This window comes from Eleutherodactylus coqui, chromosome 1 (genome assembly GCF_035609145.1).
Source record: "Eleutherodactylus coqui strain aEleCoq1 chromosome 1, aEleCoq1.hap1, whole genome shotgun sequence".
In the NCBI taxonomy this organism is placed as follows: domain Eukaryota; kingdom Metazoa; phylum Chordata; class Amphibia; order Anura; family Eleutherodactylidae; genus Eleutherodactylus; species Eleutherodactylus coqui.
In genome coordinates this window covers 457156846-457228934 of record NC_089837.1, presented here as the reverse complement: position 1 = coordinate 457228934, position 72089 = coordinate 457156846, and the positions used below count along the sequence as shown (strand labels likewise).

At 44.2% G+C, this 72089-nt stretch overlaps 1 protein-coding gene across 1 annotated transcript; it reads left to right on the top strand.

Annotated features, from left to right (window-relative positions):
* Nucleotides 1–41425: 41425 nt before the first annotated feature.
* Nucleotides 41426–45809, top strand: LOC136582910 (keratin, type II cytoskeletal 1-like). The gene is made up of 9 exons (XM_066584209.1): nt 41426–42002; nt 42174–42394; nt 42582–42642; nt 42785–42880; nt 43036–43200; nt 43564–43689; nt 43799–44019; nt 44815–44849; nt 44945–45809. The coding sequence occupies exons 1-9, from the start codon at nt 41493–41495 to the stop codon at nt 45238–45240; spliced, it is 1731 nt and encodes a 576-aa protein (XP_066440306.1). The 5' UTR covers nt 41426–41492; the 3' UTR covers nt 45241–45809.
* The last annotated feature ends 26280 nt before the right edge of the window (nt 45810–72089 follow it).

Sequence of the window (72089 nt, the reverse complement as noted above, 5' to 3'; positions counted from 1 at the left end):
ATTAAAATATAAATGGAAATAATAAGAAGCACAGGAATTAAAGTACAAACCCCTGCCTATCAAACCTGCGAGCGCTAAGCTGCAGCCTCCCACTGGCTGCAGTGGTCCTGGTGATTGTTGTGATATATGCTGTCACAGGAAATACCGAAATGACAGTGGGGTGCAGTACTGGATCCTGCCATCTGCGGATAGGTAAGTATACGTCTGTTTATGGTTTTCATGCAGCCTGTGCTATTGAAGAGGGAATGGCCGGTGACCGTACAACACCTTTACAATACTCCAATGTACATACACTACACAAATAATTTTGGCAACCTATACATGTAGCAAAGTTTAACTTGAAACCAGGGCCCATTCACAAGTGTATTGGGGGTTCCTTTTTCCAGCTCCACTAATAGAGCAGGAAAACACAATTCCTTAGCTAAACTTCTCTATTTTATGAGGAAACCGAATGGCACCGAAACAGCTCCTTTGACTATAATGGGGTCCGATCAGTTCCTGACATACTGTCTGGTTTCTCTCTTTTTCTTTTCTTTTGTATCCATTTGGATGTCTGTTAAAAAGATCTGTTTGCTAGAACTGTATATGTGCAGTTATATAAAGCTAAATTTATGTACAATTCAAACAAAATAATGGATCTGTTAAAAACTGATCAGAAAGAACCAACAGAAACTGCCATTCACTGATCCAATTGCTTCCGTTTGCATCAATTAGACATCCTTTTCTATCAAAAGGAAAATAATATGGATCCATTAATAACGGATAAAGAAATATTGATATGAGCTCAGCCTTAAAACTGCCACAGTTTAATTCACCCACAATCGCTTTTCAATAGATTCTGTTAAACCAATGGCTTAAGATAAGATAACTTGTCACAGACAGTTATCACATACAGGTTAAACTTTGCTCTGTATGCACGCTGCTAATCTAAGCAACATCATGTTACTCATTTGTTAAATAAAGTGTCAGGAATTGGAAAATGACATATTATTTAATATTCTAAACATATTTTTAAACCTTTGTCTTTATAACAAACCATATCACTCAAATCCTGAAATATTCAAGTTTTCCCACTGGCTTCTAAAGTGCACACAACAGGCTGATATTTCCTATTCTCTTACCTCCTATGTCAGCTTTGCTGTATTGACTGGAATAAGATAAACAGAGACTTCTCATTATTATTAAAGAATATGGTAGTTAATATCAGATCAGTTGTTCTGCTGGGGTTCTAGATAAGCCAAGATAGCATGCAGGTAAGGCTCTGTATACACCTTTCTGAAGACTGTAATAATATATTGCCATTTATTTGACCATTTTCTCTTATTTATTGCAGCTATTATAAAAGACACACACCCTGCTACATTGTCTAGACAAAATAAAGAAAGAAAGTAGCCTTCAACATGTCTGCACCAAGGAACATGTATGATTGCATAAAGAGAAAACAAACAACTCTTGCATCAATTATCTTTTAGGAAAGGAAAGGATTGGGTATTGTGAAATGTAAAATACTTGATCTTGGTTACTCTTGACAGTGGATGTGCATGGACATAATGGAGTGTTAGGATAAATTAAATACCCAATTTGGCTAAAGGAAAAAATATCAGCACTCTCGGACTGTAGCCTGATCATTTTAATTTGAACATGGCTAGATGATAACCACATACACAGTCCATAGACACTTTAGCTGCCATCTTCTGACCACATTGACAATTAGCGATCATCCTGATTTATTATTATTATTAGCAGCTATGAGAATGATTTTTAATTGCATACACATCTCAGTATTCTGCTACGTCACAGTGTGTATGGGCTCTTTAAGTGTAGGAAACAAAGAGAAACCATCCAGAGAGTGAAATTATAGTTTACCTCTACAGGAGTCCCTTTTATGTCACTATTATGCCATTTTACCTGTAGTTGAATTGTCACTCGTGACGCCAGTGTTCCTTCTCCCGGGATGGATCTTGTCCATTTACTTCAACGGGTGAATAAAGTCAATAACATCAGCTTACAAGTATAACATCTCATCGGAGCTCACAAGGTATTTGTACAATCCACAGTCTAAGTTACCTGCAGGTTTCTTTACTCCTGACACTCACTCTTTCCACTGGCAAACATGCACACTTTTTTTTCTTCTTGCTATGAAGCATGTTTTTCCATCTCCCAGTGCTCAGCAGAAGCACCGAGGATTCCAGGGTTGAACAGGCCCAGGCTGAGCATAAGGAAGTCGCTCGGCCTCCTCCATATTCCACAAACAGACCGACCTCTCTCTAGTGTCCATGTAGCTGACTCACTCAGACTCGACTCGACTGGTTTGCCTTGCATTCTTGCAAACACATATATCAAGCATCTTCACGTGCTCACAAATGATACATACAAAACGATACATTTTCTAGACAGGACAGAACATACCAGATACTAACTCCTTCAGTCCTGCAAACATCCAATACACATACCTTAATGCACTCTTAAAACAAGACACTGACAAGACATTGGCATAAGACAGACAAAGAACATTATGGAGGGGCCCCACTATCTCTGGGCCACTACACAGGCAGTAGAGGGCAGCCGGGGAGCTGGCACTAGCACAATGGGAGTGGCAGGGGATTAAGTGAGGTGAATATGGATTTTGTAATGTTTGTCTACCACCCTGAGCAAGGTACAAAAGTTTTGGAGGCCTGGATAACTTATTCAATATTTCCATTTGCTAATTTACTTCACAAATGGTGCATTCAGATGTGGCAGACATAATATGAATTTTTGGTCAAGATTTCTCACCAAAAATCTGCAACCAAGGACAATACAGTGACAGTGAATAGGTATAAAAAAATAACACAATGCAAAGGATTAACCCTGCAAGAAATCTGCTAAAAATTCTCATTCGAACACTACTGTAATTTATTTTTAGCTAATTGTGGTTTTGAATAACGGAAACAGGATGAGACAACAAGATGATTAATTCATTAGCAAAACTTTATTTGAGAAAACGTCTGAAATTTACAAGCCAACAAAAAGATGGTTCTGTATAATTAAGAAAAGAGAAAATGACAGATCCTTACACTATAAAGCTGGGTTTATTGACTTATTTAGTTGGTGGTTTTGGGAAATGCATTGAATTAAAATGCTTTATGTACAAAGCAGGTCTATTTGAAAGTACCAAAATAGAGTACAATTAAAGGGGAACTCCAGCAGGAAAGGGAGTTTTCACTATTAATCTATTAAACAGTTCCTTCTTCCACTGAAGACATAGTAACCATAGTGGCCACATAATGAGAAAACAGGATACCTTGGAGAAGATGCTGATGTTGGGGAAAATGGAAGGCAAAAAGAAGAGGGGCTGATCAAGGGCAAGATGGATGGATGATATCCTTCAGGAGCCGGGATGGACTTTGGTGGAGTTTAGGGTGGTGACAGCCAACAGGAAGCTCTGGCATGGGCTGGTCAACGAGATCACTAAGAGTCGGAAGCAACTGAACAAATAAACAACAAAACAACAGCAGGGACGTAGTTAGGGGGAAGCAAGCAGTGCAAATGCCCTGAGGGCAGTAGGCAAAGGGTCACTGGCAGACAGGGTGACTACACTGGGAGATATCCTGGTGGGATGGTCAAGTCATGGGTAACCCTGGGCTGCTGGACCAGGCACAGCAGTGGGACCCCCTGCTTTACCTTTTTAAAGCACGTGTAATAAAATAAGCAGTATTTACTCATCTCTTGTGTCACTTCCCAGCCACTGCTAATTGGTGCCACTGTCCCAGCTCACTTCTGCATTGTGCAGTCGTGATGGCTCAGGAGTCTGCAGACCATCCCTGGCCTTAGCATTAGTGAGGTCAGGGATTGACTGCGGTGATCATGTGTATCACATGATTGCACAATATGGAATTGAGCTGGGATAGCGATGCCTATTACAGCATCTGGGGAGCAACACAAGAGGTCCATATGTGCTGTTTGTTATTCTATTATTTATCAAGGGGCAAAAGGTGGCATTATATGTAACAAGAGGGGGGTCAAAAGCTTGAATTAGAGATAATGGGAGGAAAGTGGCATTATATATAACAAGCGCAAGAGGTGATATTCTATATTAAGGGGAAGGAGGTGGCATTATATATAGCAGGAGTCAAAAGGTGGCATTATATTTAATTGGGGGGGGGGCTGGGTCAAAATGTGGTATTATGTATACTGGGGCAAAAGGTGGCATTATATATAACCAAGGCTACAGGTAGCATGTGTAACAGGCAGAAAAAAAGGGGCATTATACATAATGGGGGCTAAAGGTGGCATATATAACAGGGAGCTAAAGGTGGCATTATGTATAACAGGGTCTAAAGGTGACACTATACACAATGGTAGCTAAAGGTGCCATTATATATAATGGAGATAAAGGTTGCATTATATATAACAGGGAGTTAAAGGTGGCATTATATATATTGGGGCCAAAGGTGTCATTATATATAACAGGAGGCTAAAGGTGTCATTATGTATATAACAGGGCTTGAGGTTGTATTATATCACAACATGGTATATCTAAAATGGGACTAAAGGTGGCATTATATCTAAAAAGGTTCTGAAGGTGGTGTTAAAAGTAAACATGGTTTTATATTTAAAATGGGGTTGAAGGGAAAAATAGGAGGCATTATGATTTACTGGGGGAACAGAGAGGCATTATTACTAACTGGGGACATAAGGGGCATTACTATTGTCTGTAAGCAAAAGGGGGTAATAGTGAATGGGGACACAAGGGGTATTATTACTGAGTAGGAACATAAAGAAGGCATTATTGCTATGTGGGGACACTTTTACTATGTGAAGGTCAGTATAAGCAGCACTGGCTAAATGGTGTCTACATGGGGCAAAAAATAGAGATACTGCTGGGGGCACCACAAGTGGCATTATTGCTATCTGGGGCACTATAAGGGCTCATGTCCACGGGGAAAAGAAGAATTAAAATCCGCAGCGGATTTTAACTCTTCTCCCGCGCGCGGATCCGCACCCCATAGGGATGCATTGACCACCCGCGGGTAGATAAATACCCGCGGATCGTCAATAAAAGTGATTTTAAAAAAAATGGAGCATGAAAAAATCTGGACCATGCTCCATTTTCATGCGGGTCTCCCGCGGGGACGGCTCCCGCGGGCTTCTATTGAAGCCTATGGAAGCCGTCCGGATCCGCGGGACACAAAAATCATATTTTACTTACCCGCTCCGTTTCTTCTCTTCGGCGCTGCGCCATCTTCTCTCAGCCGCGGCCGGATCATTTTGCTTCGGCCCGGCGCATGCGCGGGGCACGTCACCGACGTCATCGTGCACATCCGCCGAGCCGAAGAATGAAGATCCGGCCGCGACGAGAGAAGATGACGCCGCCGCGAAGAGAAGAAACGGAGCGGATCGGAGGTAAGTTTATTCTCATTTATTTGTATTTTCGGCGCTCATGTCCGCGGGGCAGGAGGGACCCGCTGCAGATTCTACATGTAGAATCCGTAGCGGGCCCGATTTTCCCCGTGGACATGAGGCCTAAAAGGGGATATTGTGTAGAGGTGTGGATAACATAGCGAGGGTGCTGGAAAAGTGAGTAGCCAAAGATGTCTGTGTGTCAAATTCTGCAGAGAAAAGTTGTGGCCAGAAGAAATTGTCATGGCGGTCAGAGATGGAGTATAAAAGAGAAAATGAATGGAGGTGGGGTGCTAAACTAAATCTTTGCCCCAGCTGCAGGAAAACCTAGCTACACCACTGCTTAGTAGAGCACCGTTTTGCTGTTATGGAATGCTCTGAACACAATGCATAGCCAGACACCAGCTTCTAACAGCATTCCTGAGGAATCTTAGCCCATTCTTTATGGGCAATGGCCTCCAGTTCACTAATAGTCTTGGCTGCAACCACCTTTTTCTAATCCCACCAAAGATTTTCTATGAGTTCAAGTCAGAAGACTGTGACGGTCACTCCGGATTCTTCTGGAACCAAGCCTTTTTTAAACATTTTCTTTTTATTGAAAGAAACCAAAATTGCCAGGGAATTGAAGCGATCTGGCTTCACAGGGCCTAATTAGTTACATATACAAAGTGTTGAAATTGTAGCATATATATATAGTGTATATATACAATATGTGTGATATGCTCACAAAGATATGAAGACTAGCAAAAAATTGAGGGGATGGGTGAGGGGTACAGGGGGAAGTGTAAAAGGAAATAACAAATCGTAAGCATAGTGTTTCTTTGTCAGGAAGGAAAAGTGAGGCGAACCCTGCAATTAAGTGTATATGTCGGTCTGTTGTATTAGTTGTCCAGATCATTTCTGCTTCCCTGAAACTGGATCCACGGCGTCCAGAGGGATGTGAATTCGTCCCTTGTGCCAGACTCCCAAGCTAGTACCTCTTCAAAACGGAATATTTGTGTAATTCTTTCTAGCCATTGGGATACCTGCGGGGTCTCTCTCAAGTGAAGGGGGATAGTGAGCTTGGCCGCTGTCAAAAGAATTGTTGGTAAACTTTTATTTGAGGGTTTAAACCCGTCTGTAGGCAAGCAAATCAAAACCTCCTCCGGTCTGAAGGAAAAAGAAGTGTAGCAAATTTTGTTGATGTGGTTTGTGACCTACTGCCAAAATGGCTACATTTTTAAGCAGTGCCACCATATGGGCAATGCGGTTCCCCTCTCTGACACCTCCAGCACTTGTCTGAGGTCCCAGGACTTGTTTTAAATGTTATTGCTAGGGTTCTTTACCACCTGGTCAAAATTTTATATGAATTCTCCTGAATTCGCACACATCTGGATAAGCCATGTGAATTTTTCCAAACCTTGAGGGTCTCTTCTCTGGTGAGACTAAGCCCCAGTTCTCTTTCCCATTCCCTAAGGAACCAAGGTTTCTCAGGCGATGTCTGCAAAAGGTGGCCTTTATATATTTGTGTAACCAGTCTCTTTGGGCGCGAGGGAAGGGAGACATATGTCTCGAACCATAGGGGGTCTCTACGTTTGCGAAAACTAGATTTCTGAAACCGCATTAGAGAGTGATAGAGGCCCGCTCAGCTCAGAAAATCTTGAGCAAAGTGGGCAAGCCTCGCGTCCAACTGAGCCTGGTTTGTAAGTTTAGGGCCTTTGAGAATGTCATAAATTGTAAGATCTTTAAGTTTATCCCAGATCCCCTCCACTCTGAGCTGTCTGTTCGCAAGGATAGCTGGTATCAAGGAAGCAGGGGTCATTGGGGGAAGGGAACCTTTCCCAGCCATCTCCAGCCATGTTGACCCGAGCACTTTAATTGTGCTTTTTGTAATGGGACTAAGTGGATGACATTTGCCCAGCGGGGGGCTGTCTGACCAAAGTAGGACCAGGTTGTCTTTACCCAGCATATTCCTCTCAGCACATAGAGTAGGGGAGGTTGTCTCAGAGTCTATTAGGGAGATCCACCTGGAAATGTGAATCGCTTTGTAATATAATTGTAGGTTCGGTAGTCCAGTGCCTCCCTGAGGGCGTTTTTAAACTAGATAGGAAAACGCCAGGTGTGGTTTGTGTTTGTCCCATATGAATCCTCTGAACAACCTATGTATTTGGGAGAAGAAGAAGCTAGGGACTTATATAGGGACTGAGTGGAGTATGTAAATGATAGATGGTAAAATGTATGTGGATATAAGGTTCTTCCTACCTAGCCATGAAATTAATGGCAGGTTGAATTGTTTGAGCTGGTTTTTCACTTTTTTGATCAAAGGGATATAGTTGGTGTCATACAAGACAGGGTTGGAGGGGAGGAGGGTAGTGATATACCAAGGTATTTAATAGTTGAGGATGGCCATCTAAAAGCGAATTGTTTTTTTAGGTAGGTGGTGGTGTGGGGTGGGGTGGAGATATTGAGAATCTCTGATTTGTCGTAATTGATTTTGAAGTTGGACAGCCTGCCGAAGAGGCCAAAGATCTCCAAAACCACCGGGAAAGCCCTTCTTGGGTTTGTACTGAGGACTAAAAGGTCGTCCGCATAAAACGCAGTGGTATGTGTAGTGTCCCCTTTCCTAATGCCTTTAATGTCCAGATTTTGTCTAATTCTTTGGAGTAATGTCTCCATCACTAGTATGAAAAGTGTGGGGGAGAGTGGGCAGCCTTGTCTGGTACCATTTTTTATATAAAAAGGATTTGATAATGTGCCATTAATCTGTAGTCTAGCGGAGGGATCTGAGTAAAGTGTGAGGATGGCACTAATGAGGGGCGACGGGAAGCCAAATTTTGCCAGGGTGTGTTCCATGAAGCTCCAATTAACCCTGTCAAAAGCCTTCTCGGCATTGGTAGATATCAACACCAATGGTAGCTTATTTATTTTAGCGTAGTGTATGGCGTGTATTGCTCGCGTTGTATTGAATTTCCCCTCCCTCCCCGGGACAAATCCTACTTGGTCTGGGTTAATCAGTTTGGGGAGCTATGGGGCTATTCTCTGGGCGAGCAGTTTTGCCCATAACCTGATGTTAGTAGTGAGATGGGGCGGTAGTTACTACACTGGACCGGATCTTTACCCTTCTTAGGGATTAATGTAATGTAGGCCTCAAAGGATTGTTTGGGTAAGGTTGAGCCCGAAAGGAGGGAGTTACAAAATTTTGTGAGGTATGGGATGAGTAGTTTCGCAAATTTTTTATAATACAAAATTGGAAGCCCATCTGGATCTGGGCTTTTCCCGTTAGGGATGGAGGCCAGGACCCTGGTCACCTCGTCCTCTGTGACCTGTTGTAGTATTGAACAGGCTTTGTCTTCAGACAGGCCCAGGAGTTTTAAGGTGTTTAAGAATGCAAGGGAAGCGTCGGGTGTCTCATCTGACTCCCTCCGAAGATTATACAGTGCAGCGTAATATTTTTCAAACTCCTTGGACACGTCCTCAGTAAACGTCACCACATTTCCCGTGGGGGTTTTAATCTGCGAAACAAAGGTTTTCTCTTTTTGTTTTTTAATGAGTCTCGTCATTGTTTTTGAGCCTCTATCTCCGTGGATATAAATTTTGTATTTAGAAGTAAACAAGGTTTTTGCTGATTTTATATTTAGGACATTTTTGAGTTTTTCTCTCAAGCACTTTAATTTCTTAATGGTGTCGTTGCTAGGGCTATTCTTGTGCTGAGTTTCAGTATCAGTGATTTGGACGAGGAGTGAGTTGGTTTCCTTGTTTCTTTGTCGTTTGACTCTAGTGCCTAAAGATATTAGTTCTCCCCTGATAAAGGCTTTATGGGCCTCCCACATAATTGGGGTGGATACCTCCTGAGAATCGTTTAATTTCTCTGTCAGGAAGGAACAATTATAAGCGTACAATTAAGGCAGCAACTCCTGTCCCTCCTCGGCAGGCTGTCCAATACCAATGTGACAAAGATGGGGGCATGATCCGAAATTGTAATTGAACCTATATCTGTTGACGTGACTGAGTGAATATGTTTACCTGATAACAATAAGTAGTTAATTCTATGGTATGTGGAGTGGATGGGGGAATAGTACGAATACTCCCTCACCCCTGGGTGCAGAATCCTCCAGGCATCCTGCAAATTTAGTTCTGATAAGAGGCTCCATACCCTATGGGTTTGCTTTCGGGCAGACGGCTCGGAGCTCGAGGTAATGTCCAATGAATGGTCTAGTGCTAGGTTCAAGTCTCCTCCGACCACACACATGCCCTCCGCGAATTCTCTGAACTTGGTTAGGACCCGTATTAGCCATGGGATTTGATTTTTATTTTGGGCATAGAGGTTGGCGAAGGATATCTTACTGTGTGCCACTGTGCCCTTCAGGAAAATATATCTGCCATACAGGTCCAGCTCCGTCCTCCCGTGAACAAAGGGAACTTTTCTACTGATTGCAATTGAGACACCTCTGGAGGCTGAGGAATGTGTGCTATGATACCATTGATTGTAGTTAAATGTTGGAAGATTAGGGACTCGGTTGTGTCGGAAATGAGTTTCTTGAAGAAACACCACCTCCGTTTTGAATTTTTTCAATAGAGTGAAGGACTGGGATCTCTTTTGTGGGCTATTCCAGCCTCTGACATTGAATGAGGTAATCTTAACGTCTGCCTTGGATCAGCTTCAGGGAATTTTCTACAAATCGCTGATCTGCTCTCTTCCTCCCCATCCTGTTGTAGACACTCTTGCCATAGAAACATTTATAAACAACAAATACCACAAAACGTGGTAGAATGAGGGAACGTATCAAGTATAGAGAAAGGGGAGGGCCATGCCAAAAAGGGCCTTGTGCCTGTTCCTCAATCAGACCCAAGGTTGGGGCGGGATCCCCATGGCTTCTCCCGATATCCGCGTGATTCAGGGGTGCTTGGACGCATACCTTTTAAAGTGGGGACAGCCCCCGAGACCTTCATAAGTTATTGTTGCTATGATTGTTATTTGGGCCACTAATGTAGCCCAGGTTCAGGGATCATCAAAAGGAGAACAAAAACATTTGCATAATCAATTACAATCCTGTACCTACGCAACAGGTGTTAGAAAGTGATGGTATATGAGGGGGGACCCCAAGAAGGGGGCGACCTTACAATAAGGTCTCCCAGCCCCTAAATTGGCGCTCTGTGGGTCCCCAACCTCCGCCCCATTGCCCATTACCTGGTCAGGGCGTCTTGCCAGCGGAGCTACAAGTAGAGGTCTCCATCTCCCGTCCTCCATTCAGACTCCCCTCTTGTGACCATCGGTTGTCATTTAAATCTACGGAGAGGAGGAAGGAGGGGAGATGGGGCAAAAGAGAAAAGATAGAAACAGACAGAGAGGTGGAGCCCTCCAGAGCGCCCCTTTGTGTAATGAAAGGAAACCCAGTTTTTAGATCTCCACCTGCAGCCTCTTCTTGTGTCTTGGGGTTTTAGGAACTCTACCAAGTGTCCAGTTCTCATGTTTCTTCAATTGAGGCAGCTGGTGCTTGGTCTGGACAGGCAACCATGTTGGAATGTCCAGTGGAGGTATCTTGAGTTTCTATCATGCTTTCCCGAGGTCCTCTGGGGTCCTGATAGTTATCTGTTTACCATCTTCAAAAGTAGAGAGGCCAAACAGAAAGAGGCATCTCACCAGCATTTTTTATCGAGCGCAGAGCCTCTGTCAGGGGTTTTAGTAAACACCTTTTTGCCAGTGTGCTGGGGGCGATGTCCTGGAACAAGAGAATGTTACTGTCCTCATAAATTACCTCGTATGCATCTCTGGCTCGTTGTAGAATGGCTAAAGTATCTATGTAGCTTAACAGTTTACAGATAATGTCCCTGGGTGGTTCTGTTGGCAAGGGTTTGGGTCTCAGGGCTCTATGGATAAGCTCTATTACTATTTTGTCGGCTCTGTCCTTGCCCAGCAGGGACTGGAAAATCTGTGAAGCGGCTGAGTTTAGCACCTCAGTTGCTATGGACTCCGGCAGGCCTCTGAAGCGAATGTTCTTTCTTCGGCTTCTATTCTCCTGGTCTTTTATTAAGAGCATGGTTTGATTCAACTTATCTTGTTGTGCCTTCATATTGGATTCGAGAGCTAAATTGTGTTGTACTAATTCCTGGTGTGCACTCTCCAAGTCCTTAACTCTGTGTCCAATTTGTTTAACCTCTGACTTAATATCCGCCAACTCTTTCATGACCGGGGAGCTAGAGTGGGCCAGGAGTTTTTTGAGGAAAGAGCGTGATATCGGGCCTCTGTCCGTGTCCTCTTTGTGTTCTGAGGCAACTGAGGCGCTGTCTATATCTGAGTCCTCTGTATTTTGTTCGGTGAAGTTTTCTTGAGATGTTTTCTGCCTTTACGCCACTGGGGAGCTGTGTTTTTTTTTAAAGATATTTGTCCATCTCCGCCTGACTTTTGTTGGGTCTTGGGGTATCCGCGTGCTCTCTGCTCTTATCCTTTCCAATCTCACCATTTTGTGGTTATGAGCTGTGTCGCTCCGCTGTAAGTTGTTATCTCAAAGTTAAGCGACTACTCGTTAGTCCATCCGGTCCGCGAGTTTAGAAAACGAAGGTCTCGATGTCTCCCGTTACATTATGTTTGTTTAGTTTCCCATCTCGTGCCTCACGCTCCCAGATCTCTTGTTAGCTTAATGCAGCAGGAGTGGATCTCTTAGGCAGCACAGCGCTGCCCTCCACTTGATCTACTTTATTTTGCTAATGAAAATTGTTGTGGTTAGAGCTCTAATAAAAGAGTTCTGAAAAAATTTGAGCCAGGCTCTCAAGTTGTCTCTCCTGTGGAGTAGTGTGAACAGGGAGCAAAGGTTAGCTGTAAAGGTTAATAAGTCTTTCTGTGTTATCTAAGCCCCAAGTGTTATCTAAGCCCCCTCAGCAAGATGAAGAGTAACTGAAGGTGTGAGGGGGACGGGGGACTGGGGGGGGGGAAATAGGGGAGTGTGTAATGGAGGCTCAATATAGTTTTGCTGCCCAGTAGAGATCAGCAAGCATACTCGCTAAGGGCAACTGCTTGATCGAGCATTGCTCTTAGTGAGTACCTGCCCGCTCGGGTGCAAAGATTCAGCTGCTGGCGGCGGGCGGGGAGCGGCGGGGGAGAGTGGGGAGGAACGTAGGGGAGATCTCTCTCTCCCTCTCTCCCCCCCCCCCCCTCTCACTGCCGCAACTCACCTCTCACCCGCACCGGCAGCCGAACCTTTTCTTCCGAGCGGGGAGATACTCGCTAAGGACAATGCTTGATTGAGCAATTGTCCTTAGCGAGTGTGCTCGCTCATCTCTACTGCCCAGTATGTGTTGTTAAAAGAAAATGCCTTGTGTGCTGACCTCCTTTCCCAGTGGCACTCACCCCTGTCCAGCCGTTTATTTAGATCTTCTCCAGAGGTGCAGGAGTGAGCAGAGGGTTAACAATGGCTGCCGGAGCTTCTGTGAGTTGCTGGTCAGTGTCTCTATAGGGAGCTCCGCTGGTTCCATGGGGATTCCGTTTGAGCCTCTCCGTGCCCTTCCGCGCTCGTCCGCACGTGCGCCCCAGGTCTGTTTGCAAATTTAGGCTGCGGCTTCACTGTGCTGCTAGGCCCCGATGCTGGTGCGCGGCTAAATAGGACGCGGGACGTCTCTCCCTACTCCTTACCCGCAGGGAGGATGTGTCTACAGCTAAACTGGGCGTCTGAGGATCTGAATATGCCCAGATAAGATGTCTTTCTATCTCTTGGGAGAGGAGCCCTGGGACAGTATGTCCATTCCCTCTGCAGGTTAGGCCACGTCCCTTGGAACCAAGCCTTGATGGACTATGATGTATTCTTGGGATCATTGTCCTGTTGGAAAAGCTGTGTACATAGAAATCAATCACACATGTATGGTCCCCAAGCTGTAAACTTTTCATAGGATATGCGTTAAAAAGTAGGAGTACTTTTATTAGTGGATTTTTTTACTTTTGTTATTTCTTTTTTTCTTTAGTGATTTTGAAGGGTATCTTAAAATACTGAAAATTTGCATAAAGTTAGAATATGGTGCCATACAGATACAATAAGCAGCAGCACACCATACTAGAGAGTGGCGTATGGCTGCGTACTACCCTGATACAGGCTCTGCTGTATACTGAGGACATCGTCATGGTTACCACAGCATAACAGTGGATACATATGTTTTTCTTGTTAGGTGTTGCCTGCAGGGTTGATTACCTCCCTATATCTTGATGCTGTAAGCCTCTTGGAATACATATATTCATGAATTATGGATGCAATTCATTTTTAAATTCCAGCTATTATTTACTCTACCTGGATAAAAGAGGCCGGCATGTATAATTTAATCTGCATATACAATCAGTCACACTGTGTATCTTATCCCTACTTCATGTAGGTTGAATATATATGTAAAGGAACATATCTAATTGGATAGTGTTTTTAAAGGGTAGATCCACCTTTAGGCAAACTATAATTAATATATAAGGGAACTGAATTATAAGCCATTCATTAATTACCGGAATGTTTCCCTTTTAAGGGTATGGTCACACATCGTCTGTATGAAAATCCATAACAAAATCTGAACGAGGGTTTTCATGCGGATTTTGAGCACGGAATGGCCGTGTGCCTGTGTTGTACCCAAGGGGCTCTGGCACAAGTCTCCTCGCATACCACATGGGCATCTGCCTGTCCATGTGCTGTCCGATATATGAATGGTTGACTTACATTTGCATGTCCTTTTTCTCATCCGGAGAAGACTAGTGCATGCGTTGAGTTTTTTCACGCAGTCTGTGTCAGTCTCTTAGAAAAACAGATACAATATTGAGACATACTGATGCAATAAAGAATACGCATGGATGTACTCTACAAAATCTTCTGGAAGGTTTTACGGAGGTAAAATGGATGACAGACATGCATGCTGTGCTTTTAAAATGCATGCATAATTGCATATTTTATGCCCTTGCCAATGAGTCCATAGAGTAAAGGTGCATTTAGACACAAAGATGATCGCTCAAAAGATGGCTTTTGAGTGATCATTTTGCATAATCTACTAATTGCCACTAATGTCTATTAGTACCAATTAGTAGCCTGTGAGCCACTTGGAGCTGAATTTACTCAGAGGACCACCCGCTGTTCTCTGAATAAATTCTCTTTGTTCTGCCGCGGGGCTGACAGCTGAGACAATGTAACCAGCTGTAATCAGTGCTCCCCGGGCAGAGCACAGCGTGCGGTCCATCTTATCAGTTGTTCTGCTGAACAACAGATTTCAAGCCGAACTGAAATCCATCGTTCCTCAGAAAACTGAAAGATGGGCACATTTACACCCGATTACCGCTCAAAAGATGTCTTTTGAGCTAATTTTGATCAATAATCGTGTCTAAATGTGCCTTAACACTAGTCTAGTACTACAGACAGACATGCCAGTTGCACATCTGCTTTGGAACCTCCGTTCAGAGGTTCCGTCACAGATCCAGCACAAAATACCAAAAGAAAAAGCCCCGCATTCAGCGTTTGTTCCATTTAAAAGCCATGCTGTTCAGTCCATCCTGAAATGTAGCCTTTTAGCCTTGGGGATTCTTAAATAGAGCAGGAAAGCAAAGTCCTGAGTGCAGGTGTGGAACCACCCAAAGACATGGACATATGTTTATTTTATAGCAAATGCTATATATAATGGATGCAATTAGAAACCTAGAAAAATATTGAATTTCTTTATGCATTATGAGCAGTGTTTCTCATCATGGTCGGACAGCAATTAAAATCGGGCTGATTTTTGTAGAATCGGATCAGGTGATTCGGACCCGATTTTTGCAAACTTTAAAAAAAAAAAGGCTAGTCAGCAAAAATATTGAAAAAAATCCGTCCTCTGCACAAACCATAGTGGCTCAGTGGTTAGCACAGTTGCCTTGCAGCCCTCAAATCCTCGGTTTACATCTTGCCAAGGACAACATCTGAGCGGGTTTCTTCTTCATAATAATCATCTTCCTTGGGACTAACAATTTTTCCGTTTTATTTCAGTTTCTCTTCTTCAAAAATAGAGCAGAGAGACGGAAACCCTGAACTGAGCCCTAATGCAGCTGTGAAAGCAGCCACTAGGCAAGCTTTAAATCTACGTTAGAACCTTCGGTCGGAGGTTCCTTTGTAGATCCGGCTCAAAATACCGGCAGAAAAAGTGCTGCATGCAACGCTTTTTCTTCTATCCAAAAACCAGGCAGCTGAGCTGAAAACGAATAGACCCCATTATAGTCAATGGCATTCGTTCGATGCTGTTAGGTTCTGTCCAGAGACGGAGCCATTTAGCCACGTGGATTCCCCTTTCCTGCTCCCCAAACGGAGTGGGAAAGTGGGACCCCGGGTGCAGGTGTGAAACCACAATTATTCAATTTTCATCATGCACAGGTTGCTTTTTAATTTTTGATGGTGATTTTTGTTTTTTTTGTGACTCTCCATATATTTTGCTCCCACGCTCTGATGCAGCAGTGTTAAGTCATTCTTTTTTCACATTACAATTTTAACTCCAGCTCCAATCCCATGGACGAAACCATAATACTTACCGGTAATATGTAAGATAGAGACCTCTTTGTTCTCCATTGCACATGGTTTCTATACTTTTCAGTCTATTTAGCTCAGTAGAAAAGTGCCATCCTCAAATTATATCTGAGTCACCAACCTCAGAAATTGTGCGTTAACATGGAGGAGTGTGATGATGTGTGGGTGCTTGCTGGTGACACAGCTGGTGAATACTATAGGATTGAAAGCACACAAAGGAAATGCATCTCCTATTTTTTTTTTGCTAATCGAAACCAGATGACAATTGTTTTCTAATCTGTTTTCATTTGCTGATCTGCTTTAGATTTTTTAGGATATTTGCAGGGCTATTCCTGATGACTCTTCTCACCTACCTGCCATGGTGGTCAAGGAGGGGCAGAAAGACAGGAGCTGTGACCACTGGAGAAGGGAGTTCAGGGGCCAGGGGCCACACCTTCCATCTCAGCCTCTGTCATTCTACATCCTTCTCTGACCACGGATTGCCCAAAGGATCTAAGCACTAGGCTCACCTCTTAAGGGGCCAGCACACACACCCAGCTTCTTAGTCTCTGGCGAGTCCAGATAGGCTTCTGTCTATTCAAGGCATCCTTCTCAACTAGAGGGTGCCTGGGTAATTAGTTTCCTAGCGTGCAAAGGTGTCATAGTGTTTCATCTGTTCTGGTTCTGACCTGTGCCTGCTTCGTCTTCACCATTCTTGACCTCGGCTTGTTAATTGACCATGCTTACTCTGTCTGCTGCCTGCTCTCACCCTGAACCATTATGAATGTCTTTTGCCTATCGTGATTTCAGTTCTGTTCTATGACCACGCCTCTGTGTATACCCTTTAGTATCAGCTTACAGTAACTTCTACTAATTGGCATCAGCAGCCACATAACCGAGACTATATTTGGGGTAACAGTCCAGGGTCCCACACAGAGAAGATCCTGATTGATGGAGTAAAAGCTTAAGAAACAGTGAACCCCAGGTGCAGCTCTCAGATCTAGCCCTAAGAAAAATTGGTTTTGTGGCACAGTGGATCTACATCCATCACTATAACAGTTTACTGAGGCCATGGATCCTACTGATACCCAGGCCAGGCATGAGTAAATAGCTAGAGAAGCCTTGAGACAATGTGCACAACAAGACCAGATGCATCAGATCGTGCAACAGATCTTTAGTTATCTGAAGATACTGGATCCTGTTGCAACCGCTCAATCAGTAGCTCAGACTGTAGCACAAGTTGCAGCCCAAGACTCTGCTCATATCATGACCCAGACTATTCTTTTACCAAGTTCACATTCCCTTCAGGATGAAAGGGTGATCCAAAGACCTGCCATGGATTTGTGAACTGATGCCTGATTCATTTTGAATTGCAATCTAAGCAGTTCCCCATGGACAGGACTAAGTTGGCCTTTGTGTTGCATTTGTCTCATGAGGCTCCTTCATGAATGATTTTACTCTGGAAGTGAACGGACCCTATTAGCAACTAAATCTCCAGACCTTCCTGCCAGTTTTCACAAGGTCTTTGACGAATGTGTATGTTGTACTTCTGCTGCATCCTTGCTCTTGAGGTTACAACAAAGTTCCTTGTTGGTGTTCGCAATCCAGTTCCTAACTTTGGGTTCTGAACTATAGTAAAATGATGAGGCTCTTAGGGCAACGTTTTGGGAGGTCCTCTTGGACAGAATTAAGGACAAGCTAGTTGGTCATGCTCTACCTATCTCCTTGGATTTTATCTCTCTCGCCACCTGAATTGACAACCAGTTTCAAAAACATCCACAAGAAAGAGAATAGGACCATATCTTTCACTAATGTTGCAGACACTCCTTAAGCCTCCTTCTATGCTACCTGAAGAACCCAAGGAGGTAGAGAGAACAAAGCAGTCTCCAGAGAAGCAACAAAGGAGATATTCTGGAAACCTGCATCTGTAGTGTAGTGCCCAGGAGCTTTGTATTTGTTTGTACCCTTCAAAACAGGGAAATGATAATGCCTCAGGCCAGTTGTAGAAGCTGTCCTAGGCAATAAGGATCCCTCACCGAGATTTCTTCTCACAGTCATCATGTCCTGTGGTGACATCCAATTCTCAGATCAAGCCTACCTTGACTCTGATTCTGCAGGGAACTCCATTCTTCAGGCCCTTGTAATCTCATACAACATTTCTACTGTACCTATCTATCACCATTTGTCAACGGTGAACCTGTTCCAGATGTGGTCCAGTGCATTACAGCTCTTCTGACCTTGCAGGTGGGTGTCCTACATGTTGAAAAGATTTCTTTTAATCTTCCTTCCAGGTCTCTCAACTCAACATTACTACTTGGTTTCCCATGGCTTCACTAACATTCTCCGGTGATTGATTAAGGCACAGGTCAAATTGTCCTGTGGGTTATGGCCTGTACTCCTGTTTGTTCAGCCCAGAGGATCATGTTACCTCAGGAATTACCCAGTCTGCCTACTTCATATACTCCTTTGCAGATGTATTAAGTAAGAGAGAGGTTGAGACATTACCTCCACGCTGACTGTATAATTGTCCCATTGATCTGCTACTTGACATGGTTTCGCCTAAAGGCCAAGCGTATCTTTTTTTTTTTTAACCTAAAATGGAGGCTATGTTGGCCTACATCAAAAAGAACCTAGAAAAAGGCTTTATCTGAAAGCTGCCTTCTCCCACTGGAGCAGGGTTCTGCTTTGTGAAGAAAAAGGATGGTTCTCTCTGCCCATGTACTGACTACTGTGGTCTCAATTCCGTGATGGTGAAGAACAAATATTTTCTGCCTTTCAGTACAGAGTTCTTGATAGTATCCAAAGAAATAGATGCTAATATGGAAAATTTCCCAAGAAATTTGATCTGCAAGGTGTATACAAACAGATCCTAATACAGCAAAACAATAAATGGAAAATCTTGTCATGCCCTTTGTTAGAAGTGTAGTGGCCCAGTACATCTATTTCTGGCCCCCTCCATAATGTCATACATGTCATGTCTTTTGTAGGTGCACTGTGTAAATTGTCTAGTCATTCTTTTATGTGTATTGCACAGCTGCATCCAAGTGAGGAGTTAAGTGTTTGCAAGAGATTGGGAGATGCTTGCAATGTATCAATTTGTCCTGTCATGTGGTATGAGTGAGAATATAAATAGGAGTGTGTGAGAGCGGCAAAGATTTTTTTTTGCTTTTGCTAAAGAGATTCTTCTGGGATCCTGAGACTGCCAGCCACATGGGGGTACCTTCAACTCCCATGTGGTCAAGAATGGAGGAGGAAGAGCCGTTCCTGACTACCTGTGTTACAGCAGCAGAGGCAGAGTGAGTCTCTTGAGAGATGAGAGAGAGCATGAGTAAGAGAAAGTGCATATGGCCAGGCCTAGTGCAGATGTACTCAGTAATTATTTTTCATATGCGGCTTTCCTGATCTAGGGGATCACCGCATTGAGGTACACCCATTTGTTTTCACATCTGGCCGTCCTGAAGTCTGGGATCACCGGTGGAGGTACTCTCAAGTCTGCTTCTTTACCTGCACTGCCAATTTTGTGTAAATTGTACCATCATCTGGAACTTGTGTTCAGTAAAGTTTTGCCAGGCCCTGACAGTTTGCAGGGACCTGAGGTACATTACTTTTGTCTGCGGCTCCATTATTTACCACCAAGGGTCATACCAGTGGGTAATGGAATGGTGGCGTCACCCGTGACATCTACTATCCATGTCCTCCAGTTTATTGGGCATCCCTATCCTAGGGGTGTCCGGAAGAGGTCCAGCGCTGCTCTGGCCGAGGCTACGTGTATCCCTCCGGGAGGGAGACTGATAAGTGCCACCATGACAAGTAACCACTCTACCCTCCCAGCTCCTCAACGTCTGCCTTGTGTCTGGGGTCACCCTACGGGATGCTGCACAAGGCACCTGCCATGTTTCAAGAATTTGTAAATTACATTTATCCTGACCTGTTGTACTCCTGTGCAGTTGTCTACCTAGATGATATTCTAATTTTTACTCTTGATTTGATTACATATCACAAGTAAGTAAGTAAAGACAGTTCTTCAATGGCTCCATGTCAATGGCCTATATGTTAAATTGGTAAAGTGACACATGAGTGTTCTAGAATCTTGTATTGGGATCATGATTAGAGATGAGCGAACGTACTCTTCCGAGCTTGATACTCGTTCGAGTATTAGCGTGTTCGAGATGCTCGTTACTCGAGACGAGTACCACGCGATGTTCGAGTTACTTTCACTTTCATCTCTGAGACGTTAGCACGCTTTTCTGGCCAATAGAAAGACAGGGAAGGCATTACAACTTCCCCCTGTGACGTTCAAGCCCCATACCACGCCCCTGCAGTGAGTGGCTGGCGAGATCAGGTGTCACCCGAGTATATAAATCGGCCCCTCCCGCGGCTCGCCACAGATGCATTCTGACATAGTTCAGGGAAAGTGCTGTCTTGCTGGAGTTGCTATAGGGAGAGTGTTAGGAGTTATTTTTGGCTTCAAGAACCCCAACGGTCCTTCTTAGGGCCACATCTAACCGTGTGCAGTAGTGTGGAGACTGCTTTTTGCAGTGTTGCACTTTTTTTTTTTTTGGTATATCGGCCGTGCAGAGCATTGCGTCCTGCAGTAATTTTACATTGTCCAGGGCCAGTAGTGGTGAGGCAGGGACAGAAGACATATTTAGTGTATATAGGCAGTGGGCCTTTCCAAAAACATTTGGGAAAAAAAATCTATTTGGGCTGCCTGTGACCGTCCTCAGTGTACTGGGTCTCTGCTGGGGGTAGTTGTCCTAATTCATATGCAGCCAGCTAAGTGTTACAGCAGGCTTGCGCAAAATTCTTTCCTGGCTCTGTGTTGCCTGTTACATCACCGCTGTATTCCTGTCCACAATGAAACAGTCTGCAATAATTTTACATTGTCCAGGGCCAGTAGTGCTGAGGCAGGGACAGAAGACATATTTAGTGTATATAGGCAGTGGGCCTTTCCAAAAACATTTGGGGAAAAAAATCTATTTGGGCTACCTGTGACCGTCCTCAGTGTACTGGGTCTCTGCTGGGGGTAGTTGTCCTAATTCATACGCAGCCAGCTAAGTGTTACAGCAGGCTTGCGCAAAATTCTTTCCTGGCTCTGTGTTGCCTGTTACATCACCGCTGTATTCCTGTCCACAGTGAAACAGTCTGCAGTAATTTTACATTGTCCAGGGCCAGTAGTGGTGAGGCAGGGACAGAAGACATATTTAGTGTATATAGGCAGTGGGCCTTTCCAAAAACATTCGGGAAAATAAATCTATTTGGGCTGCCTGTGACCGTCCTCAGTGTACTGGGTCTCTGCTGGGGGTAGTTGTCCTAATTCATACACAGCCAGCTAAGTGTTACAGCAGGCTTGCACAAAATTCTTTCCTGGCTCTGTGTTGCCTGTTACATCACCGCTGTATTCCTGTCCACAGTGAAACAGTCTGCAGTAATTTTACATTGTCCAGGGCCAGTAGTGGTGAGGCAGGGACAGAAGACATATTTAGTGTATATAGGCAGTGGGCCTTTCCAAAAACATTCGGGAAAATAAATCTATTTGGGCTGCCTGTGACCGTCCTCAGTGTACTGGGTCTCTGCTGGGGGTAGTTGTCCTAATTCATTCTAATTCATTCTAAGTGTTACAGCAGGCTTGCGCAAAATTCTTTCCTGGCTCTGCTGTGCGTTCCGTAAGCGAAGTCAGCCTCCAACCACAGGCCAATAAGCGGCACATTTAATTACAGCGTTCTGTTTCTGCACTACTGGTAATACACCATGCTGAGGGGTAGGGGTAGACCTAGAGGACGTGGACGCGGCCGAGGACGCGGAGGCCCAAGTCAGGATGTGGGCACAGGCCGAGCTCCTGATCCAGGTGTATCGCAGCCGACTGCTGCGGGATTAGGAGAGAGGCACATTTTTGGCGTCCCCACATTCATCTCACAATTAATGGGTCCACGCGGTAGACCTTTATTAGAAAATGAGCAGTGTGAGCAGGTCCTGTCGTGGATGGCAGAAAGTGCATCCAGCAATCTATCAACCACCCAGACTTCTGCGCCGTCCACTGCTGCAACTCTGAATCCTCTGGCTGCTGTTCCTCCTTCCTCCCAGCCTCCTCACTCCATTACAATGACACATTCTGAGGAGCAGGCAGACGCCCAGGAACAGTTCTCGGGCCCCTGCCCAGAATGGGCAGCAATGGTTCCGAATCCTCTCCCACCAGAGGAGTTTGTTGTGACCGATGCCCAACCTTTGGAAAGTTCCCGGGGGATGAGGCTGGGGACTTCCGGCAACTGTCTCAGAAGCTTTCAGTGGGTGAGGAGGACGATGACGATGAGACACAGTTGTCTATCAGTGAGGTAGTAGTAAGGGCAGTAAGTCCGAGGGAGGAGCGTACAGAGGATTCGGAAGAAGAGCAGCAGGACGATGAGGTGACTGACCCCACCTGGTTTGCTACGCCTACTGAGGACAGGTCTTCAGAGGGGGAGGCAAGGACAGCAGCAGGGCAGGTTGGAAGAGGCAGTGCGGTGGCCAGGGGTAGAGGCAGGGCCAGACCGAATAATCCACCAAGTGTTTCCCAAAGCGCCCCCTCGCGCCATTCCACCCTGCAGAGGCCGAGGTGCTGAAAGGTCTGGCAGTTTTTCACTGAGAGTGCAGACGACCGACGAACAGTGGTGTGCAACCTGTGTCGCGCCAAGATCAGCCGGGGAGCCACCACCACCAGCCTCACCACCACCAGCATGCGCAGACATATGATGGCCAAGCACCCCACAAGGTGGGACGAAGGCCGTTCACCGCCTCCAGTTTGCACCGCTGCCTCTCCCCCTATGCCCCAACCTGCCACTGAGATCCAACCCCCCTCTCAGGACACAGGCACTACCGTCTCCTGGCCTGCACCCACACCCTCACCTCCGCTGTCCTCAGCCCCATCCACCAATGTCTGTCAGCGCACCGATGTGCCATACCAGCCCTGCACGACCACGTCTCCCGCAACATTGTACGCGCCCTCACCAACGCGGTTACTGCCAAGGTCCACTTAACAACGGACACGTGGACAAGCACAGGCAGGCAGGGCCACTATATCTCCCTGACGGCACATTGGGTGAATTTAGTGGAGGCTGGGACAGAGTCAGAGCCTGGGACCGCTCACGTCCTACCCACCCCCAGAATTGCGGGCCCCAGCTCGGTGGTGGTATCTGTGGCGGTTCATGCTTCCTCCACTAAACCACCCTCCTTCTCCTCCGCAACCTCTGTCCCGCAATCAAGATGTGTCGCAGCAGTCGGTGTCACGCGGCGTGGCAGCACAGCGGTGGGCAAGCATCAGCAGGCCGTGCTGAAACTACTCAGCTTAGGAGAGAAGAGGCACACAGCCCACGAACTGCTGCAGGGTCTGACAGAGCAGACCGACCGCTGGCTTGCGCCGCTGAGCCTCCAACCGGGCATGGTCGTGTGTGACAACGGCCGTAACCTGGTGGCGGCTCTGCAGCTCGGCAGCCTCACGCACGTGCCATGCCTGGCCCACGTCTTTAATTTGGTGCTTCAGCGCTTTCTGAAAAGCTACCCATGCTTGTCAGACCTGCTCGGAAAGGTGCGCCGGCTCTGCGCATATTTCCGCAAGTCCCACATGGACGCTGCCACCCTGCGCACCCTGCAACATCGGTTTAATCTGCCAGTGCACCGACTGCTGTGCGACGTGCCCACACGGTGGAACTCTACGCTCCACATGTTGGCCAGGCTCTATGAGCAGCGTAGAGCTATAGTGGAATACCAACTCCATCATGGGCGGCGCAGTGGGAGTCAGCCTCCTCAATTCTTTACAGAAGAGTGGGCCTGGTTGGCAGACATCTGCCAGGTCCTTGGAAACTTTGAGGAGTCTACCCAGATGGTGAGCGGGGATGCTGCAATCATTAGCGTCACCATTCCTCTGCTATGCCTCTTGAGAAGTTCCCTGCAAAGCATAAAGGCAGATGCTTTGCGCTCGGAAACAGAGTCGGGGGAAGACAGTATGTCGCTGGATAGTCAGAGCACCCTCCTGTCTATATCTCAGCGCGTTGAGGAGGAGGAGGAGAAGCATGAGGAGGATGAGGAGGAGGGGGAAGAGACAGCTTGGCCCACTGCTGAGGGTACCCATGCTGCTTGCCTGTCATCCTTTCAGCGTGTATGGCCTGAGGAGGAGGAGGAGGATCCTGAAAGTGATCTTCCTAGTGAGGACAGCCATGTGTTGCATACAGGTACCCTGGCACACATGGCGGACTTCATGTTAGGATGCCTTTCTCGTGACCCTCGCGTTACACGCATTCTGTTCACTACGGATTACTGGGTGTACACACTGCTCAACCCACGGTATAAGGAGAACCTTTCTACTCTGATACCCGAAGAGGAAAGGGGTTCGAGAGTGATGCTATACCACAGGACCCCCGCGGACAAGCTGATGGTAAAATTCCCATCCAACAGCGCTAGTGGCAAAAGGCGCAGTTCCGAGGGCCAGGTAGCAGGGGAGGCGCGGAGGTCAGGCAGCATGTACAGCACAGGCAGGTGAACACTCTTTAAGGCCTTTGACAGCTTTCTGGCTCCCCAGCAAGACTGTGTCACCGCTCCCCAGTCAAGGCTGAGTCGGCGGGAGCACTGTAAAAGGATGGTGAGGGAGTACGTAACCGATCGCACGACCGTCCTCCGTGACGCCTCTGCCCCCTACAACTACTGGGTGTCGAAGCTGGACACGTGGCCTGAACTCACGCTGTATGCCCTGGAGGTGCTTGCTTGTCCTGCGGCTAGCATCTTGTCAGAGAGGGTGTTTAGTGCAGCTGGGGGAATCATCACAGATAAGCGTACCCGCCTGTCAACTGACAGTGCCGACAGGCTTACACTCATCAAGATGAACAAAGCCTGGATTTCCCCAGACTTCTCTTCTCCACCAGCGGACAGCAGCGATACCTAAGCAATACGTAGGCTGCACCCGCGGATGGAAGCATCGTTCTCTATCACCATCAAAAACGGGGACATTTTTGCTTCATCAATCTGTGTATAATATTCATCCTCCTCCTCCTGCTCCTCCTCCTGAAACCTCACGTAATCACGCCGAACGGGCAATTTTTCTTAGGCCCACAAGGCTCAGTCATATAATTTTTGTAAACAATTTTTATACGTTTCAATGCTCATTAAAGCGTTGAAACTTGCACCTCAAGCAATTTTTATTTTAACTGGGCTGCCTCCAGGCCTAGTTACAAATTAAGCCACATTAACCAAAGCGATTAATGGGTTTCACCTGCCCTCTTGGTTTGGCATGGGCAATTTTTCTGAGGTACATTAGTACTGTTGGTACACCAATTTTTTGGGGCCCTCGCCTACAGTGTAATCCAATTAATTTTTGGCCCACCTGCATTAAAGCTGACGTTACCTCAGCTGTGCTGGGCACTGCAATGGGATATATTTATGTACCGCCGGTGGGTTCCACGGAATTCCCATTGCGGAGTTGTACCTGCCTGTGACTATTCATAAAAAAACGCGGTCTGACTGGGGCATGCAGACACCTTGACAGAATGAATAGTGTGTGGCACATAGGTTCCCCATTGCTATGCCCACGTGTGCAGCTCCTGATGGCGGTGGCACAGGATTATATTTCACATTGCTTCTGTACAGCATTGTGGGCTATCGCCCCGCCCCTTTTAAAGAGGGTCGCTGCCTAGCCTTGCCAACCCTCTGCAGTGTGTGCCTGCGGTTCCTCCTCATGGCAGACGCACTTATAAATAGACATGAGGGTGGTGTGGCATGAGGGCAGCTGAAGGCTGCGCAGGGACACTTTGGTGTGCGCTGTGGACACTGCGTCGTGCGGGGGGGGGGGGGTTGGCAGCATGTAACCCAGGAGAAGTGGCAGCAGAGTGTCATGCAGGCAGTGATTGTGCTTTGTTGGAGGTAGTGTGGTGCTTAGCTAAGGTATGCATTGCTAATGAGGGTTTTTTAGAAGTAAAAGTTGTTGGGAGGGGGGGGGGGCACTCTTGCCGCTATTGTGGCTTAATAGTGGCACCTGGGAACTTGAGATGCAGCCCAACATGTAGCCCCTCGCCTGCCCTATCCGTTGCTGTGTCGTTCCCATCACTTTCTTGAATTGCCCAGATTTTCACAAATGAAAACCTTAGCGAGCATCGGCGATATACAAAAATGCTCGAGTCGCCCATTGACTTCAATGGGGTTCGTTACTCGAAACGAACCCTTGTGCATCGCGATAATTTCGTCCCGAGTAACGAGCACCCGAGCATTTTGGTGCTCGCTCATCTCTAATCATGATTCCAAATTGTCTGGTCACCCTGGAATCAAAAAAGCTCTGGATTTTTTTTCTTGCCATAATTGGTTGACCTCATCTAAAGAAGTACTGGATGATGTGCCCGCCTGCCAAAGGTGTGCCAGGATTAAACTTTATTAACAGTGCCCTGCATGTCTGTTGTGGCCTCTACCCATATCAGAGTTCACCTGACAGCATATTGCCTTTTACTTTATTACTGACCTACTCAGTTTTTCAAATTGCTCTCTGATCTTGGTTATTATAGATAGATACTCTAAAATAACAGACATTGTTCCTATACCTGGTCTTCCATCTGCCACATGGCTGGCTTCTCATTTCATCAAGCACATTTTCCATCTTCATAGACTTCTGCAACACATCGTCTCCGCTCATAGGGTACAGTTTACTTCTTGCTTCTGAAGGGAGCTCTGAGGCCTGTTGGACATCAAACTTAATTTTTCCTCTGCATATCCACCCCTAATGTGTTATCTAGGCAAAGAGTAACAACTGTACTACGGATGAAGAATCTAAAATATGAGATGATTTTGAATTGTGTTGCTGTTTTTTGGTCACTCTACACATTAGTTCCATTTTGAAATCACGTGTTCCCATAGTGCCAATTGTGGGAATATATGGCATATACTGTAAATGATCCAGTGCCAATTTTGCAGTGTGATCTGATCATATTCTTGGGAGTGTCTCATTTCACTTGGCATCTACCAACAGGCCCAAACACTTCTCTTTCCTATATCTGTCATTTCTTATATGTTGTTAATTACACCAACAGACCTTAAAGGAAAGTTAAAGGGGTTGCATGAGATTAAAACATCATTGCAGCTTTCTTTGAGAAACAGCACCACTCTTGTCCAATGGCTGTGTTTGGTATTACTGTAGCTTCAGTCACTTTATTAACATTCTATATTAACAAATTAATTAGCTTCAACTGTATTCTCTCTTTAGACTTTGCAAACTGCCAAGAAAGTATGGTTGATTTTTGAATTTTTCCATTTGTTTTTAGACAAAAATAGTATTTTTTTTTCAAAAAGAAAATGTTTTGTATAGTGACTGTTTTTTATGTAATTATAATAATGGCTTTTATATAAATGTGATAGTAAAATGAAAAAATTATAGTCTGTGGGTCATTAAAGCTGACTTTACTGCGTTATTTTAGTTTATGACTTCTCGCATTAGTGAACTGTAGCCTGTTAAAAGCTAAATCATCTCTAAGGTTTACAGTTCCACGGGGATTTAACTTTTATTATGTATAAACTACAGAGTATTAGCAGATGAGCAGCGGCACCACCATAGGACTGCAATAGTTTCTGCACCGTATAAGAAAGAAGAGTTCTTAAAAATGAAATGCGATGGTCTGGGGTTCTGATACAGATTATATACTACAGAACCTCAAATTACACATCAGCAAAATAAGTGTTGGGGAGTAAATTATTTCTTTATACTAGTCCATTTACAGTATCCTTAGAAGGTTTCGTTATATATTAAAAAACAGGATAAAACAGACTTTCCATGTTTGACCCTTGAGTGGACCACAGATGCCTACCTCGTTAACCATTGGACTTTTTTGGAGCCTTCAGAACTGCAGCAATTTCTTGCGGCATGTATCCACAGGCATCAGGTGTGCCAAGAAAACATTTTCCACACTATTATAGCTCCTGCACGCTGGTGAGGGTGATATCGGGCCATGAATCATGGCCCGATATTGCCCTCGCAATCCTTCTGAAAACGTTTTCACATGGAAACAGCCTCGCATCCCTGCGGGGGTTCCCATCATCCCCGCCGCAGCCAGAAGATCGCGATGTTCTCCCATTGTTTTCAATGGGCGATATCACAAAAAGAGAGGAGATGCTGCAATTTGTTTTCACGCAGCATCGCAGATGTGAAAACATCACAAATGATAATGAAACCATTGAAAATCATTGGTTTCATAATCCTGCGTTTTCACTCTCTTTTACATCACCAGACCCCGTCAGCATTGTGCAACAGCAATCCAGATTCTTCAGACCTGGTGATGTTTTTCCACTGCCCAGTGATGCAATTTTTGTGTTCTTTTTCCGACTGGAGTCTCACCTTCCTGTTTCTCTTCGACAACAATGATACTGGAATTGGTCATCTGCTGTTATAGCCCATCTGCACCATAGGAAGATGAGTTGAGCGCTTGGACACCAGTACTCTATCAGACTGCAATTTGCTTGACTATGCACCGCCTATTCATCAGCACGTTTTTTGATATCCTTCTCTTTTGTCACCGAGTTATTTACATTCACAGGATTCCCTTTCGCTTGACTTGCTCCTCGATCGCATCATTCTGGGCATACTCTCAACGCTGTTGCACAAGGAAACCCTCCAAGGTTAGCAGTCTTTAAAAAACTGGCCTTGACTAGTCTAGAACCGTGACCCTGCCTCATCCAAGTCACTCATACCGCTTGATTTTTCCATTCTTATGAGGATTCACACTGAAATTGTGCCATGGGAAACTTGATTGTATGCTGTACTTTGAGGTTACATGTCTAATTTACATACAGGGAAGCTACATTTATTAAAGAGCAGGTGTGGCTAATAAAGTGGCGATTCAATGTAAGATAACATGTTTTTGGAGAGTCTACGAAGACCAATAGAGAAAGGTTATGAAGGGTCAATACTTTATCTTGTGAAGCAGTCAGCAAAATGCAAGTCACTGTATTCTTCCCAAAGAAAATGTCATTTTGTTATACAACATATTTCAGGACATTAGATTTATAAGATTACTTAAGTTCAAGTTATAGAGGAATGACTATTGTCTGAAATAATTGGTCAAAAGAAAGCCAGTTGACTGTATAGTTAGAGTGCAGGAAGAAACCAGAGAAACGTGGAAAAAATACACCCAAAGGCTGCATTCCCACGAATGTATATCGGCTCGGTTTTCACGATATACAGGGGCAAAGCATGGAAGAGCCAGGAGCAGGACGGGGCGGGGCTAATTCTCGGAACTTAGCCCCGCCCCCGTCCCGCCTCCTTTCATTGCAAATAGTGCAGAGGGGCGGAGAGGAGGCAGAGAGGGGCGGGAGCTCAGTTCCTGCTCCTTGCTCTTCCATTCTCCCCCCTCTGCACATGAGGACGACGTATATCGGCTCAGTGTGAAAACCGAGCCAATATACGTTCGTGGGAATGCAGCCAAACACTGGGAAAATGTAAGGAACCCACACAGATGTTGCCTTTGGTCGAATTCACACTCCAGATTGGTACTGCAAGTCAACAGTGCTAATTATACTACCCTGTGTTCTTGTATAAAGATAGTCCATTTAGCAAAATATGGTCAAGTAGCATACTGCTGTGGTAACTCCTTTTCTGTTGCCAAACATGCATTCTTGAGATGCTACCATATTACACACTTGCTCTTTGTTTGGTTGAACTCCTATAAGAAAGTTCCATTCACTGAACAAAGCTAATGACGCATAGTCTACTCCTGGCTGGCTAGTTTGTATTGGTCATAAATCGTTTTGATGATATGAATATGATGATAAAAGGGGGGTAAGTTTTTCAACAGTTCCTTTATGTCTGTCTACTAGAATGGTTAGACCCTGGGATAAGGACAGATTTTGCCAGACCCTTGGATAAGGATCTAATTAGAGATGAGCGAACGTACTCGTTTCCAGTAATTACTCGATCGAGCACCGCGATTTTCGAGTACTTCAGTACTCGGGTGAAAAGATTCGGGGGGTGTCGGGGGGCGGGGGAGGCGTGGCGGAGCAGGGGGTAGCAGCGGCGAACAGGGGGGAGCCCTCTCTCTCTCTCCCTCTCCCCCCCCCACTCCCCGCTGCAACCCCCCACTCACCCACGGCGCCCCCCGAATCTTCTTTTCGCCCGAGTATGGAAGTACTCGAAAATCGCGGTACTCGGGCGAAAAAGGGGCGTGGCCGAGTACGCTCGCTCATCTCTAGATCTAATCTTCCTAACCTTGCAATGCCCTTGTACAGATGGGTTAGGGCCCTTTTACTTGGGGCTGATAAATTGTTCAGATTCCTGCATCCAGCGGGAATCAAAATATTATTGTTCAAGGTAAGTACATGCCTCAACTGAACGACAAACGAGAATTTGTTCGCTTTTTCTTTCATCGTTCAGTTTCTGCATGCAGAAAACTGAACGAGGGATCATCCCATCTAAACGACTGTCTACTTACTGTTAATGGAGGCGGGTGGGCCGGAATGATCCTTGGCCTGTGCCACTTCCATTCACTAGTGATGATTATTATTGTGTAAAAACACAAGAATTGTCATCGCTGGTACGACCTGTCAGGCATCTGCGTCTGACGGGTCATCCTCTGTAAGGGTGCTTTTGGACCAGATGATTATTGTTAAAAAAAATAAATAAATAAACAAGTGAAAGTGAACGATAACCGTTTGTTCTAAGCACAAACCGACGACTGAATGACAAACGAGAATCGTCCTGTTCTCGCTCACCATTCATTTTATGTGGGCCTAGAAATTACCATTGACTCTTTCACTTATCGTTCAGTTTAAACTCTAATCGTTCAGTGTTTCTTATAGGAAATGTGAAACACTAAACAATACTGAACGATTCTCTTTGAACGAGTCAATGATGAATCTGCCTGTCTAAACAGGCCACACAAGGGTGAACGAGCTAGCGATGACATCACAACGACTTTACATGTGCTTTTGTTATGTTAAGATAAGAGAACAATACCTTTTAATGGGTTAAGATTAGAGTTGAGCGAACATACTCTGCCGAGCTTGATGCTCGTTCGAGTATTAGCGTTATTGATGGTGCTCGTTACTCAAACGAGCATCAAGTCATGTTCGAACCCGCCCCAGCTTTTGACTCAGCCTGTTTTGGCCCCTCTCCACCGCGACGCAGCGCGCGTCATTCGAAAATTTTTGGTCTGGCCGGAAGGAAGGGGGGTGGAGAAAGAGAGAGAAAGCTCAGGATCCAGCATCCCACATACAAAAATGCTCGAGTCTCCCATTGTAGTCAATGGGGTTCGTTACTCGAGTAGAGCTCTCGAATTTTACGAAAAGCCCGACTCGAATAACGCGGACCCGAGCATTTGGGTGCTCACTCATCTCTAGTTAAGATAAAATAACTTTCTTTGCCAAACTGCATTATGGATTCATTCGTCCAATAGAAATTCAGAATTTTTTAATGATAATTGATAAAAAAATTGTTTGTCATCAGTGAAATTACGGTAGACCATCTCACAAAATATTTATAGTCATTTATTGAATTCTAACATTTTAATTGCTGTCCTCAGGTGTTGCCCACTCTACTGCACCATTAGTGAATATATGGAACAAAGGCTTCATGGTACACACTGTGGTTGTAATAGTGTAAGCATTTAGCCTATGGTTGTAGCAGTTTTGGTAGGCTGCTATGGATAATTGGTGAAGTAAGAAAGTCGGAACATGTAAATGAGCCACTAGTGGAACTCACAATATAACCGATCTGTTGGAAAAATTCCAAAAGACGCAAAGTCATTGCTTCTTTACGGCAGAATAAATAAATTGACCAGATGGTTATCTACAGTATAAATGTCAACCAACGGCATTTTGGAATAGGTGATGTTATAAATTATGAATGAATCATTATCATCATAACATGTGTATAATCATCATAATCAAGAGACCATAGCTTCAGCATGCTGTATTATTTTGTTCAGGAAGATACCGGAGAGCTGTACAGAAGCTGGGTAGACCCTACAATAGTCAATGGAGTCCGTCTAGTGGTGTTTGTTTCTGTCACAGGATGCAATCAGCATTCCGTTTTCAAGAAAACAAAACCCAGCCTTAGAAGTGTTATATATGATGGGTGGTGCAATACACAACTCTAAAATATCACATCTACATAAGTTTGTAACATACCACATCTTACAGATAGTCTTCAGCTGAGGACATGTCCAGTATAATGTGGACCGTAACAACACATGCAATTCCCAGTGTGAAATCTGAAAACACTAGATATGGACGTGCCGAATACTGTAGAATGCAGATCAGAAGATAATAGTGTAGTCCACAAGTGATACAAAGGATGGTAATGTACCCTGTATTAGCATATTATAATAATCACCTTTATTTATATAACACCAAAATATTTTGCAGCACTGAACATTTCAGAGGGTACATATACAAACGAAATCACATACTACAGAGTAATAATCTAATTAAAGGGGTTGTCTGATTTAGGGAAACCCCTGTCACTGGGTCTTTGTGTAAGATAGGAATGCGCCGCAAGGTTTTTCAGAAAACTCCACTTCACTGAGGTTCCGTAAGTACCCAATCCGCGTATTAACCAGAGAGCTGCAGGACATTAACAAGGGTTCCCCGGAGTGGGGTAACCCTCACAAAGAAATATATAATACGATAATGTTAGAAAAATATTTGTCACCGCGCTATGGTCATATGGGGATGACGACACACGCCAGCCCCTCCCTGACTATGACGTGGTGCGCGGTCCCCATATGACCATAGCGCGCCGCTAGACATGCCCCCATTACCGTATCTCTGCACTAAACTTCTATTTCCCATCAACCAGTTGCTCGTTTTTGCTTGCAGGTTAAAGAGCCATCTCAAAACTCCTTATCCACACATATTCATTCACATATGTCCATATTTTACTTTTGGTTCTATCCTCCAGTTGTTTTCATGCTACCCCTCCCTCCATCACCACGTCATGCATCATCACGGCAAACCCCGCCCACAAAATGGCGCTGCCCGCAGATGCAATGAACACTTTCATTTTCCATTTTACTATAAAAGTGAGTACGTTTGATGTTTTTTATGTATCATATGGCTTGAGAAAGGTGTCATTGGGACACCGAAACGCGTTGCCGCCTGTATAACACGTTATCCACAATCGGTGGATTGAGTATTAATAAAAACCTTGGATTTATCCAGTACACCGGCGTGTACCATCTTCTGTGATTGGAGTCTACACTTCAAGGAGGGGATTTCTGTTCCCGCACACCCCCCTCCTCCCCAGTAAGTGTCTCTCTTACGCTATCACTTTCCGTTATGCTAATTGCTAAGGGAAAGGTGTTCTTCATATAATACAAAGTACCTTATAGCGCGGTGACAAATATTTTTCTAACATTATCGTATTATATATTTCACTGGGTCTTTGCATTCCATGAAACCCTTGTCACTGGGTCTTCCGGCTCTGATCTCCCTTTGACATCACTTTACAGGCTACAGTCAGTCTACAAACAAGTTACAGCATCGATTATGGCTGAGCGCTATCATTGGCTGCTACAGTAGGTTTACGGGACGTAACAGCAGCCTATAAACAAAGATAGCAGAGACCGGAGCCAGCGGTTGGGGATGAGTGGGAAGCAGAGAGATTTGAGTAAGCACTATTTAATGGGGACCTGGTGACAGGGGTTTTCTTAAGTCAGACAACCCTTTTAACAGTTCAAACACAAAGAATGAGAGCCCTGCTCGCAAGAACTTAAAGTGCATTTACGCTCAAAATTCATCAGAAACTGACAGTTTTGAGTGATCATTTTACATAGGTTATTAATAGGCTAATCAGCCCTTTAGTACTTCATTTGCATGTATTTAGAGAACAGCAGGTGGTCTGTTCTCTAAATACATCACTATTGTTCTCCAAGGGATAGCGGCTATGAACAGCTGTTAAAGAATATTATCAGCACTGCCTGTGGAGAACTCAGCGAGGATTTCATGCTGACCTGAAGTCAGCAATGGACGAAAAGTGCACGTTAAGTGCACGATGGCCACATATTTACACACAACGATTATTGCTCGAAAGATAGCTTTCAAGCGAATTTTGAGAGATAATCATTGTGTGTAAAAGGGCCTACAATATAATAATGATTACAATAATAATAATGATGATAATGATTATTTTGATTATTATTATGAGACTTCCCTACTTAGAATGGGATCAGCACTGGAAGAGGAACAGAACAATAGAATGAATTGTTATGTGAAAAGCTCTAGATATGTGCTGCCTCATCCTAACATTCATAGACACCACCCATGTTATTATATTTAAATTAAAACACTTTGAATATTATGATCTGTCCAGTCTGATAACACTAAGATAAGATCCAGACTGAGTAAAATCTGTCTACCAAAACATTACATCAAAAGCAGGCGACACGAAGTAAAAAAACAAAAAACAAGAAGAGAAAATGAATTTAAGAACACTGAGAATTTTCTTCTGATGCTGTTTTTTTGACAAAATGTAATTGAAAAGCTAAAATACATAGAAAAACTTCATTTTATTTTTCTTTGTAGTCATATAAAACCTAACTCCGCTGAAGATTGTAACAAAATTGACACCTTCAAAGCAGATTTCAGTGATTAAAGGGGTTGTCCAGACTTTTACTCTTGATGACCTATCCTTAGGACAGGTTATCGGTAGTTGACTGACCGCAGTCTGCCCCGCGGATCACCCCACTCGTTGTCAGAGTGCACAGCATGGGAAGCAGATTGCAGCGGCCCTATTTCCATATTACAGGCACAACTCCCAATAGGGTCATCAACAGTAAAAGTCCATACAACCTCTTTAATTTAGCATGGTCTTCACATGGAGTGGTAAAAGTCATGGTGATTTTCTTTCATTAATATAACAGGAGCTCATCAGGGCAAGAGGGGGTTCTCACTCGAACGGATTCCAATTGTGGAATCGGCATCCACGTGGAGGATCTGAGGCAAAACATGGTCATTGAAAGCCATGAACTTTCAATGAATTATGTATTTCGTGAGCAGATGAAAAATCGCAGCATGCTGTATTTTGCTGCAGACTCTGCATGGATAGAGCATAGACGTTTTTACGTCGGGCCCAAAAGATAGCCTGGAACTATCTTTTGGGCCAGGAATATGTCATTCGCTGCATGGGCTCCTATGGGAGCCAACGGCAGTGGCTGCAGGTGGGAGGTAGTTTTTGCAGCGTGGCTGCTAAACTCCCTCCCTCTGCTCTCCTCCCCCTGTGCAGGCTCACCTCTGCTCTCCTCGCTGCTCGTTCTTTGCAATGGGGGGGGGGGGTACGGGCAGAGCTGACACCCCCTCCCATTTTCTTCAGCCAGCAATAGGAGGAAGCGGGATGGGCGGTGCTTAGCTCTGCCCCGTCTTGCCTCCTCCCATTGCAAAGAATGAGCTGAGAGGAGAGCAGGGGTGAGCCTGCGAGGGGGAGGGAGGGGAAAGGGACGATGGCATGGTGACCTCGGCGTTTATGCGCTGGGGCCCATGCCATGTGAACGGGGGCAAAAACAGTAGATTTGTGCGCCCGTTCACGTGTTTCTACACCTCAGATGGTAGCGTATATCGGCCGGCCATGAAAACGCCAGCCAATATACGCTGGTGGGAATAAGCCCTTAGGTGCGGGATTTCACTTATTACATTGAAATGAATAAAATCTGAGGTGAAACTCCACCCCGCCCTCAAAAAAAAGAGTATGCTGTGAATTTGAAAATGTTATTGTAGAGTTTTTCTAAAAACCCCATTCACTTACATTGAACTGAACATAATGGTGGGATAATTTGTGAGGAAGATTTCTACAATTAGTACACTGTGTATGAAAGTGACCTTAGAATTCGTTTGCAAATAAAATTGAACCTATTTCCATAATAGAATCTATTTCCATTATTAGGCTTACTTTATAAAACTTAGCAACAATGATTAAAGAGGTCAGTGTGGATAACGTTGGACCATATGTGCTATTAGAACTGGAAAAAACTTTAAATAAGTTACTCAGCTAATCATCTGTGTCCCACTCCCAGTAGCCCAAGCTGACAGAAAGTTTTGCCCACAGAGGTCCAGCCAGAAAGGGATTTCCCTGCAGCCATGAAATGTAGTTTTCTACAATGTAGTTGTCCTTCCTCTTTCTCTTTACAAGTCAGTGGTCAGACCACACATGGAATATTGTGGACAGTTTTGGGCACCGGTGCTGAAGAAGGACATGTCAGAGCTTGAGAGGGTACAAAGGCGGGCAACTAAACTCATAAATGGAATGGGCGGACGACAATATCCAGAGAGATGATCGAAATTGGGGTTATTTAGTTAGAAAAAAGATGGCTGAGGGGCGACCTAATAACTATGTATAAATATATCAGGGGACAATACAGAGATCTCTCCCATCATCTGTTTATACCCAGGACTGTGATTGTAACAATGGGGCGTACTCTACGTCTAGAGGAAAAAAGGTTTCTACACAGATATTCACAGGCCGTAAAATACGATTGCCCTACGTTTTTCTGCCTGATGGCAGGCTTTTTACTGGCATAAATACTTTTTACCCGCGTAAATTGAAATCTGAGATTTTAATGGGTTCACTCAATGCTGGCTATTTACGTTTGTATGAAAAAGCCCTTAGAGCAGTAAGACTATGGAACTCACTGCCCAAGAAGGTGGTGATGGCAAACTCACTAAAAGAGTTCAAGAAGGGCCTGGATTGAATGTAACTATTGCATGTTAGAGTCACTGATTACTTCAGAGAGGTAGGAGGCAGGACGGGGGCGGGGCTAAGGTCTGTGAATTAGCCCCGCCCCCGTCCCGCCTCTCCCCATTGCAAATAGTGCAGAGGAGCGGAGAGAAGGCAGAGAGGGGGCGGGAGCACAGTTCCTGGCCCTGGCTCTTCCATCCTCCCCCCTCTACACACGAGGACAACGTATATCGGCTCAGTGTGAAAACCGAGCCGATATACGTTCGTGTGAATGCACCCTTAACATGAGGAAAAATGTCTTCTACCTTATTAGGGTTTTTTGCCTACCTCTGGATCAACATTGGGGGGTAATAGGCTAAACTGTATGGGTATGTCTTTTTTCAGCCTTACATACTATCTTACTATGTGGCTATTCAGATGAAGAGCTGCACTCCGTTCTGGGTTACAGTAACGGGTCCTGAGTGGAGATCCCCCTCTATGATATCCTTAGAGGGCTCATGGAGCAAGGCTTAACCTCTTGAGGCAACCCCTTTTAACTTTAAGAGGTGTTTGTCTAGAGACACTAGTGAATGCACTGTAATAGGAATACATTTGCAGTGTACTAAAATGTAAAAATCAGGTGATGTTTTTAGCATTTTTTCCCCATGAGGATTTTTAATTTCTGAGTTTTCTTCTATTGGCACTTGTCCCACTGAAACTACTTTTATTTTCCTGCTGATCACAGCAAAAACGCATTTAAATATTCTTCTCTAAGCATTTTAGCTGTTGGTTCTCAGGAAATTTTCTAATGAGGTTTCACAATACCTCCTATCTCTTAATGAATGCTAATATGATCAGGCTAGGGAAGGAACATTATTATTTTTAATTAATCACATGCTCGTAAAACCTGTCTGGCTTGACAAATTGCCAGTTTTATTGAAAAGTAGACAAGGTGCATCTTCACCCCCCCTAAAATTCTAGCATGCTTGTCCAATGATTTATTCTATGTTTGATAGTTTGCGGTTATAATAATGGTTCATGTGCAAAAAAATTGCAACGTGCGCTATTCTGCTCAGTTTTTTGTTAAAAGAATAGCTCGTTAATGTTAAAGATTTCTGCAATTAAGATATCAAAGATGTTTTTGTGTTTGATTTTTTTCATGGGCTCACCTGTGTGGATATGCCCATATTGAAGCTGGGTATGGGAACACTGTGTGTTAAAGGATAATATGGATATGGTCATATCTGCAATCCCTCAGCTCTGCTAATATATTATTGAATAGTTGCATAGTATTTTAGTGCTTTTCCTGGCGTGTCACTTATTATAGGCAAAAAATGCACTGGTCAAATGTTAGCTGCAAGGTAATACGGAAATATGAGGCTCGGTACGAATGGTGTGTTTTTGGCACCTCTTTTTCCACTTGTCAGGTGATTTTTTTTTGAGTCAGCACTGTTTTTTTGTGTACAGAGTATACTCTAGCATTGGTATTATTTTCAGGTATTTTTCAAAATGTTTCTCCATACAAAAAAAAAAACTTAAAAAATCTATGCCAAACGTATGAATGGGAAAAAAAAGACCGAATTTCATGTTTGTTTTTCTTTTAGAAGACCCCAAAATCTGACACCCAAAAAGCATATGTGAAGGCAGTTGGAAGGGATTTTAGTAAATTACTTGTGATACATGTCATACAAATATCCGAGATTGCAAAAATATAAACTTTTGTATTTCTCCATAAAAAAATTGTGACCTATGCAGGTCTTTATCAAGGCCCCCTACCTACTACAGTATAATACAGGTTGGACCCGATGATCCTGGAGGTCCCTTACAACTCTACCATTCTATGATTCTATGAAGTTCAAGACCTTAGCGATGTAAATGGCACATTGGTAGTAGTGATGACCGAACTTTTGAAAAGTTCAGTTCAACCACTTCACCGAACTTTTTCAAAAAGTGCAGTTCGGTCCGAATTAGTTCGAACTGAAGCAGAAGTTCGCCAAAACCCCTACAACTCTGTATAATGCTCTGAGTGTGTTACAGGGCTTTTACAGCTCTTAGTCAAGAGTTATACACCCATATTCAGGACTAGTGTTGAGCAAACCGAACCAGTTAGAACCCTGTTTCGGGCAGAACTTTAAGAGCTGAAATAGGGTTTTACTGGTTCGGTTTGCTGAACACTAATTGGTAGGTAGGGGGCCTTGTTACAGAATTTGCACTGATTGAATTGATTGCATTGTAATTACCGAAATCTCCTGAAAACATAACCCACGTCACTATATTCTAACAGAATGGAAGGTATTATATATACTGTGACTTTTGTCTCCACTAAACAATTGACTGTTGGGAGTCAATGATCCTACTGGTGAAGGAGGGTATTGCAGCTTGCACTATGACTCATTATATATGACTGTTATGTCATAAACATTAGTACTTGGAAAACCTCATCTAGATTTTGGCTGTACTGGCCAGTTCATTTGTATAAATTTATTGTGCAGTAATACTAGCTCTTGATACAACAGAGTCAATAAAAGTCAATCATTTGTTTTATGAGATAGCTCAGTATAGCATTGTTACATCACGGTGTAATTAGCATATAAATGATGCCCATACACTTTAGACCAAAGTTGATGAAAATGGACGATTTTAACGATCAGTGTCCCGGCCTGAGAGCAGGTTTCTTGATCTGAACTCAGAGCATCATAGGAATCTATAATGCTTGGAGTTCGGGTCAGTCGACCCACGATCAGGCAGGGACAGTGGTGATTCTTATGTATGCATAAATGCTTCGGATAGGCCATCACTCATTGATCGTGGAGGTCATTTGCAATGTTGACCGAGCTGTCAGCTTCTCGCTGTGTCTGCACTTCAAGCGGGCCCAGCGAACAGCTGATTGATGGGGATCCTGAGCAACAGACCCCCATCAATGAACTATGGATCCTGAGGATAGGACATCAATAGTTAAGTTCGAGAAAGCCCCTTACTTGATGATAATACCAGACACATGCACACATGTACCATAGATAGAAAACATAAATAAGGTGACGTTTCTCCATACTGCCTGAATCATGAATGACCATATATACAGTAATGATGCATGGAAAATGACAATTATGCCCCAGAAAAATTTTAAAAAAATGCACAAATGCATCAGGTTAATCACTTAAAGATGAATCATCACTTATTTTGTCTGTGAGCTGAGACCACTAATATCTAGTATAAGTAAGAAGCCATAACAATCTACCATATACATGGAAAAGACTGGGTTTATTGCAAAGTTCAAAATGGACCCTTCATTAGGATGTTGGGTTTTACCACCCACAGCAGAAGAGCCTGGTGTTTCTTTATGTCTTGTATACCTGTATGTATAGCTATACAGTATACAGTACTGTGTAAACGTTTTAGACAGGTGCAAAGCATGTTTTCAAAAATAGAAGTCTTATTAGCTTATTTTTGTCCATTAGCAAACATCTTGGAGAACTAACCACAGATCATCTGTGGATGTAGGCTTGCTTAAACCCTTCTGTCTCTTCACGTAATCCCAGACAAACCCGTTGATATTGATATTAGGGCTCCTTATTCTTCTTAATGCTGAAGATAGTTCTCATTGACATTGGTTTTATATTTGACGTCATTGGTGTGCTGCAGAATACATTTGGAGGCAATCATACGCCTCCCTGATGGTATTGCTTCTGAATATGTTTTCCCCTGTATTCTCAGCATTGAGGACCCCATTAATCCTGACCAAATCCTTAACTCCATTGGATGAAATGTAGGCTCAAACATGCAAGGAACCTCTACCATACTTCACTGTTGCCTGCAGACACTCATTATTGTTCTGTTTTGCAGCTCTTCGGGGAACAAACTGCCTTCTGTTACAGCCAAATGTTTCATATTTTGAGTCATCAGTCCAGAACACCTGCTGCCATTTTTATGCCCTCTTATGTTCTCATGAATAGTTAAGTCACTTGAGCAAGTTTCTACATTGAAGGTATGGCTTCTTGGCCATAATTGTTCCATGAAGACCACTTCTGACCAGACTTCTCCGAACAGTAGATGGGTGTACCTGTGTCCCACTGGTTACTACCAATTCTGAGCTGATGGTACTGCTTGGTATCTTCTGATTTCAAAGCGAAATTAAATAGATATGATATATATTTCATCTGCTGCACTGTTTCCTTAACCAAGCGTACCTAGAAGAATTGATGCTGTTCTGAAGGCAAAGCGTGGTCATACCAAATATTGATTTGATTTAGATTTCTCTTTTGTTCACTCACTTTATTTTATATAATTAACAAAATGCTAATTACTAAGAGTTTTTTCCAAACCTCCCTAAAACCTTTGCACCGTGCCGTATGTTGTATAGATATTACCTTTTCAAATAATATAGTTTTTCTCGTACTCTTTATGGTTTTGATTAACCTCAAATAATACAAGTAAATGCACGTAAGTACAAAATTATTTAATTACAGTAGATGCATTAAATTTATGCTGGATGTTACATAAACAATCTGGATAATCAAGAATAATCTCATAAGTATGTACATGTCCTATATACAGGTGTCTCTTCTTAATCATTATATTAGCTGTATGTTAAAATCCTGCACAAAATTATAATAATCATGGGAACGAAGCTTTGAATCCCTTGAGGCTTATTTCTTGTATTTAGTGTATAAGAAGAAAATAGAGCACAATTTGTATATAATGACTTTAAAATAATTCTTGATATCAAGCCTTTGCATAGCAACAGGGAAATAGATGACTGAGATTGAGCAGTGCAAGCAAAGCAATGTTTCCCATAGGTGTGATCAGTTAAGTAGATTGATGGGTGGTTGCCAGCTTTGCCAAACCCACTATTGCATTAAACTGGTCTATTGACACCCATGCAACCAAGCCCAACTTTTCAAACAGATAAAAAGGGAGACTTCTGTCTCTCAGTGCAAAGGGGCCCACACTCCTGCACCTTATCTGTTCTTTTTGTTCCCTTTCAACTTCACTCTTCAGAATCCATTATGGCTTTTATGCAAAAGCAAGGTGGTGGTGGTGGTGCAAGCAGGGGCTTTAGCACCTGCTCAGTTGGTGGCGGAAGATCCGGTGGCTCTCGTAGCTCTGGTTTTGGATCAAGAAGTCTATACAATCTTGGCGGAAAGAAGAGAACCTCAATTAGTGCAACCAGCGTTCAAGTTGGGGGAGGCTATGGTGGTGGAGCAGGAGGATTTGGTGGTGGTGCAGGAGGATTCGGTGGTGGTGCAGGAGGATTCGGTGGTGGTGCAGGAGGATTCGGTGGTGGTGCAGGAGGATTCGGTGGGGGAGCAGGAGGATTCGGCGGAGCAGGAGGATATGGTGGAGGCGAACCTAATTTCCCTGTTTGCCCACCTGGTGGAATCCAGGAGGTGACCATCAACCAAAGCCTTTTGCAACCACTTAACTTGGAAATAGATCCAGAAATCCAAAAAGTAAAAACTCAAGAAAGAGAACAGATTAAATCCCTCAACAATAAATTTGCAACTTTCATTGACAAGGTAAGACTCGAGAACACTATATTAAAAAGAAATCTATGTAACTTAGAAATGTTGTCAATTTTGCAACTTTATTTGGTGTATATAGATCCATACGAAATTCACTATAGCTGTTTTTTAGATTTTTGCAGTTGTGCTCCCAGAGTATAAGCATGTATTTCATTTCATTTATAGGTTAGATTCTTGGAACAGCAAAACCAAGTACTGGAAACAAAATGGCGCCTGTTGCAAGAACAAGGCTCAAAGGGTGGCACCAAAAAGAACAACTTAGAGCCCCTTTTTGAATCTTTTATTAGCATTCTAAACAAACAACTTGATAGTATAAAGAACGAGAAAAGCAAGCTAGAGAATGAACTGAAGAACATGCAAGACATGGTGGAAGACTGGAAGAAAAAGTATGACAATAAAGTTTTTCATTGCAATTATTAAATGAATTAACCTGCTTTCAACTTCTGGGCAAGAGATCAATTACTAAAACATTCAGAATTGTTTTTGTAGATTATGCTCTAAAATTTGACTCAACTGATTGTAAATCATAAAAAAAGGATCAGTTATTTATCATTGCATTGTTTTCCTCTGCAGATATGAAGATGAAATTAATAGACGCACTACAGCAGAAAATGACTTCGTTGTGCTTAAGAAGGTGAGTCATGCTCAAGCGCACTAAAGCTAATCCGATATTTTACTTCACGTCTAATGTTTAAGTAAACCAAGACATGGAAATGAAGGATTAAGAGATGGCAGTTTGATTCTTTATGAATGCATTGACTGTCCTTCCATTACAGGATGTTGATGCAGCATACATGAACAAGGTAACTTTGGAGTGCAAGGTCGATGGTCTGAATGACGAAGTGAACTTCCTGAGAAAACTCTATGATGCTGTAAGTCTTCTTATCTTATAACTACTACTACTATATCCTACTAAAATATATCTTGATTTTATATACCTTTTAACTCAAATCAATATGAACTTTGTTATTGTAGCTTTAAACTTTAGCCTACGAATATATGAATGATGCTTTGGTCTGTCCTGCAGGAACTATCACAACAACAAGGAGGAACTACTGATACCTCTGTTGTCCTGTCTATGGATAACAACCGAGACTTGAACTTGGACGACATCATTAAAGACATTAAGGCTCAATATGACAATATTGCCGCGAGAAGCAGAGCTGAAGCAGAACAAGCATATGACAACAAGGTTAGTTTCAGCCACCTGCTAATGCATGTGAATCAAACCCTTATCAACACTTATAATTAGACCCCACCCTATACTCCTTATAGATATATTGCCAATGCAAGTCGAAACCTAGACAATGTGTTATGAAATATTTCATAGAACACATATAATTTAATATATTAATATTCATTCACATACTTATTGTTACTCTTTACAGAACCTCTAATTATATAACTTCCCAGACCGGTATATTAAGTATGGAAATTGATGCTTAGGCATTTGATAAAATACCCTCATAATTGTACAGATGGTTTATAAAATATCATTAACATCTGATATTTTTGAGTTCATGTTACCAATGTTGAGTTTTTTCCTTTGTAATAGTACAAGCAGTTGCAAAATGCTGCTGGACAGCAAGGGGATAACCTGAAGAACTCAAAGAATGAAATTTCAGAACTGAACCGTATGATCCAGAAGATGAGGTCTGAGCTTGAGAACCTCAAGAAGCAGGTAGGCCTTGCCAGTTAGGAATAAATTATAAAAAATAAATACATTTGTCCTAATACAATGAAGGAGATTGCATTGGAAATCAAGAAAATAACTAACATTATTTTAACAGATTGCAGCTCTCCATGCCAGCATTGCCGAGGCTGAGGAACGTGGTGAACTTGCTCTTAAAGATGCCAAGGATAAGTTGGCTGAACTTGAGGCTGCATTACAGAAGACCAAGGAAGACCTGGCTCGTCTAATGCGTGACTACCAGGACCTCATGAGTGTAAAACTTGCTCTTGATGTTGAAATTGCCACCTATTGTGCCATCCTGGAAGGAGAAGAAGAAAGGTCAGTTTGATGTGATACACAAGGGTTTTGTAAAATATTTATAGTTTTTTTTATGTAGCACCTACTTATTCCACAGCACTGTACATTGATTGTGACCAATCACAACGATCCCTGTCCTAACTGGGGCCTACAATCTATATTCACCTATTGGTATGTTTTTGGAGTGTGGGAGGAAACCCATGCTAACACAAAATTGTTGCCCTTGATTGGATTTGAGCAGCATGCTATTAATGTATGATTACCTAATGGTAACTTTACATGTGGTGATAATTGCTGGAAACAGCGAATTCGAGCAATAGTTGTCTAGTGTACACACGACTACCAACAGGGCACAGACCGAGGAATCGCTCACTTGCCAAAGTTGCTTGGTTTTTAGCTCACCTAAAAACCAAACAACTATCAGCCCATGTAAACAGACAGTCATTCATCTATGCCTGTTTGCAGTGAATGGAGGCAGGTATCTGGAAGAGATCTCCAGTGCCCTTCGCCTCCATTCTCTGAATTACTTATTGCACCTGTTTAAAAGCACAGGGGTGCTAACTGGTGGGATGGCTGTCGGGCGCTTATGTATTTGACAGTTGTTTCGTGAAAAGTTACCTTTCCCTTAGCTCCTTGGACCAAGGCCCAGCAGATCCTACTAAGCTTCCTTCCTAATATTTTATATAATACATTGCTTACAACATTCAACAACTTTACTGTGTAAGCTGTGTTACCAACCAGATATAATTTCAGCTAGGTTAATATTTCTAGTCCTTTGACTGAAAACTAAACCTTTACATTTACTTGCGTTTTCAGGATGTCTGGACAAATCGTCAACAATGTCAGCATCTGTAAGTATAGCTCATCATTGTAATCAAAGTAATATACTTATTATGTAAAAAGTAATGTATAAAACACAACTTTTGCCTCTTATTCCTAAATCTAGCTGTTGTCAGTGGAAGTACTTCAATGATGTCTGGAGGAGCAGGAGGAGCAGGAGGAGCAGGAGGATATTCTGCTGGTGGAGGAGCAGGAGGATATTCTGCTGGTGGAGGAGCAGGAGGATTTGCTGCTGGTGGAGGAGCAGGAGGATTTGCTGCTGGTGGAGGAGCAGGATATGGTGGTGGAATGTCATATGGAGGAAGTTCTGCTCAAGGAAGCAGCAGTTACAGCCGTTCTGGAGGAAGAAGCACTGTGGCAGTTTCAAAAACATCATCATCCTCAATGAAAACAACATATTAAAGTGTTCAAATGCCTTAGCACTAGTGACCACCCTTCAGTTCCAAACTTTAATCTACTTTTGTCAATCTGCTCAAATACAAGAAGCTTCACTAGCATGTTCAGTTGTATCATCTTGGCTCATACCTTGTTTGTTCTTAGGGATACAATTGACTATAACGTAGACATCCCATACTTCCATTTAACATCTTAAATACATCATATTAAGAATGTAGTACCAAGCATTCAGGAAGTTAACCCCGCTTTATTAGTCAAATCAAAAGATCGCAACCATATAATGTAGAGGGTGACGTCTCCTTTATATTCACTGTGTATGAATGTAATTGCACTCATGTGTATCCCTGTAACATTACCTAGGTGAGTTTGTTTGAGACTTCTGAGCTAGGCCATAGCTGGTGTTAGTCCTGTAAGTTTCTGCTTTCTTTGTTTCTGAGAGTTATGTAAGTCAGGGATCCTGGGTGATTATTGTATATAAATACTGTTTAGTGCATTGCTGGATCTGTCAGCTCCAGGCTTGCGTGTCTTGTCTTTTCTTTATATCTTCAATAAACTGCATGTGGATCTAAAATAAATTGTACTTTGTGTATTTTTTCTAACATGATAGATTTTTTAGATATCACATACCGCTGTTGAATTATACAGTACATTTTGGTTGCATGTAGTTACAGGATATTGTATTTGATAGGATTTCCATTATCTCAGCAGTTATGTTACCCCGATTACTGTATGTCATCCCAGTCTGCAAAAATGCCTAAAGATAATACCTAATAAGGCTTTGCATGAGCCACTCAATATCCCATTTTCTATCAAAGTCATACAACTGTCAAGTAAGAAGACCTGATTGGACACTGCACTTTGAGACAACTTGTGTCATTATGATAGTCAATGTGACAACTAGCAAAAGTATAAATCACCTTACTTATCTAAAATGTTATATTTTTGTGGTGAAAATCCCTCTAAAGTGCTGGCCAAAAGGGTACTCCCTTCCTTCTAATTTGTTGTCCACTGCCTGTTGGGAATTGAAGTCTGTCTTTAGTAACAAATATAACAAGACGGAACGCAGAAAGTAGGAGAGGGTGATGACTCGTGCTGCTCATCTATGGAGAGCAGAGAGGAGGGGGAAGGTGGAGGATAAAGAGACTCACATAGATGTGGCTGCTACAGCCAATGGTGTGTGATTTACAACTACTAGAATTGCATCTACTTTGTTCACTTCTTTACTAGTGTCCCCCATGCTGATGTTATTTCTATGTGTCTGCTACAGAGAGTTAGCAATCAGAATCTGCAATTTTCCCAGTGTGCAGATTATGGGAGCAATCATAGCAGCTAGTCTGCACCCACCAGCTCAGAGAGAACTGAAAATGACTTAGATATGCTGCATTGGAGAACAATGGCAAAAATAGTAGGATACAAGTTATATTATGCCCAGAAAAACTGTTATTCCTTATGTACACACACATTGCAGTTGATTCTGAAAAGTCAACTATAAATACAGGTACATTTTAATAGATTTATAAGACTAGAAATTATTAGAAAATTGTAGTATCAGTGTTTCTGGTGGTGCAATGCACCACACAGTTCTGCTACATGCACGTCACACACACACAGCTCTGCTACATTGTTTTTGCATATTAGCTACATGTGATTTACGAACTTCAGTAGCTCACTGAGGGAACATGTTCGCTCATAGCTTTTGCATATCTGCTGCACAAGATTTACAAACTTCAGCTGGTGGCTGAAGTGACATCATGACTTGTCGCTGTATCATGTAAGCTGCATTAGCTTCATAGCAGCATTGAACCCTCTGTGGTGACATATTTGCACAACAGCGAAGGTTTGTTTCAACACTGGACAACGGTTGACGATTAGATGAAGGAGTGACTGGTGTTGGTGGCATTAGCACTTGAGATAACATGATGTTACATTCCAAAGATGTAAAGAGAGTGGTGAAGGACTATGCTTCAATGTTGTTGGTCAATATGCACTGCCAGCTATGAATGTGGACATTTGTGAGGAGTGATTTATTAGAGTCTCCACACAAGTGTGTAGCTGTCTCACAGCATACAAACTGCCAGACTGAGTACTGCAGTATCCATAGCAACTGAGGCCACGGTGGTTTATGGGTGATGTAGTTCACCCATAATCCTTCATTCAGCTCAGAGACCATGTGACTGAGCATATGACGGTGACATCATCACAGGTCCTTGCAGCACACAAGCTATGTATGTGTAAATTTGTGGGGTGTCATTTATTGGAGTCTCCACAAAGGTGTGCAACAACCAGGTACAAACTTCCAGACTGAGTACTGCTGTATCTATAGCAACTGAGGACGCAGGGGTTTGTGGGGGATGTAGTTCCCTTATAAACCCTCATTCTGTGCACAAGGAGGATAAAGTACCTGTGATGACGTCACCATCATGGGATCAGGGGGCGGAGTTAAGAGCTGGTAACTGACATCACAGGTGCTGTCAGGCTCTGCATGTAAGCCACACAGCACACATGGATGGACGGACGAGCAAGTGGTCATTAACACTTGGATTCGTTGGTTTAAATGAGATTTCTTTCACTCCACAAAGCTTTTTTGTGTGTGGGGGCGAGGGATCATGGAAGGACATCCACTAATAACTACATGTTTACCTGCTCTGTTTGCACTAGGACAGCTTAACTAGTTCTGGTCCATGGAATACTGGGTCTGAAAACAGCTGACTGGTGGAGACCTTCATGGATTTACTATTGGTGACCTATCCCGAGAACAGCCCATCAAAGGTTTACACCTGGACAACTTTAACCTTGTAGTGGTAATGAACATTTTAGTGATGAAAGAATTAGTACAGATACATGGACCAACAATTGGTGGAGCTGAAAGAACTCAAGTCCCCACCTGTTCGAATTCACAAGGCCTCAAACATTTGTCATTTATTACCATAATGTATTAATTATCAATTTCTTGTTTTAGGCTGCATTCAGACGAACGTATATCGGCTCGGTTTTCACACCGAGCCGATATACATTGTCCTCGTGTGCAGGGGGGGGGGGAGGATGGAAGAGCCAGGAGCAGGAACTGAGCTCCCGCCCCCTCTCTGCCTCCTGTCCGCCCCTCTGCACTATTTGCAATGGTGAGAGGCGGGTCGGGGCGGGGCTAACTCACGGAACTTAGCCCCACCCCCAGCCTGCCTCTCCCTATTGCAAATAGTGCAGAGTGGCGGAGAGGAGGCAGAGAGGGGGCGGGAGCTCAGTTCCTGCTCCTGGCTCTTCTCTCCCCCCCCTGCACACGAGGACAACGTATATCAGCTCGGCGTGAAAACCGAGCCGATATATGTTCGTCTGAATGCAGCCTTAGGTGGTAGAGCAAGTGAGAATATACAGGAGTGAGTCCTGTATGGGCCATAGAGTGGAAAGGGGAGAATGGACATTGTGGATTACCACGATTATAGAGATGCCATATTTATAGGCTTTTCCATATATTAATATTTTTCAACAATTTAAAAAAAAAAATGTTTATTTCATAGCGGCGTTGCAAAGCTTTTACTTTTCCACCAATGCAGCCATGTGAGGTTACGTTTTTTATGGGATGAGTTGTACCTAAACACCTGAATATCCATACTAATTGCACCATGACATACCAGATCCCTCTATTACAGTTTTACACTATTACTATTACGCTATGAAAGGTTTATCTAGGGCTCAGTAAATGTGCACTGACAGAACTGCTCAATTTACTAATTGCTGCTGGGTCAGGTGGCTATTATGTCAAATGTTTTCTTGCAGCACTTTCTGTTAGGCCCCGTTCCCTGTTTTCGCGCAGTGTAGGCACGTTAAAAGATCGTAGCTATACTGCACTAAAGATGGCGTGAACGAGGGAATTCCAGCTATTTTAATAAGCCCGTTCACAGGATCGGAGGTGTGTGGTGCATGTAATCCAGCTCCCATAGGAGTCTATGGAAAGCACGCACCAAAGATGGGTCAGGTCTTATCTTTTCTCGCACCACGGACCTTAGATGTGAGAATTGTAGCCACACATGTCCTATCTGTAAGGGTGCATTCACACGAACGTATATCGGCTTGGTTTTCACGCTGAGCCGATATACGTCCTCCTCGTGTGCAGGGGGGGAGGATGGAAGAGCCAGGGGCAGGAACTGAGGCTCCCGCCCCCTCTCTGCCTCCTCTCTGCCCCTCTGCACTATTTGCAATGAGGAGGTGGGACGGGGGCGGGGCTAAGGTCACGCGGATTAGCCCCGCCCCGCCTCTCCCCATTGCAAATAGTGCAGAGGGGCGGAGAGGAGGCAGAGAGGGGGCGGGAGCTCAGTTCCTGCTCCTGGGCTCTTCCATCCTCCCCCCCTGCACACGAGGAGGACGTATATCGGCTCGGCGTGAAAACCGAGACGATATACATTCGTGTGAATGCACCCTTAGGTTGTGCTGCTGGAGTTTGTTGTTCTACAAGGTTCCAGGAGCACACCTGCACAGGTGAGGGTTAATTGAGCTGACTGGGTGTGGTTGTTTAGGTTAGCTGATCCCCTGGGTCTGGGTGTAGATATATACCCCAGCCCCCCTGCAATGAGGAAGCTGTATTTCCTCAGTCTTGTCTGCTGTCTGAGTAGTGTTTTGTCAGCTTGTTGTATGTGTAGTGTCTGGTCCGCTTGCAGCCTGCTGTGTGAGTAGTATCTAGTCAGCTTGCAGCATGAGCAGTGTCTGGTTAGTTTGCAGCTTGCTGTGTGAGTAGTGTCAGGTCAGCTTGCAGCTTGCTGTGTGTGTAGTGTCTGGTTAGCTTGCAGCTTGCTGTGTGGGTGGTGGCTGGTCAGCTCGCAGCTTGCTGTGTGGGTGGTGGCTGGTCCAGTTTCTCTGCAGGTGGCCAGACATCAGGTGTGCACAGTCCTGTTCTGAGTAGGTTGTATTGTGAGGGTATATGTATATATTGCCATATGTTTTTATGCTATTATACCTGTATGCAAGTCCTATTCAATGCTAAAATGAGAAAAACTTAATCTGTCGCCTTACATCAGATATTCCAAAGGCCTTGCAAGGCAAAGACAAAATGTATCTTAAACACCGCAAGGAAGAATCGGACACGAAGGCCGTGTGCTTGGCTGTTTTCCCAGAAGCACCGTATCTAGATAACGACTGTTTAACTACGTATATAACTTTCACTGTCTCAGGCCGGAAATCCGGACTTTCCATATATGGTTATGCGGTGAATTTGAGCCAATGAGCCCATCACCCATTCCTAGTGATGAGACCAAAGCGTATAAGATCCCATGTAATCTGTAATAAAGTGCGCAGTCATGTCCCCGTGTGAGGAACTATACCAGACCTCCGTGTGTGGTGTCTCTTCTTTACCGCCGGCAGCGGGGTATTGGGGTGGGCCTGATTGGTGCTGTACGCAGAAATTTCCCTGACAGTATGTTGTGGTATGGATTTGTTCCTGGTGGTTCTCAGATTGTGGTGTAGTTGCGTGCCACTGTAGCTGTATGGAGCCACAACATCCACCTTACAAGGGAAGGAAAATCGTGGCCGGCATCACCTAGCCTGCACCACGCACCAGAAAATCGGATGTTTGGAAGCCGCACCTGCCATGGGGAGGGAGAAACCTGCAAGTGAAAAGCACCTGTGTGGTCACCGTACCACACACTACTGGGTGCACCAGCCCAGAACACCAGAAGGGGAGGAACAGCAGGTGGGGAATACGGGGTAACTCGCTTCAACAACTTCATGCAACAGACCATACAACATACTAACATAGCACTACATAACGTGTCTAACATACTGTAACATATTAACATAGTCCAACATAGTCATGTCAACATACTACAACATATGCAAACAGCACATGTTACGTTCGTGTGGGCAACTAAGCACCAGGCCCACACAAATGTGACCCGAAGACACGGGTTAGGGGAAACTGACCCTGTGCTAGGGAAGATGACGAGGCCCTACCTACAAACCCTCGATAAAGGCGGCCCCACGCTGGAACCTCGGCCCTGCTTTGTAGGTAGGGCCTTGTCATCTTCCCAATTTTTCCAATAATACATAGGTTGAGAAAGAGAAAATGTGCTACCCCGGTTCTTCTGGATATGAAAATGCCCCATATGTAAATGTAAACTGCTGTTTGGGCACATGGCAGGGGTCAGGAGAAAAGGAGAGCTATTTTGTTTTTGGAGTGCAGATTTTGCTGAAATCATTTTTGGATGCCATGTCGCATATGCACGGGACTTTTATCAGTTTTTATTGCTTTTATACCGCTATTCTGGCATTTGCTTAACAAGCTTCATGTTCATTTGATCTCTAGGTAAGTGCAGTTACATTCATACAGCTTTTTTTATATTTTCCTAATTTTGTCCAATAAAAGCATTTTTTCATAGAAAAAAAATAGCATCGTCATATTCAGAGCCATAACTTAAAAAAAAAAATTTCAGGCTGTGTGGGGCCTTTTTGCCTGGGATGAGCTGGTCAGCTATAGGAAATCCATGGGTCCCCACACACTTCATTCTGTGTAGCTGTCAGATAGCTCAACACCGCAATGGGAAGTCTTTGAGTTCCTTGGGCTCGCCTATGCTGTGGGTGCACGAAGATGGTATTACACAGGAGGAAATCAAAGTGCCCAAACAAGGCAGAGTTTCACCCCGCCAAGTCAGTCAGTGTATTTATGCCAGATAGTCTTTGTGCACCCACAGCATAGGCAGACCCCAGTAACATTTCTGTAGCAAAAGTATAGGCAGACCCCTGTAACATTTCTGTAGCAAGAGTGTAGGCGAACCCCTGAAACATTGGTGAACCAAGAGTATAGGTGAACCCCTGAAAAAATATGGTTACCAAGAGTGGAGGTGAAGGCCGGAAAAATTAGTTAGATAACAGAATAGGCGAGGGCCAGAAAAATTGGTGTACCAAGAGTACATGTGTACCCCTGAATAATTGCTCAACCGCGAGGGCAGGTGAAATCCATAAACATTTTTTAAAGATAAAGCTTGCTGTTTCTTAATTTGTAACAGAGCCTGGAGGCAGCCCTGTGAAAAAATTGGTGTCTGTTAAAGTATTAATACTTTTGAAATGTTGAAAAATTGTAAAAAACATTGGCAGTTCAGTGTGATGACATGTTGTTTAGGAAGAGGAGTAGGAGGAGGAGTAATAATATCCAAAAGTGATTGACAAAGCTAATTTCTCCTTTTTTTTGTGGTGATAGAGGATGCATTTTTCTCCTGTAGCAGTGAAAAGAATCACTAGGTTCCGCTGCTTTCCGCCAGTGGAGAAGAGAAGTCTGAGGAAATCCAGCCTTTGTTCATCTTTATGAGTGTAAGCATGTCGGCACTGGCAGTTGACAGGCGGGTACACTTGTCCATGATGATTCCCCCAGCTGCACTAAACACCCTCTCTGACAAGATGCTAGCGGTAGGGCAGGCTAGCACCTCCAGGGCGTACAGCGCAAGTTCGTGCCACATGTCCAGCTTTGACATCCAATAGTTGTATGGAGCAGAGGCATCACAGAGGACAGTGGTACGATTGGCTATGTACTCCCTCACCATTTTTTTACAGTGCTCCCTCCGACTTAGCCTTGACTGGGGAGTGGTGACACAGTCTTGCTGGGGAGCCATAAAGCTGGCAAAGGCCTTGGAGAGTGTTCCCCTGCCTGCGCTGGACATGCTGCCTGATCCCCGCTCCTTCCCTGCTACTTGGCTCTCTGAACTGTGTCTTCTGCCACTAGCGCTGTCAGATGGGAAGTTTAGCATCACTTTTTCCACCAGGGCCCTGTGGTATTGCATCACTCTCGTACCACTTCCCTCTTCAGGAATGAGAGTGGAAAGGTTCTCCTTATACCGTGGGTCGAGAAGGGTGTACACCCAGTAATCCATGTTGGCCAGAATGCGTCTAACGCGAGGGTCACGGGAAAGGCAGCCTAACATGAAGTCAGCCATGTGTGCCAGGCTACCAGTATGCAACACATCGCTGTCCTCACTAGGAAGATGACTTTTAGGATCTTCCTCCTCCTCAGGCCATACACGCTGAACAGATGAGAGGCAAGCAGCATGGGTACCCTCTGCAGTGTGGCCAGCTGTCTCTTCCTCCCTCCTCCTCCTCCTCCCCCTCCCACTCCTCCTCCTCCTCCAAAATGCGCTGAGATATAGACATGAGGGTGGTCTGATGATCAAGCGACATACTGTCATCCCCCGTCTCCTGTTCCTACCGTAATGCGTCGGCCTTTATGCTTAGCAGCGAATTTCTCAGCAAGCAAAGCAGCGGGATGGTAACGCTAATGATTGCCACATCGCCGCTCACTATCTGGGTAGACTCCACAAAGTTTCTGAGGACCTGGCAGTTATCTGCAATCCATGCCCACTCCTCAGTAAAGAATTGTGGAGGCTGACTACCACTTTGCCACCCATGTTGCAGCTGGTATTCTACTATTGCTCTATGCTGCTCGTACAGCCTGGCGAACATGTGCAGCGTAGAATTCCAGTGTGTGGGCATGTTACACACCAGTCGGTGCTCTGTCAGCTGAAACTGATGTTGCAGAGTCCTCAGGGTGGCAGCGTCCATGGCGGACTTGCGGAAATGTGCGCCGACGCGGCGCACCTTGCCAAGCAGGTAAGACAAGTGGGAGTAGTTTTTCAGAAACCGCTGAACCACCAGATTAAAGACGTGGGCCAGGCATGGCACGTGTGTGAGGCTGCCGAGCTGCAGAGCCGCCACCAGCTTACGGTCGCTGTCACACACGACCATGCTGGGTTGGAGGCTCAGTGGCGAAAGCCAGAGGTCAGTTTGCTGTCAGACCCTGCAGCAGCTCGGGGGCCGTGTGCCTCTTGTCACCTAAGCTGATTAGTTTCAGCACGGCTTGCTGACACTTGCCCACCGCTGTGCTGCCGCGCCACGCGCTAGCGACTGCTGGCGACGTGCTCACACTTCTTAATTGAGAGGTAGAGGTGGCGGAGGAGGAGGAGGGGGAGGGTTTGGAGGAGGTGGCATAGACCGCCGCAGATACCAGCACCGAGGTAGGACCCGCTATTCTGGGTGTAGGTAGGACGTGAGCGGTCCCAGGCTCTGACTCGGTCCCTGCCTCCATGAAGTTCACCCAATATGCCGTCAGGGAGATATAGTGGCCCAGCCCGCCAGTACTTGTCCACATGTCCGTGGTTAAGTGGATCTTCCCAGTAACCATGTTGGTGAGGGCATGATTTATGTTGCAGGAGACGTGCTTGTGTAGGGCTGGGATGGCACACCGGGAAAAATAGTGGCGACTGGGGACCGAGTAGCGTGGGACCGCCGCCACCATCATGTTTTTGAAAGCCTTCATTTCCACAAACCTGTATGGCAGCATCTCCAGGCTGATTATTTTGGCAATGTGCACATTTAAAGCTTGTGCATGCGGGTGGTTGGTGGCGTATTTGCGCTTTCGCTCCAACGCTTGTGTTAGCGACAGCTGAACGCTGCGCTGAGAGACATTGCTGGATGGAGTGGAGGACGGTGGAGGTGTGGGTTTGAGTGCAGGCCGGGAGGCGCTCGTGCCTGTGTCCTGGGAGGGGGATTGGATCTGTGTGGCAGGTTAGGGCACAGGGAAAGAGGCAGTGGTGTGATCCGGAGACGGTGAATGGCCTTTGTCCCACCTTGTGGGGTGCTTGGCCATCATATGCCTGCGCATGCTGGTGGTGGTGGCTCCCCGGCTGATCTTGGTGCGACACAGGTTGCACACCACTGTTCGGCGGTCGTCCACGCTTTCACTAAAAAACATCCACACCTTTGAACACCTAGCTCTCTGCACGGAAGCTTGCTGCAAGGGGGTGCTTTGGGAAGCAGTTGGGGGATTCTTCGCTCTGGCCCTGCCTATACCCCTGGCCACTCCACTGCCTCTTCCAACCTGTTCTGCTGCTGCACTTGCCTCCCCCTCCGAAGCCCTGTCCTCAGTAGGCTTATCAAACCAGATGGGGTCAGTCACCTCATCGTCCAGAAGCTCTTCCTCCGAATCCTCTGTGCGCTCCTCCCTCAGATTTACTGCCCTTACTACTACCTCACTGACAGATAACTGTGTGTCATCATCCTCATCCACAAAAAGCTCTTGAAACAGTTGCCAGAAGTCCCCAGCCTCATCACCCGGACCCCGGGAACTTTCCAAAGGTTGGGCATCGGTCACGACAAACTCCTCAGGTGATAGGGACCGTTTTTTCCCACTCATGGCAGGGACCCAAGAACAGTTCCTGGGAGTCTGCCTGCTCAGAATATGTCATTTTCATGGAGTGAGGAGGCTGGGAGGAAGGAGGAGCAGCAGCCAGACAATTCAGGGTTGCAGTCCCTAGGCCGTTAGTAGTGGACTGCGTAGAAGACTGGGTGGTCGATACATTGCTGGATGCGTTTTCTGCCATCCACGACAGGACTTGCTTGCACTGCTCTGTTTGTAATAAAGGTCTACCACGCGGACCCGTAAATTGTTATATGAAGCTGGGGAGCCCAGAAACTTGCCTCTCTCCTAATCCGGCAGCAGCTAGCTGTGATTCACCACGCCCAGGATCTCGGCCTGTGCCCACACCCTCATTTGGACGTCCGCGTCCTCGACCCTTACCCCTACTCATCATCATGGCAGATTAAGAATAGAGCAGGGCCCAAATAAATTACCCCACTGTACAGCACTAACAACTGTGGCTTAATTCACCGCACACAGAGACTTGTAGATAGCGGAGGCTCTATGCTGTTACTTGAAGAAATTAACCCGCTGTCTTGCGCTGATGCCTAGGGGTAATTTACCGCTTGCAGAGACTTGTAGATAATAGAGGCTGTATGGAGTGGGAGAAGACTCTAAAGCCAGTGGATAGTGCTGGTAACTGTGGCTATCTCAACCCCACCAAGGAAAGGGTATTGTGAGACGCTCTGCACAGAGGCAGAGCTGAAATACTTTGCAGTGGCCCAGGAAATATTACAGTACTGTTTAGCGGTGAGACCTCTGTCTAATGCACTGCAGACACAGAACGGTATAACTGAAATAGTTTGCAGTAGGCTAGGAAATATTAGAGAGCAGTTTCACCGTGAGAGCTGGTTGTACGGCACTGCAGGCTTACAACACCATTACTGAAAGGCCGGGAACAGGCCTAGATGCGTAATACAAAAATTGATGCACTACTGCTCCCAGCCAGCCACAACTCTAAAGCACACGGTGAGATGTAGCCCTAAGAAGGACCGTTGGGGTTCTTGTACGGAGGATCAGGACTGTATAACTTACCCTATATAAGTAGCTGTCTCCCTACACTCTGCCTTATGCACTGCACACACACACACACAACAGTATAGCTGAAATGGCCTGCACAGCCCGAGATGCTTAAAAAAAAATGCTGCACTACTGCTCCCAGCCAGCCACAACAGTAATGCACACTATGAAGAGTGAGTAGCCCTATGAAATACTGTTGGGGTTCTTGAAGACAGGATCCTATGCTAACACTATCAATGTATAAGCACCAGCACTTTCCCTAACCTCTGCCATCATGCGTCTGAGGCGAGCCGCGGGCGGGACCACTTTAAGTACTCGGCGGTCACCTTATCGGCCCAGCCACTCACTACTGTGGGGTGGGATAGGGCTTGCACGTTACAGCAGGAAGTGGTAATGCCTTCCCCGCATGTCTATTGGCTAGAAAATGTTGCTAAACATGCAGGGAAGGAAATACAATTGACTCGAGTACCGCGTGGTGCTCGTCTCGAGTAACGAGCATCTCGAGTACCCTAATACTCGAACGAGCATCAAGCTCGGACAAGTGTGCTCGCTCATCTCCAATCACTATGATTGCACTGATACCAAGTTTATAAAGGCTTCTATGTTTTACTTACTTTGTTCAATAAAATCATTTTTCATTGCCATCTTCACAGAACCATAACTCTTGTATTTTTCCATCTGTAATGCTCTATGAAGGCTTGTTTTGTGTGGGATAAGCTGAAGATTTCATATGAATGATGTTGTTTGTATTCTGAGGGTCTATATGACTGCAGCGATATCAAATAAATATATATATATTTTAAAATTTTTCCTACTTTTGCACAATAAAACCACACCTCTACGCTGACGACACCCAGCTATACACCTCTTCCCTTGACTTCTCTGCACCTTTCCTCCAAAACATTGCTGTCTGTCCGCTGTCTCTAACACTATGTCCTCCCTTTTTCTCAAACTAAACCTCTCTAAAACTGACCTCATTGTCTTTCTGATCTCAACCAGCCGACCTCCCCCAACATCTCCATATAGTATCTGGCACCATCATAACCCCCAGACAGCATGCCCGCTGCCTAAGAGTCTATTGGATTCCGACCTCTCCTCCGGCCCATATCCAATCTTTGGCCCGAACATCCCACCTACACCTCAGGAATATTGCTAAAATCCAGCCGTTCCTCACAACAGACACACTAAAGACACTCGTTGTTGCCCTCATCCATTCCCGACTCAATTACTGTAACTCACTGCTCATTGGCCTTCCCCGCACAAGACTCTCCCCTCTCCAATCCATACTAAATGTGGCAGCTACACTCATCTTCCTATCCAGCCACTTCTCGGATGCCTCTGCACTATACCAGTCGCTTCAAAGGCAGCCCATCCACTCCAGAACTCAATTCAAACTCATCACCCTCACCCAGAAAGCTCTTTACAGTGCCGCGCCACTGTACATTACCTCCAACCTATCCGTACATCACCCAGCCCGCACACTCCGATCCGCTAACACATGCCAAGTAATACAAACCTTGCACACTCGCCTCCAGGACTTCTCTAAAGCATCACCGATACCCCAAATCTTCCGGACAATTCCTGACACATGTAACTTCAGACGCGCCTTAACCCCTTCCTGCTCCAGGGCGTAAGTTTACGTCCAGGCAGCAGGATACTTTCCGCAACTAGGCGTAAACTTACATCCTGCGTTTACAGTGTCACCACGGTGATAATCGTGGCGACACAGTAGTGACGCCTGCTAACATTGTTAGCAGACAATCACTACGTGCGGGCCAGGGACCAATCACAGTGGTCCCGCCCCAGCGATCGCTGTGATTGGTCAGTGAAGAACTCACTGACCAATCACGGATCAGAAGAATAAAAGCCCACTGTTTATATTATAGTCTCTCTTTGCAATCGCCTCACAGTGCTTCCGGCGGTTGTAGAGAGAGATAGGGCTGTGTTAAAAAAAAGAATATAAAAGCGATCTGTGGTGTAGTGAGAGTATAGTGAGGTGTAATCAGTAGTGTAGTGTAGTGAGAGTGCTCTGTAGTGTGTAGTGCAGTGAGGTGTGATCAATAGTGTAGTGTAGTGAGGTGTAATCAGTAGTGTAGTGTGTAGTGCAGTGAGGTGTGATCAATAGTGTAGTGTAGTGAGAGTGTAGTGAGGTGTAATCAGTAGTTTAATGAGAGTGTAGTGAGGTGTAATCAGAAGTGTAGTGAGGGTGTAGTGAGGTGTAATCAGTAGTGTAGTGTAGTGAGAGTGCTCTGTAGTGTGTAGTGTAGTGAGGTGTAATCAATAGTGTAGTGTAGTGAGGTGTAATCAGTGGTGTAGTGTAGTGAGTGTGCTCTGTAGTGTGTAGTGTAGTGAGGTGTAATCAGTAGTGTAGTGAGAGTGCTCTGTAGTGTGTAGTGTAGTGAGGTGTGATCAATAGTGTAGTGTAGTGAGAGTGTAGTGAGGTGTAATCAGTAGTGTAGTGAGAGTGTAGTGAGGTGTAATCAGTAGTGTAGTGAGAGTGTAGTGAGGTGTAATCAGTAGTGTAGTGTAGTGAGTGTGCTCTGTAGTGTGTAGTGTAGTGAGGTGTAATCAGTAGTGTAGTGAGAGTGCTCTGTAGTGTGTAGTGTAGTGAGGTGTAATCAGCAGTGTAGTGAGAGTGTAGTGAGGTGTAATCAGCAGTGTAATGAGCGTGTAGTGAGGTGTAATCAGTAGTGTAGTGAGAGTGTAGTGAGGTGTAATCAGTAGTGTAGTGAGGTGTAATCAGTAGTGTAGTGAGAGTGCTCTGTAGTGTAGTGAGGTGTAATCAGTAGTGTAGTGAGAGTGTAGTGAGGTGTAATCAGCAGTGTAATGAGAGTGTAGTGAGGTGTAATCAGTAGTGTAGTGAGAGTGTAGTGAGGTGTAATCAGTAGTGTAGTGTAGTGAGTGTGCTCTGTAGTGTGTAGAGTAGTGAGGTGTAATCAGTAGTGTAGTGAGAGTGCTCTGTAGTGTGTAGTGTAGTGAGGTGTGATCAATACTGTAGTGTAGTGAGGTGTAATCAGTAGTGTAGTGAGAGTGTGGTGAGGTGTAATCAGCAGTGTAGTGAGGTGTAATCAGCAGTGTAGTGAGAGTGTAGTGAGGTGTAATCAGTAGTGTAGTGAGAGTGTAGTGAGGTGTAATCAGCAGTGTAGTGAGGTGTAATCAGCAGTGTAGTGAGAGTGTAGTGAGGTGTAATCAGCAGTGTAATGAGAGTGTAGTGAGGTGTAATCAGAAGTGTAGTGAGGGTGTAGTGAGGTGTAATCAGTAGTGTAGTGTAGTGAGAGTGCTCTGTAGTGTGTAGTGTAGTGAGGTGTGATCAATAGTGTAGTGTAGTGAGGTGTAATCAGTAGTGTAGTGAGAGTGTAGTGAGGTGTAGTCAGTAGTGTAGTGAGGTGTAATCAGCAGTGTAGTGAGAGTGTAGTGAGGTGTAATCAGCAGTGTAATGAGAGTGTAGTGAGGTGTAATCAGAAGTGTAGTGAGGGTGTAGTGAGGTGTAATCAGTAGTGTAGTGTAGTGAGAGTGCTCTGTAGTGTGTAGTGTAGTGAGGTGTGATCAATAGTGTAGTGTAGTGAGGTGTAATCAGTAGTGTAGTGAGAGTGTAGTGAGGTGTAGTCAGTAGTGTAGTGTAGTGAGAGTGCTCTGTAGTGAGAGTGTAGTGAGGTGTGATCAGTAGTGTAGTGTAGTGAGAGTGTAGTGAGGTGTAATCAGTAGTGCAGTGAGGTGTAATCAGTAGTGTAGTGTAGTGAGTGTGCTCTGTAGTGTGTAGTGTAGTGAGGTGTAATCAGTAGTGTAGTGAGAGTGCTCTGCAGTGTGGTGTGATCAATAGTGTAGTGTAGTGAGGTGTAATCAGTAGTGTAGTGAGAGTGCTCTGTATTGTGTAGTGTAGTGAGGCGTAATCAGTAGTGTAGTGAGAGTGTAGTGAGGTGTAATCAGCAGTGTAGTGAGAGTGTAGTGAGGTGTAATCAGTAGTGTAGTGAGAGTGTAGTGAGGTGTAATCAGTAGTGTAGTGAGTGTGCTCTGTAGTGTAGTGAGAGTGCTCTGTGGTGTGTAGTGTAGTGAGGTGTAATCAGTAGTGTAGTGAGAGTGTAGTGAGGTGTAATCAGCAGTGTAGTGAGAGTGTAGTGAGGTGTAATCAGTAGTGTAGTGAGAGGGTAGTGAGGTGTAATCAGTAGTGTAGTGAGAGTGCTCTGTAGTGTAGTGAGGTGTAATCAGTAGTGTAGTGAGAGTGTAGTGAGGTGTAATCAGTAGTGTAGTGAGAGTGTAGTGAGGTGTAATCAGTAGTGTAGTGAGAGTGTAGTGAGGTGTAATCAGAAGTGTAGTGAGGGTGTAGTGAGGTGTAATCAGTAGTGTAATGAGAGTGTAGTGAGGTGTAATCAGAAGTGTAGTGAGGGTGTAGTGAGGTGTAATCAGTAGTGTAGTGTAGTGAGAGTGCTCTGTAGTGTGTAGTGTAGTGAGGTGTGATCAATAGTGTAGTGTAGTGAGGTGTAATCAGTAGTGTAGTGAGAGTGTAGTGAGATGTAGTCAGTAGTGTAGTGTAGTGAGAGTGCTCTGTAGTGAGAGTGTAGTGAGGTGTGATCAGTAGTGTAGTGTAGTGAGAGTGTAGTGAGGTGTAATCAGTAGTGCAGTGAGGTGTAATCAGTAGTGTAGTGTAGTGAGTGTGCTCTGTAGTGTGTAGTGTAGTGAGGTGTAATCAGTAGTGTAGTGAGAGTGCTCTGTAGTGTGTAGTGTAGTGAGGTGTAATCAGTAGTGTAGTGAGAGTGTAGTGAGGTGTAATCAGCAGTGTAGTGATAGTGTAGTGAGGTGTAATCCGTAGTGTAGTGAGAGTGTAGTGAGGTGTAATCAGTAGTGTAGTGAGAGTGCTCTGTAGTGTAGTGAGGTGTAATCAGTAGTGTAGTGAGAGTGTAGTGAGGTGTAATCAGCAGTGTAGTGAGGTGTAATCAGTAGTGTAGTGAGAGTGTAGTGAGGTGTAATCAGTAGTGTAGTGAGAGTGCTCTGTTGTGTAGTGAGGTGTAATCAGCAGTGTAGTGAGAGTGTAGTGAGGTGTAATCAGCAGTGTAGTGAGAGTGTAGTGAGGTGTAATCAGTAGTGTAGTGTAGTGAGTGTGCTCTGTAGTGTGTAGTGTAGTGAGGTGTAATCAGTAGTGTAGTGAGAGTGCTCTGTAGTGTGTAGTGTAGTGCGGTGTGATCAATACTGTAGTGTAGTGAGGTGTAATCAGTAGTGTAGTGAGAGTGCTCTGTAGTGTGCAGTGTAGTGAGGTGTGATCAATAGTGTAGTGTAGTGAGGTGTAATCAGTAGTGTAGTGAGAGTGTGGTGAGGTGTAATCAGCAGTGTAGTGAGGTGTAATCAGCAGTGTAGTGAGAGTGTAGTGAGGTGTAATCAGTAGTGTAGTGAGAGTGTAGTGAGGTGTAATCAGCAGTGTAGTGAGAGTGTAGTGAGGTGTAATCAGCAGTGTAGTGAGAGTGTAGTGAGGTGTAATCAGCAGTGTAATGAGAGTGTAGTGAGGTGTAATCAGAAGTGTAGTGAGGGTGTAGTGAGGTGTAATCAGTAGTGTAGTGTAGTGAGAGTGCTCTGTAGTGTGTAGTGTAGTGAGGTGTGATCAATAGTGTAGTGTAGTGAGGTGTAATCAGTAGTGTAGTGAGAGTGTAGTGAGGTGTAGTCAGTAGTGTAGTGAGGTGTAATCAGCAGTGTAGTGAGAGTGTAGTGAGGTGTAATCAGCAGTGTAATGAGAGTGTAGTGAGGTGTAATCAGAAGTGTAGTGAGGGTGTAGTGAGGTGTAATCAGTAGTGTAGTGTAGTGAGAGTGCTCTGTAGTGTGTAGTGTAGTGAGGTGTGATCAATAGTGTAGTGAGGTGTAATCAGTAGTGTAGTGAGAGTGTAGTGAGGTGTAGTCAGTAGTGTAGTGTAGTGAGAGTGCTCTGTAGTGAGAGTGTAGTGAGGTGTGATCAGTAGTGTAGTGTAGTGAGAGTGTAGTGAGGTGTAATCAGTAGTGCAGTGAGGTGTAATCAGTAGTGTAGTGTAGTGAGTGTGCTCTGTAGTGTGTAGTGTAGTGAGGTGTAATCAGTAGTGTAGTGAGAGTGCTCTGCAGTGTGGTGTGATCAATAGTGTAGTGTAGTGAGGTGTAATCAGTAGTGTAGTGAGAGTGCTCTGTATTGTGTAGTGTAGTGAGGCGTAATCAGTAGTGTAGTGAGAGTGTAGTGAGGTGTAATCAGCAGTGTAGTGAGAGTGTAGTGAGGTGTAATCAGTAGTGTAGTGAGAGTGTAGTGAGGTGTAATCAGTAGTGTAGTGAGTGTGCTCTGTAGTGTAGTGAGAGTGCTCTGTGGTGTGTAGTGTAGTGAGGTGTAATCAGTAGTGTAGTGAGAGTGTAGTGAGGTGTAATCAGCAGTGTAGTGAGAGTGTAGTGAGGTGTAATCAGTAGTGTAGTGAGAGGGTAGTGAGGTGTAATCAGTAGTGTAGTGAGAGTGCTCTGTAGTGTAGTGAGGTGTAATCAGTAGTGTAGTGAGAGTGTAGTGAGGTGTAATCAGTAGTGTAGTGAGAGTGTAGTGAGGTGTAATCAGTAGTGTAGTGAGAGTGTAGTGAGGTGTAATCAGCAGTGTAATGAGAGTGTAGTGAGGTGTAATCAGAAGTGTAGTGAGGGTGTAGTGAGGTGTAATCAGTAGTGTAGTGTAGTGAGAGTGCTCTGTAGTGTGTAGTGTAGTGAGGTGTGATCAATAGTGTAGTGTAGTGAGGTGTAATCAGTAGTGTAGTGAGAGTGTAGTGAGATGTAGTCAGTAGTGTAGTGTAGTGAGAGTGCTCTGTAGTGAGAGTGTAGTGAGGTGTGATCAGTAGTGTAGTGTAGTGAGAGTGTAGTGAGGTGTAATCAGTAGTGCAGTGAGGTGTAATCAGTAGTGTAGTGTAGTGAGTGTGCTCTGTAGTGTGTAGTGTAGTGAGGTGTAATCAGTAGTGTAGTGAGAGTGCTCTGTAGTGTGTAGTGTAGTGAGGTGTAATCAGTAGTGTAGTGAGAGTGTAGTGAGGTGTAATCAGCAGTGTAGTGAGAGTGTAGTGAGGTGTAATCAGTAGTGTAGTGAGAGTGTAGTGAGGTGTAATCAGTAGTGTAGTGAGTGTGCTCTGTAGTGTAGTGAGAGTGCTCCGTAGTGTGTAGTGTAGTGAGGTGTAATCAGTAGTGTAGTGAGAGTGTAGTGAGGTGTAATCAGCAGTGTAGTGATAGTGTAGTGAGGTGTAATCCGTAGTGTAGTGAGAGTGTAGTGAGGTGTAATCAGTAGTGTAGTGAGAGTGCTCTGTAGTGTAGTGAGGTGTAATCAGTAGTGTAGTGAGAGTGTAGTGAGGTGTAATCAGCAGTGTAGTGAGAGTGTAGTGAGGTGTAATCAGTAGTGTAGTGAGAGTGTAGTGAGGTGTAATCAGTAGTGTAGTGAGAGTGCTCTGTAGTGTAGTGAGGTGTAATCAGCAGTGTAGTGAGAGTGTAGTGAGGTGTAATCAGCAGTGTAGTGAGAGTGTAGTGAGGTGTAATCAGCAGTGTAGTGAGAGTGTAGTGAGGTGTAATCAGCAGTGTAGTGAGAGTGTAGTGAGGTGTAATCAGTAGTGTAGTGAGAGTGTAGTGAGGTGTAATCAGTAGTGTAGTGAGAGTGTAGTGAGGTGTAATCAGCAGTGTAGTGAGAGTGTAGTGAGGTGTAATCAGCAGTGTAGTGAGAGTGTAGTGAGGTGTAATCAGCAGTGTAGTGAGAGTGTAGTGAGGTGTAATCAGTAGTGTAGTGAGTGTGCTCTGTAGTGTGTATGTAGTGTAGTGAGGTGTAATCAGTAGTGTAGTGAGAGTGTAGTGAGGTGTAATCAGTAGTGTAGTGAGAGTGTAGTGAGGTGTAATCAGCAGTGTAGTGTAGTGAGAGTGCTCTGTAGTGAGAGTGTAGTGAGTTGTGATCAATAGTGTAGTGTAGTGAGGTGTAATCAGTAGTGTAGTGAGGTGTAATCAGTATTGTAGTGAGGTGTAATCAGTAGTGTAGTGTAGTGAGAGTGCTCTGTAGTGTGTAGTGTAGTGAGGTGTGATCAATAGTGTAGTGTAGTGAGGTGTAATCAGTAGTGTAGTGAGGTGTAATCAGTAGTGTAGTGTAGTGAGAGTGCTCTGTAGTGTGTAGTGTAGTGAGGTGTGATCAATAGTGTAGTGTAGTGAGGTGTGATCAATAGTGTAGTGTAGTGAGGTGTAATCAGTAGTGTAGTGTAGTGAGTGTGCTATGTAGTGTAGTGAGTGTGCTGTGTAGTGTAGTGAGTGTGCTCAGTAGTGTAGCGAGTGTGCTCTGTAGTGTAGTGAGAGTGCTCTGTTGTGTAGTGAGTGTGCTCTGTAGTGTAGTGAGTGTGCTCTGTAGTGTAGTGAGTGTGCTCTGTTGTGTAATGTAGTGAGAGTGCTCTGTAGTGTAGTGAGTGTGCTCTGTAGTGTAGTGAGTGTGCTCTGTAGTGTAGTGTAGTGAGAGTGCTCTGTAGTGTAGTGAGTGTGCTCTGTAGTGTAGTGAGTGTGCTCTGTAGTGTAGTGTAGTGAGTGTGCTCTGTAGTGTAGTGAGTGTGCTCTGTAGTGTAGTGTAGTGAGGTGTGATCAATAGTGTAGAGGTGTGCTTTGTAGTGTGATCTGTAGTGTAGCTGGGATTTGTAGTGCAGTGTGTGATCTTTAGTGTGATCAGTGGTGTAGTGTACCTGGGATCTGTAGTGTGCGTAATCAGTAGTGTAGCTGGGATCTGTAGTGCAGTGTGATCAGTAAAGTAGTGTAGCGCATTTCATAGTCCCCCTTCCCGTCATTTGTCAGCGTAGTGTGTAGTTAGTCAGCGTAGTGTGTAGTTTAGTCAGCGTAGTGTGTAGTAAGTCAGCGTAGTCTGTAATTAGTCAGCGTAGTGTGGAGTCAGCGTAGTATGCAGTTTGTCAGCGTAGTGTTGAGTTAGTCAGCGTATCTGTCAGTGTGAAAAAAAAAAGTTCCTTTTGTGTTCCTATTTCATAGTCACCCTTCCCGTCATTAGTCAGCATAGTGTGTAGTTCGTCAGTGTAGTCAGTGTACCTGTCAGTCTAAAAAAAAATACCAGTGTCCCCTTGTTTCAGAGCCTCGCTTCCAGAGGAACAGTGGCATGTTGTACCATCTGAAAAAATTAGAGAAGCCTGCCTAAGACGCTGCTTGGGCAACTGCTCAGAAGGGGTGAGAGCTGGGCACAATGTAGCGACAATATATCGTGTGTCAAATATAAGGACAAGAGGGATGTCCTTATATTGACCACAATACACGGCCACAGCAGTACCCCCTGCCCAGTACGAGGTACCAGTGCAGAGACCCCTAAACCAGACTGCGTCCTCGACTATAATAAGTACATGGGAGGGACTGATCTATCAGACCAGGTACTGGAGCTGTATAATGCAAGGCGGAAAACACGGGTGTGGTACAAAAAACTGGCTGTGCACCTCGTACAGATGGCAATGTACAATGCCTACGTGCTGTATCGGGGTGCAGACCAGAGAGGCACCTTCCTCGAATTTCAGGAAGACGTTATCAAGGCCCTAATATTGGGGAACCAGGAGGTGGGTGAGCAGCGTAGTACTTCTGGAAGCGAGGCCACAAGGATTATACCAGGGCAGCACTTTTCCTGTGAAATTCCCTCCACTGGGAAGAAGGGAAGGACCCAAAAAAAAGTGCAGAGTGTGCTACAAGCAAGGGATAAGAAAGGACACCATGTATCATTGCGAAACGTGCCCCACACAACTAGGCCTGTGTATAAAAAATTGTTTTAAGACATACCACACATCCCTGAAATTTTACTATTGCCCATACGTTTTACCCTGATGTACTTCGCACAGCTTGTACATAAACCACATGCCAAGTCCTTCCCTTCTGAGCCCTGCCATGTGCCCAAACAGTTTATGTCCACATATGGGGCATTTCTGCACACAGGAGCAATTGGGTAACGCATCATGGGGTACCTTTTCTCCTTCTCCTACTGGTAAAAAAATATAAATCTGGGCCTAAAGCTAAACATTATTGGAAAAATTTGAATTTTTCGTATTCAACTCAAATTGTTAAAAAAATCCTGAAACACCTATGAGTTCAAACCGCTCACTACACCCCTTAATAAATTCCCTGAGAGGTCTAGTTTCCAAAATAGGGTCGATTCTTGGCGGTTTCAAATGTACTGGTACCTCAAGGACACTACATGGGGTCTGAAAATTATTCCAGCAAAATCTGCATTCAAGAAGCCAAATAGCACTCCTTCTCTTCTGAGCCCCGCCATGTGCCTGAACAACAGTTTACGCCCACATATGGGGCATTTCCGTGCTAGAAAGCAATTGTGTAATACATCATGGGGTACGTTTTTTCCTTCTGCCCCTGGTAAAAAATATAAATCTGGGCCTAAAGCTAAACATTACTGGAAAAATTGGAATTCTTTTGTTCTCAACCTCAACTCAAATTGCTTAAAAAATTCCTCAAACACCTGTAGGTTTAAAACATTCACTACACCCCTCAATAAATTCACTGAGGTGTCTAGTTTCCAAAATGGGGTCAGTTCTTGTGGGTTTCAACTGTACTGGTACCTCAGGGGCACTGCAAACACTACATGGGGTCTGAAAATTATTCCAGCAAAATCTGCATTCAAAGAGCCAAATAGCGCTCCTTCTCTTCTGAGCCCTGCCATGTGCCCCAAACAACAGTTTACGTCCACATATGGGGCATTTCTAAAAACTGCAGAATCCTGGTAATACATCCTGAGTTTTGTTTCTCTGCTAACTCCTGCTGTTTTATAGAAAAAATGGTTTTAAATTGAAAAGCTGTAGAAAAATAGATTTTTTTCTAATTTCTAATGCACTTTTGTTTAATTCCTGTAAAACATCCAAAACTTCCTAAATGCCATTTTGAATTCTTTGAAGGGTGCAGTTTTTAAAATTGGGCGATTTATGGGGGTTTTCTGATATACAGGCTTTTAAAATCCACGTCTAAACTGATTTGGCCCTAAAAAATTAAGATTTTGAAATTCGCTGCTAAATTTATATACTTTTGTGGATTTTCAAAAAAATAAAATAATGCTTAAAAAAGTATTGCAGTATAAATTAGGCCTATGGGAAATGTTAATTATTAACTATTTTGTGGTGTTTGACTATCTGTCTTACAAAAAGAAAAATTCAAAGTTTGAAAATTGTGAATTTTTCCGAATTTTCTGTAAATTTATTTTTCCTTAGTTAAGACAAAATTTATGGATGCAATTTTTACACAAACATAAAGTACAATGTGTCACGAAAAGACAATCTCAGAATCACATCGATAAGTAAAAGCATTCAAAAGTTATTAGCACATAAAGTGACAGATGTCAGATTTGAAAAATAAGGCTTGGCCCTTAAGCCCAAAATAGGCCATGTCCTGAAGGGGTTAAAGACGCACCTCTTCATATCATAGCATACCAAACCTCCTGATCTAGCTCCCCGCCCCATAGTATGCCCCCTGCCTCTTCCTATAGCTTTCCACTTTTATCATCATGTACACTTCCTGTCCGACACCTCATTTGTGTCCTAAAAACTGTATATCGAATGTTATTGTTGCTTTGCTGCGTTCCCCCTTGCTCCGCCTCCTGCCTCTGTATCTTCTATATCACCCCCACTACTTTTAACATAGTGTGATAGGCTGAAGACACTGTCCATTTAGGTCAGTCTGTTTAACCCCCCCACACACACACACACCTTGTTGGTCCAGAGGAGGGCAAATAAAAAAAAAACAGCGAGCCAATTAGCTTCTATGGAGGAAAAAAAATTCCCTCCTGACTCCATAATGGTCGAAATGCCCGGATCAACATTTGAGGCAAACAACCCCACTGGTCACCTAATGTCTATATCCTGTGATATCATAGCGCTCTAGAAAGACTCCTCTATGGATTTTGCCATCACCACATCCTCAGGCAGAGAGTTCAACAGTCTCGCTGCTCTTACAGTAAAGGACCCCCTTCTTGTGTTTTTGATGAAACCTTCGTTCCTCTAGACATAGCGGATGCCCTCTTGTTACCGTCACCGTCCTGGGTATAAACAGATCATGGGAGAGATCCTTGTATTGTCCCCTCATGTATTTATACATAGTTATTTGATCACCCCTTAGCTGTCTTTTTTCAGGGTAAATAATCCTAACTTTGATGCCTCTCTGGGTATTCCAGTCCTCCCATTCTGTTTACTAATTTAGTTGCCCTTCTTTGAACCCCCTCCAGCACTGTAACATCTTTCCTTTGTTTCAAAATAATTGAATACCATATGAAACTTTTGTGATGTAATATATATGTAATTTTCATATTGTTTGTGTTCCTCATGTGCCTCGAAAGCGCCGTGCAATAAGTTGGCGCCATACAAATAAAGATTATTATTATTATTTTTCATAGAAAGAATTTCTCCATCACCATATTCAGAAAGACATTACTTTTATTTTCTGTGAAGCTGGTTGGGGGTTTGTTTTTTTTGATAATCACCTTTTCATTGGCACTATTTTGAAGGTGTATAGGACTTTTTGAACTCTTTTTATGTTGCCTTTGGGATGTATAGGAATCAAAAACAGCAATTCCGGCACTGTTTTACATTTTTAGATTTTACAGCATTTATCGTGCAGTATAAATGACATGTTAATTTTAACATCTGTTCGTTGATACAATTACAGTATTACCCAATTCATATGGTTTTTGTATTTTTTACTGCTTTTGCATAAAAAAACACTTTTTTGCTCTATATTTTGTGTTAGTATGTCCTGGAAGCACATGAGCAGTGCAGGTCATGATGCTGCCGTTGCCCCGGCGATGATGCGGATCCGCAGCAACTCGTTGTGGGACGGATGGCTTCCACTGATTGCAATGGAAGCCGTCCGTGCGATTTTCCACACAAAATAGAACATGCTTCTTCCCCGTGGGCGGAAAATTGCAGTTGATTTCTGCTCATAGGCAGGGAAGAATCTTTTAACATGGCATGTCTATGGATGGACATTGCTACAGAATTCGTGGTGGGCATCTGGCGCAAATTCTACAGCGATAATCCGTCTGTGGGCATGGAGTCTTTTTGTCCCTGAATTAGTGTTAGGGGGTCACCAAATCTGTGTGTATATTTCTGCTATAGATTTCTCATATTTTCCAGCACTTTTCTAGTCACGGACGCATCATAGAACACATGAAAGTTACCATATTAAAAGGCAATTTTAAGTCACAAAGCCATAGAAGAATTTAGGAGTACAAATTTATAACAACTTTTGACACTTTCAACAGATGGTTAAATTCTTCAAGAGGATTCATGCGTTACTGGGAAGTATACTAGCTTATATCGGCAATATTACTAGAAAGGAAGATACACCGTTGGCTAATCATGTCAGAATGTGTCATGGGGGTGATACCAATGCCATAAGGTTCCAAGGTATTGAAGGGCTGAAATCACATGGAAAAGGAGGAGACCTGGATAAAAGACTTACATAAAGTGTTGCCATCCTCAGGGTTTCAATGAGACCCTTTCTTTCGCTTCATTTATATTAGCTCCTTGATAGGTCTCCTATACTCCTGAAATCCTCCTCCCAATATGATCTGTCCCCTGTGAATGCACTGCCTCTGTCTATATATCATTATGCATACCATTACAAATATTCATATATAATTTGTCTCCTATAACAGATTTGCCAACATCTATTATAGTTTCCACAATATGGCGGCCCTACTGAGATGAATTGGTTTTATCTAGTCAACTTTAATCCTATCCCTATGGCCATTGTTGTATATAGTGGATAATTACAAGCGCTGGATGGATAATTCCATACAGGTTATCAATGTCTTAAGGCAGTGTAATAATCTTTATTGCTGTATTATTAGCATCTGCTTATATTACTATTATGGTAGAGATAATCCATCATATACATAATTAAAGCTTTGTATATTATGATTTATACATTATATTATAAAGATTAAGTTAGGATGGCTGACTTCGGAGTGTTATACATCCCTAATAGGTTCTATACTAGTAAGTATTAGCAAGTTATAGTACCAGTGTTTCTGGTGGCGCAATGCACCACACAGATCTGCTACATGCATGTCACACACACACAGCTCTGCTACATGTACGTCACACACACACAGCTCTGCTACATGCATATCACACACACAGCTCTGCTATATTGCTTTTGCATATCTGCTGTATTAGATTTATGAACTTCAGCTGGTGGCTGAGGTGAAATCGTAGCTTGCCGCTGTGTCATGTAAGCTGAAAAAATGCAGCAATATTGCAGCGTTAAAAAAACGCAAGTGGGTAAGTGCCCTTAGAGTATGACTAAGTGATGCACTAGCGACATGGGGCCAAAACCTCGGCCACCTGCGGCAGCCGAAGGCTGCATACTTTTATCAGCAATATAATGCTGCCATTGGCTGCTGCAGGTAGGTGGGGTTTCTGATGCATTTAATTACCACAGCATGCGCCATACCCTAAAAATACCAGTACATGCGCAGGTTTTGTTGATGTTTTTAATGCAGTTTTGTAAGCCCAAACTAGGACTCTGTCATTTATACTTTTTCTCATTTTATGATCCACTCCTCAGTGGCTTCACAGTTGCAACCCAGCCCCTAAGCAAAGGGGATCCCAAGGCCCCCCTGACTAATTATATTGCTGCAAGGCTCCCCTGTTTCCTCCATCCAGCTGAACAATTAGTGCACAGGCTCAGCGCTTTCTATTTTCTGTCTGCAGCGACAGCAGCACTGGGAATCAGCCCCGGGTTTCCACTAATGATTTGTTGATGACTTGTAGGTCATCATTGGCAAAAATGAAAAACGTCCTGGAATACCCTTTAAAAGGGGCACAGGGAGGCTGTATACTTTAAAAGGGCACTGAAGGGCTCTATTTATAGGGGCACAGGTAGATTTATGTCCTGAAATAAAAAAAAACATCCTGCTTCCCATGTATAAAAATAATAAACAGTCACATTCTCACCTCTCCCAGCTCCCCGCGGCTGTGGCGGCACTTATTCAAGTCTCCACTATGACGCTGTATAGATATAGTGGACCAGTGGGTCCTACAGAACATTCACAGCAACACTTGCTCTCTCTCACCTGTCTATGGGCTGTCCATGGACATAAAAGGTGCCTTGCCGTCTGTAGGAGAGACTCTGTTTCTCCCCTGCTCTCCACTAAGCCTAGAGCTTAGCTCTGATGTTAGCTAGTGCCCTACTGGCTAATAGTCAGCTTCAATCTCACTGGTGCAGAGTCCAAGGGCAGGAAAGCGACAACACAAGTCCCTATGCAAGAGTGGGAGGAGTCGAGAAAGTGCGGGAAAGAAAGGGAGGTGATAAAAGGAGGAGACAGTGAGCAGTTAAGAAGACACAGCCAGGAGTGAGAGAAAAGAGGTTGTAGTCAGGTCGTGTCGGAGGAGGAGGAGGTACGTGTACAAGAAAGAGCAGACAGTAACAGCATGTTTCTTCCCAGGGTCAAGTGAGGTCTCATTCTGCGCCCTTGGTGTTCTATAGCAAAAAAGGAAGATAACCTTTCCGAGGTCGTTCTTCTACTAAACAGTGAGTCTAAAACTTCCCAGTGAACTCCAAGCCAGGATTAGTCTAATGCCACTTTACACTCTGCTTCATCTACACTTTACTAAACCTAAATCAACTCCTCATTTAGAACAACTAGTGGGGAAATTACCTTGCAAATCAATTCAGAGAAAGGAAAGGAGAGCGTGTT

Bases quoted from the DNA above. Each gene is read 5' to 3' on its own strand.
- LOC136582910 (XM_066584209.1), top strand. From the start codon at position 41,493: ATGGCTTTTATGCAAAAGCAAGGTGGTGGTGGTGGTGCAAGCAGGGGC. The intron at 42,003-42,173 runs GTAAGACTCGAG...TTTCATTTATAG, and splicing joins TTGCAACTTTCATTGACAAG to GTTAGATTCTTGGAACAGCA. The intron at 43,201-43,563 runs GTTAGTTTCAGC...CCTTTGTAATAG, and splicing joins AACAAGCATATGACAACAAG to TACAAGCAGTTGCAAAATGC.